The 72,089-nt window shown below is 40.5% G+C and overlaps 3 pseudogenes; all 3 read right to left on the reverse strand.

Moving 5' to 3' along the window:
- Positions 1-50,438: 50,438 nt before the first annotated feature.
- LOC147431236 (mitochondrial adenine nucleotide transporter ADNT1 pseudogene) lies at positions 50,439-50,699 on the reverse strand (annotated as a pseudogene).
- Positions 50,700-50,891: 192 nt separating this feature from the next.
- On the reverse strand, positions 50,892-51,768 carry LOC147431237 (mitochondrial adenine nucleotide transporter ADNT1 pseudogene; annotated as a pseudogene).
- A 299-nt stretch (positions 51,769-52,067) lies between these two features.
- Positions 52,068-52,822, reverse strand: LOC147431238 (uncharacterized; annotated as a pseudogene).
- Between the last annotated feature and the right edge of the window lie 19,267 nt (positions 52,823-72,089).

Raw genomic sequence — 72,089 nt, forward strand, 5'->3', positions numbered from 1 at the left:
TTCAGTAAGTGGTGGAGCCCTAAAGGCCTTGAGCACCCGGACATTGCATATTTTTACCCTAAGTACATAAGGTAGTGTGTAAATGAAATTAGGGTTCTCAGGCTCATTTGTTGAGAGCACTCTTTGGTGAGAGCTCTTGAAGTGTCTGGCTATGGAGTCCTTGAGCTTCTCCTTGCTCATGAGACTTGATTAACACTAATCAATGACTCATTCTCTTTCACTATGCCTCTCTTAATGTTCTTATGATTGCCTATGATGTTTAGATTAACTACATCTTAACTAATTAGTGGTTAATCCCTCTCTAATCTTGTGTAATTGCCCTCTCTTGCTTGTGTGTGCATGTAGGTTTGATTGGAGTGTGGTGCTCAATAGATCTATGTGTGTGTGCTTGAAATTAGTGTGTTGCATGATAAGATTAGTGTTGTGTGCGTCTTGCAATCGTAGTGTGTGTGATTGGGTTGATTGGAGGTGAAGAGACGTGGATGTGGAGATTGCCCTTCATTGTGGCTTAGCTCCTCCATAGGCCGAGAAGCTCACCTCGTAGAGTTAACCATTTGTGTTTCCATATTTAGCTCACTAATGGTGTGAGTGTTTCCATGCCCTAGTTGGGTAGCTCATCCCTCCGTATTGACAATTTTGTTGGTCATTGGAGATATTGCAACGATAGAACACCCAAAATTTGGCACCGTTGCTGGGAATGATGGCCTACGCTAGTGTAACTGTGGCATAATTGAATGCGTTCCCTAAGTAATTTCACTTCTGTGTTTATGTTTTTGTGGATTTTGGATGTGTGTGCATGAAGCAATGTGTTCATAATTCCCTAATGTGTCACCGTATCTTGCCAATTGTGTGTTTACACACTCTAATTTCACACTAATCCCTTGCTAATTTTACTAAGTTTTGCTGACTTACTAATTTTCTATGAAGGATTGGAGCATTCGACCATTCAATTGATCTTCAATGGAAAGGATAGATTGATGCAATACAATGTGATGCTATGTTGGATTGAAATTTTTTTGATTGTTCGTTTTCATGCCGTTGTAATGCCGAAATTTTTAAGATTTGGTGGCATATGAATTTGACAAGTTTCAATTGTTAATTGATGATTGTAGATTGCTAATTGGGTGCTTAATTGAGTTAATTGCATGCTTGGATGGTCAATTGCAAGTGTGTGCGCAATAAAATCAAGTGTGTGTGCACTATTTTTTTCATGTTTGTGCACTTAAAAATCAATGTGTGCCTAATGATTTTTCAATTATGTTGATAATGATTTGTGAATTCACATTGCAAATTCGACAAGTTTAACCCTTTTGTGTGCGCACCTAAAGATTGGTAAAAACTACCAATTTTTATTAGTGTGTCTGTGCCTAAAAAGTGTTTAATTTGCATAATTGATTCAATTTTTGATTGCATAATTAATGTGTGTAATGGTTAATTGCTATGTTTTTGTGCTCAAAACAGGGATTTACACAATCGAATTCTGTCAATTTTTGACCTAATTTTGTCGTCAATTTTATCCGTTTAATTGAATTGATGAGATTTTTGCAATTTTATTTGTATGCACTATTTCCCTATGTGTGGAGAATTTATAGAGATTTTTTTGGATAATTTTTACAATTGTTTGGTATCTTTTTGCTAATGTTTGTATTAATTTTTGGTTAATTCCATAAAAATTTGATATTTTGCAATCTTACAAGCTATTTTGTGTTGCATATTTACGGCATCATTTTGTTCACATTTATGCCCTCCATGGTCGAGTTTTGAGCGTTTCACTATTTCCGCGGGCCGGATTGACGATTGTGACGCAAATTAGATTTTCGATAAAATCTGCAATTTTTGATGTGCTTTTGCGTGTCAAAAATATTTGGTTGTGAATGTTGGGGAGTTTCTAAGATTCTTAGAGTTTCTCGGGAATTTTTGGACGTTTTTGACAATTTTTGAGATTTTCTGGCGATTTTTTGAAGTTTCGGCTAATTCCGACCTATTTTTGACATTTTTGGAAATTTGAAAATAAAAAAATAAAACAACAAAAAAACAAAAATAAAAAAGGCTGGTTTTGAGCTCGACAACGTGCCTTGTTGCGCATAAAAAAATCTTCATCGACACAAATCACATCAATTTGACAAAAAAATCTTCGTCGACACAAATCACATCAATCCACCCCACACTCACTTTCTCTCTCCTCCCCCTCACTCTCTGTCTAACCCTCACTCACACACTCACATTCTCTCTCCACCCCCTCCACAAGCGCGATTATTAACATCCCCCCCTTTTTCTCTCTCTAACCCCCCTCACTCTCTCACCTCCTTGCCCATGCTGTCAACAGGTGACTGCCCGACTGTCACGCACACGCCCCCCTTTTTACTCCTCTATTCTCTCGACCCTCTCACAGACAGTGCTCGAAAAAAAAACCTAGGTTTAGTGTAATCTCACCTACAAATTTTGTAACTTATCTCTAAATTTTATATTTGAAGGTGAGAAAACCTACAAAATTTTATTTTTTAATAAAGATAGTGTAATTGCGTGTAAAAACCTTGAAATTTTGTCAACATACCCATATGTAGGTTTTGCCAAGTTTTTGGGAAAAAAGTTTTTTTTCAAGTACTGCTCACAGGCAGTTTGGCGTGCCACTGCATGCGTCCCAATAGCGGTCAACGGCCCCGCAAACCCGTACAGTGCGCTGCCCGCCATGCACACACTCTCTCTCTCGAGTCTCATCTCTTTCCACGCTGCTGTAAGGTGCGTTGACAGGCCCCCTGTCCCACCGAGTCCCGCCCCTGGCCCCGCTGCTTGCTCGCGACGTCTCTCTCTCTCTCTCTCTCTCTCTCTTCCTGCTGTCCACGTGTCTGCCAAACCCCGCGCTCCGCGCTGTCCCGTGCTCCGCGCTGCAGTCAGAGGCCGACGTCAACAGCTGCCTGCAGGTAAGGTAATTCGGTAGATTTGTTTCATTCTTTTATTAATTTTTTTAAAAAAACTTTAAAAATCATTAAAAAAAATCAAAAATCACAAAAATACTTTAAACATCACAAAATAAATAAATAAAAGACGTAAAAAATAAAAAAAAGAGTTTAAAAAATCATAAAAAATAGAAAAAACCTCATAAAAATAAAAACTTCTTAGAAAATTCATTAAAAATATCAAAAATTCACAAAAAATAAAAATCACATAGAAAATCATTAAAAATTCAAAGTTTTCATAGAAAATCACAAAAGTAGTAAAAAACTCAAAAAGTTTATTAAAAAAACTGATTGGAAAAAATTCCAAAAAAACCATAAAAATCATAAAACCTTCAAAGAAATCACAAAAAAATTAGCAAATTACCAAAAAATTTATAAAAAATCAAAATCTTCCAAAAAAATCATAAAATTACTTTAAAAAATTTAAAAATTTAAAATCTCATAAAAAAGTAAGAAAAATAAAAAGAAAGTCGCAGAAAGTGTCGGAAGTACTAGAAAGTGCCAAAAAAAGTCAGAAAGATCCAGAAGAGCCAAAAAGCAAAGGCGGAAAGTGTACCGCACATCGAACAAATCGTGAAAGAGCCAAAAGAGTCGCAAATCAACCAAACTGTGCCAAAGCGAATCAGATCAGGCTAAAAAAGTGAGAAAACAATCTACTCAAAGCCGTGGGCGGCAGACAAATTTTTAAATTTGTCAAAATCAAGCTGAAACTCGACTAATCACGGGGATTTGTAAATTAAGCTGTTCAAGGCCCAAGTTTTCATCGTTTCAAAAGATTGTAATCAATTCTGACACTGTTGAGCTAGAGTTAGTCAACTCTTGCAAGTCTGAAGAGCATTCAACTGCAAAAGTGTTTTGGCTAAAGTAGTTTAATCAAAATCCAGCTGGAGAAATTCTGCTAATCAACACCAGAATCTGCTAGGAGAAAATTTTGGTAGATTGAGCCGACATGGACTCAAATCGAGCCGAGAATTCAAGTACAGTAGAGCAAGCCAATAGCAATGGTAACACATGCACAAATGCAACAAAGCAAATTTTGTAGCTATTTGGCTACAACGGGCATAAATTTTTGTATACATATTCATAAGGTCATAGGTATCTAATGAGCAACAAAGGAAGCACATGAGCCAAGATTCTATTGATAAGAAGGAAGCTAGATTCAAAAAACTCCCAGATGCGCACAAACTTCAGTGGATCCAGGTATTGCAAGCTTAAAGATGAAGTGCAGATAGATGTGCAAAAAATCAACCCAAGTGTTTATCTAGAAATCTGCACAAGTCCGCAAAGCATACATTTAGTGCATATGCAATCAGGGTCATTGTACATGAATTACAGTGGTGAATCTATAGTCAAGAGCCAAAAATGCAAGATCCAACATATCAACCAATTGAAGCCAGTCTAATTGGAGAACCAAGCCAAAGACGGTACAAAGGTCAAGATGGAGCATTTCTACAACTTGATGCTTAGTGTTTTAAAAGAAGATGTCGACAACTTGGCCAACACAAAAGTTGAAACTTCTCAGCTAGAGCTAAACATGACAGAGCCATCTGAAATACCACTAGTCGTGGCGTATTGCTCAGATTGTGGACGAAAAGGTGGACATTTTTCTGAAGATTGTCCAAAAAATCCAAACAACAGGGATATATCAACTGCCAAGCAAGGTACACAGAAAATTGGGAATGTGAATCTCGATGTAAGTGCATTTAACTCGTCACTTTTAATGCAATCAGATTATTCTACATTATCTTTGGAAGCACCAGTAAAAGCACTGCAAGTTCAAAATGAGCATAAAGATGCATAGACACCTGAAAAGCTTAAAATTGATTCTTTGAACAATAAATTCTTGCATGAATTTAGTCAAGGTGTCTAGTTATCACCGAAGATTGAAAAGATTGCTAGGTTTGCAAATGATTCTGTATCCACTACCACAAGTGTGAAATCATTCACGAGTCTAAGGGACACATCAAACAGAATGATGTTACCTTTGTTTGGTACACATAATTCATATGCACACTATGTAGACCAAAAAGGGAAACTGTACAAAAAAGATCAACCTGTGTCTGAACGGCCAACATACCAGCTCATAGAAGTGCGTTTAGTGATAGATAAAAAAGGATGGTTCATTTCAAAGAAAAGAATCTATTATAGCCCATCCTCTCTAGAGCTGAAGGATATTAACCGAGTGAGCCCAGAAATCTGTTCACAGCCAAACTCTCTTCCATAAAAAATCAAGCTTTGATGTTGTGACCAAACGAACATCTACTTTGATCAAAACAATCGTAGATATAGACGAGAGTCTAGCATCTATGATGCCTCGGGTCCTGAAACCACATAAGCTCATATCATAGGAGACCCATGGGATAGACAATATTAGGGTAAGGATAATGCTATCTACAACTTGACTTGGGGGGAATAATTTGTCATGTTTCAAGGAGATACATAGGAAACTATGCAGAAAGTTCACAGATGCCAAACATCAACAGTGCTACCCAAAGTGTGCCTTTACAGTCCCAAAAGGTGAGACTAAACCAGAGCCAAATAGTTTTGAACTCTTATAATGAAGCACGCTATAGTGATCACCCTAGGAAGGGGGGAGCTGCAAATCCATCAAGCTCAGCTTATGTACCAGGAAATTCTACACCAATTAGAAGCCCTAGAGCCTTTAACCAACAAACTCCTTCAAAGCAGAAACATTGAAAGATCATATGGTTGTTGGAAGTTTCCAATTGACCCAGATTCCATCAAAGTCTGCAGACAAATGTTTCTATGGAGACCATCAGGGACAAAAGTTTCAGCTGATCTCCAAAAGTCAGAGTCAAAAGCCCACAAATCCAATAGTGTTCAAACAGTTACATGTGATCAAGCTCACGTATGCATATCAAGATACACATGGTAACGAATATCGGCAAGATCATGACCTTGTACAAACACATACGGATGACCCGACTGAAGTCAAAGAATATCTGAAGATGATGCAAAGCCTTAAGCTTCCAGAACAGTTGACAGAAAAGTCAAAATCAATGAAAAGTTAAAGTTCAAAAGCTACACAAAGGTCACCACCAAAATCTCCTCCAAAGAGATAAATCCTGCTAGAAAGTACAATGGATCTTCTCAGATCAAAGGCTACTCAAATGCAGGAGGACAATGCTCAACAATTGCAAAAAAGTGTAGTGTCACATTCATACGAGTCAACATCAATTGAAGCAAGTGATCAACAAAAAGAAAATGCAGACAAAGCTAAACCAAAGGACACTGCCAAAGCAAAATCAATCACTACAGAAAGAAATCCTGAGAAGACCAAGTGCAATATCACCGGTGAAAATGAAGAAAAGCTGTCAAGAGAAGTAAAGCTAGATTTTCAACTAGACAAGAATATCATGTCTTTTTGAACTTGGAAAAGATGTGGTCAACCACAACTGGAAGATGCTCATAAATTTGTGAGCATATCAAGAGACAAACGAGCAGAATGCTGGGGAATAATCTCCACCACCATTGAAGTAAGTTCACATATCATGATAGCTCCATTCCATGTGATCACAACAAAGGATATGATAGATGACATCATAATGGGAATGCCAATGGCCCAAAAGATGTTAGAGATACAGAATTCAATGAAGCTGTAGTCTTCAGAGACAACCAAGAATGAAGACAAAGATTGGTCACCCGCGGACGATAGCACAAAGTCCCCAAGCACAGTTAAAATGGAGACTTATGTCAAAGCAGATGTTATTGAAGATGATTCATCTCCATCGAATAGAACTTTAGAAGAGCTTAAAGAAAACCAGGCAATATCAAGTGCAGATCAAACGGAGCAAAGAGAAATCACAAAATCTATTGACCAGAGCATGACACCAAAGCCAAAAGTTAAGAAGAACGGGGTTGCAGACAACCAGGAAGCAATAGGAAGTCCAAAGATGCAGAAATTTCCAGCTAAATCAACTGATGAAAGTCAGATTGGAAAACAGAGTCTCAAGCTACCCTCCGTAGAGACACAGTTAGATCAAGATGAAACCATGGAAAAAGATGGACAAAGATCTTCGATAGAACCTCCAATGAGAATAGCTATAGTTCTCAGTGGTACAAAAGGGGCAAGTGTCAAATACAATGCTCTAATGAATAACAAAGTAAAGTACAATATGGTTGCAGACAACATCCGAAGCATTCTAGAGATTACTCAGGGCAAGCTTGATAATAGATAAATCATGGGTAAGGCTACAAGTCAAGAAGAAATGGTTGCTACCCTTAGCATCCAAAATCATGAAGAGCAAGTAAAGTTTCAGCTGAAGCCTTCAAAAGACATGCATGCAGATGTCATTCTTGGATATCAGTGGTTAGAACAACACAAGGCCTACAAAGAAGATACAATGCTCATAGTCTCTTTTCCAAGAGGTATCCATCAACAATTATTGATATCGTTAATGCTAAATTCACAGATGCTAAAGTCACAAGAATCAAAGAAAAATCTTGCAGACAAAGGTAAAGCTAAAGTGGACCCTCCACTGATTAGCAAAGAAGGTGTGACAGCATATGCCTCTATATCAAAGAACCCTCATGGATTAGCTTCTTCTAGCAAGTCAGACTTTCAAAACTTCAAGTCAATTGCTGACCCAACTAAAACCTCTAAGGAGACACCTAGAAAAGAAAAGATATACTAGCCAAAGTAGTCAAGAAAGCAAAGTAATGTCAAGCAAGCATTTGTTCCGATCAGTTTAGTCAAAGTCAATGATCCGGTTTGGATTAAAGACAAAAAATCAACACAGAAAGACAAACACATGGGACGGATAGCATCACAATGGAGCTTAAAAGAACAAGAGTACTATGGAGGTAACAGACAGATATGGGTACCAAAACTACAGGTAGGGCATATGAAGTAACTTCAAGTCCCTACCAAGAAAGAAGACCCACAAAGTATCAACCTCGACAATATCCTAGGATACCTAAGAAGCAGGTATACAACAGAACAACATCAAAAGATGCTAAAGTCTACCACAACTCACAAGAGGATACAGAAAAAAGAAGGATCTCAAAGAATGTTCCTCTTGGACAAGGATTCTACACAGGGTATACAAAGATTTGGCTACCAGTCAACCACAAGCCCACTATAGCTACACCAGACCTGCATGAAGATCTCAAGAGCTCAACAAGACCTAGAGCTCAACAAAGTCAACAAAGGAGATACAAAGGTCATCAAGAGATTTTGATTCCTAAGTCTTTCAATGCTCCTACTCAAAAGCTAGATGCCGATAGCCAACTGAGGCCTACAACAACAACATCAAAGACTCCTATCAACATGCCTACTTGGAGAATCAAACGGATAATAAGGTCTTCACATTCAAAGAAGGACAACCCAACCAATGAGAATGAAAATTCAAAGATGATAAAATAGGTATGGCAAAAGAAACCTTCAATGCCAACTTGGTCCTTCACTAATCTTCTTTTTGAGGATTCAAGCTTACGTTTACCTGAAGAAATGTTTGTAGTAAGCACAAGAATGTGAAAAGTCAAGTCGCCAGGGTGCAAAAAACACTCTTTGGCATAGTCAGAGTCGGCTGTGAGCCATAAAATGAGCAAAGAAGTAGTCCCAAAGCTTCAAGTCATATTAAACTCTGTGCTAAGATACATAGTTATTAGGCTTACGCTCAAGCTGGAAGAGTTGAGCATATCCTAGTCATGTTGCTCATGTTGGATGAGATGAGCATAAGAGTCGAATCCTATTAACTTTACAATTGGTGGAGTGTCATAGAGTCCAACACTCACGCACAGTGCACAATAAGATGAGATCACATATTCTCGTCAACAAAAACCATTCTTAAAGGGGTGTCAGCTTTCAAAGCCATGTCATATGCTTTTATAGCTACACCGTCTTTATGAATAACCCCTCAAAATCTTTCTTGCATAGCATATTGTTTTCCATGCATTTTTGTGTATGCATAAATAGGATTTCCCATCATTGGACATATGCATTAGACACTCTTTTTTGTTTCCACCTATGCACCTTGAGTGGACTACAACAGGCAAACCAATGTTCCATCATGCTTCTCTCTCATCGTTGCTGCCTTTTTAATTCCATCTATCAGCAAATAATCCCTTGAGTACTTTATTAATATTTTCCATGCTTATAAAGTACTCCAATAATGCGCGTATCCCAAAGCCACTTTTTTCCCACTGGGTTTTTTCCCTTTAGTCATCCAAGTATTAGACCCTAGTTCAGAACCTCATCATTCTACTTCCCTTTTACATACTTTTCATAAATAAATAGAAGCCTCCTCATTATGCTATTACAACAGAAAAATGCAACATCATCTCTCACAACATACATATTTGGACCAATGAAGATGCTGCAACAAATTGAACCTCATCAACAAATGAAGACAATCAGCCCATCAACCAATCAAAACCTTCCACAGCCTCCACAAAAACTTCTCAACAGTTCCCGACGACGGGCACTAAAATTGGAAGGGGGGAATGTTAACTGAGTCAATTTCAGTTAACAAAAGCTGCTAAAGACCGAAGAAGTACAGATGCACATCGAAGATCAACATGAAGAAGCAGTAAAGATTGGAGTTACACATTTTCCACGCTTTCTCAAAATGGTCACGTATTGTAAATTCCCCATTTATTTCAAGACATTGTAATATTCTAATGTGTTACGGGCTCAATAGAAGTTCCAAGCTGTAAAGAATAGGTCAGTTAGTGTGCCTAGGTTGCAGATTTAGTAAGCGGTGGAGCCCTAAAGGCCTTGGGCGCTCGGACATTGCATATTTTTACCCTAGGTACATAAGGCAGTGTGTGAATGAAATTAGGGTTCTCAAGCTCATTTGTTGAGAGCACTCTTTGGTGAGAGCTCTTGAGGTGTGTGTCTACAAAGTCCTTGAGATTCTCCTTGCTCATGAGACTTGATTAACACTAATCAATGATTAATTCTCTTTCAATATGTCTCTCTTATGTTTTTTATGATTGCCTATGATGCTTAGATTAACTACATCTTAACTATATTAGTGGTTAATCCATCTCTAATCTTGTGTGATTGTCCTCTCTTGCTTGTGTGTGCATGTAGGTTTGATTGGAGTGTGGTGCTCAATAGATCTATGTGTGTGTGATTGGGTTGATTGGAGGTGAAGAGAAATGGATGTGGAGGTTGCCCTACATTGTGGCTTAGCTCCTCCATAGGCCAAGAAGCTCACCTCGTAGAGTTAACCATTTTTGTTTCCATAATTAGCTCATTAATTGTGTGAGTGCTTCCATGTCCTAGCCAGGTAGCTCATCCCTCTGTATTGAAAATTTTGTTGGTCATTGGAGCTATTGCAAAGATGGAACCCCCAACAGTTCAACTGCATGCTATCTAGTCATGTTTTTTTTGGAAAGTGACTCTTGCAACAACAACGTGCATAATATATCAAACTTGAAAAAAATTGGATTTCCTTGGGTCATGAGTCTCCAAGTACTAGTAAAAGTCTGGTAAGAATCTGGAAAAGCATCAAGAATAGTCTGCACAAGGGAGCTGTCTGTAATGACTTTAACTGCAAAAATAAGTTTCTCATTGATATCCTTGACACTAGCAAGGAAAGTTTCATCTTCCTCATGCATAATATTTGAATTGGAAACTCTTTGCACAACAATGCAAATATTGCCTCATTGTGAATTGCATAAAAACCAGCTAAGATATCCAAGCTTGTTTTGTAGATTTTGCTGAACGAATGTGGGGAGTAATAGTATGCTTTTTAGAAAACACAGTCAATGCATGAGCCTACGCATCTTTTATATCCCAATGAGCTTACTCAGCTGTGTACCTGTGTCGCACGTGTCAATGCAAGGAACTTGCCGATACACCGTGTGCGAGCCACAAATAGCTCCAAGCACACAACAAGTCTAAACTAGTAAGCTCAAAGAAGGCGATGGTGTGTCACTCACCACTCTACGCTTGCTTCGTGGAGGATTCCTTGCCGCAAGGAAGAAGGAGCCGCCGCTTCACCACGCTCAACCGCTTCGCCGCCGCCGTGCCATCATCGCAATGCTCAATCGCACTCTCGCTCTCTCTCTCTCTCTCTCTCTCTCTCACGCATACACACACACACAAGGAGATGATGAAGAAGAAGAAGATGGAGATGGAGCAAGAGCACTCTTCTATTGCACAAATGAGAGAATAAGTGAATTTTAGGTTTAGCTGACTTTTATATGAGCTCACCCCATTCACACTTGGGCGCCCATGCTTAGCCAACTAATCCCTTAAATGTTCTAGTCAGAGTGCGCCTCTCATCGGCGATCACTCTTACCCTTTTCCTATTGGACCGACAAGCCCGGTACCTGACTCTACCAAATAAATAATACAATGTCCGCCGTAGGTTACAACGTCCATCGTAGGTGATAGGGTGTCCATGAGCCGTGAGGGTTAACATGCCCCCCTTCCTGATGTAGATTTCGTCCTCGAAAGCTAATGAGTTGAAGCTCGTTCGTCGAGGTGGAAGAGCATTTGAGATGAATGTCCTTAGCCTTCTTTAGTCACTGCAAAATCAAATAACATTGGCACAGTAATTGCATTCTCATAAGCGATTAAAAAGCATATGCAGTTTTAGGCAGAAAAATTGATTGGTAACAGAATTTTAAACAATTTGTCAACAATAAACATTAAATTGCAATATAATCAAATGCATAAACAGATGTAAAGGTAAAAAATTAAACAAGTCTAGGGTCGCTAATTTTAACGGTTGAAAGGCACTAGAGATCGACTATTAATACCATGGGTAAGCTTCTTAATTTTCTCTGGTCAATTAAGTTGTTTAATCGCGAGAGCCAAGTATTTCATGTTCGAGGGCTGACTAGAGGCTATACCTAGAAGACCTTGTAGTTAAGCTACGATAAAAGAAATTTCTCATGAAATCATCGCCTGACTGATTACCTTTTCTTTGACCCCCCAAAGTCTTTTCACAGTGATTCAATTTTGATGTGTGTGCTTATTTTGTATGCCTTGGGTTTTTGCTTTTCAAGGAAAAGCGCCCACACTGGGAACTTCTAGGGCTCTAGTACCATAGGCGATACATGTGAGTGAAGTACCCAATCAATCTGAGATTTCTCTTCCAGCTTAAGATTTTACATTGTGGCACTTTGATTTTTTTGTTCATTTTCAGCATTTTAATTTTGTAACTTTGGGGGGTCATATAACACTGATACACCTCCCCAAGCTCATCACACAAGTAAACTCCCTTTATAATACTTAAGCTAAAGGTCAATAGGGTCAAGCCCACTAGAAAGCCCTAGTACATTTCACACAATGCTGCCTAAATTGGATTAAGAACCTAAGTAACCATTAATTATTAGGAAGGCATTCCCCATGGTATTAAGAGAAGATCTCTAACACCTAGCTTGGTCAAACTAGCTTAGTCGGACTGCTTGATTTTTAAATCTAGACAAGTGGTTATGACAAAAAATGACATTGAATTTAATGTTTGGTACTAAGCAAATGCACTGAATATTATGCTACCAATCACAATGAAAGCAGACAAACATGGATGCAAAAAAAGATAAGGGGCAATGCCAATGGACAAGAAACACATGTTTGTGTTGATGGACGCGCTTGATTTGAAGAGTGAGTCGAGATAAAGATTTCATGAAGGTCCAAATCCTAACAACAACAACACACTCCTGTACACACTAGGAAACACAAAGAATACCTCTAGGAGGCACATCAGTGAGAAAAGGTACCAACACTTATTGAACACAACAAAAAAACATAAGGGACCCTAACCTAATTATTTGCACTCCCCCTAGAGAGTCAAGGGAATAGGATATTGTAGAGATTGGGGGGAAACCCTAAGGCTAAACCCCTATCCTCGTCGTCAAGATAAATAAATTCATCATCCATGAGACCATATGTGCCATCCGCGTAGTCATGTAAATCTTCTTCTTCATCATAGGTACCCATGTTCACTAAGAAGGTCACTAGACGCCTATAGTCATCTTGGTCAAAAGGATAGGCTTGTGCAATGGGAGATACACTCTCTACTAAGTATGGATCCGTCGTGGTCAAGAGACATATCAGCCACTCTAACTCCTCAAAATTCCTCTCACATGCTAGTGTACCTACCAAATCCCATTCACATGCAAGCACCGGAAAGACCATGTGAAACATTTGTGAAAAGTAACAAGGGTACCTCTCACCCAAGGTAGGAGTGGATGACTCTAGCGTACTAGCCATATCCGTACACGTAAATAGATGATGGTTAGAGTGAAAATATTACAAGGGTCGTGTTCTTGTGCATAATGTGTTTTTATGATTTTGTGTTATGGCTCTTGGTCTTTTACTTTTTTATCTTGTTTTGGTGAGTATAAGGCTTTATATATACATTCCCTAAGATTGGAGATTTAGAGGTCAGGGAGAAAGGTTGAGAGGGAAGCAAGTGAATGATGGATGTCAACAAACACTCCCCCCTTCCTTGGGTAGATCATACCATTTGAAATGATGTCGTCACCCTTTGAAACCAGTTGTTCCAAGTTGTTATGGGTGAAGTTTTTAACCAATAGTTTTCAACCACTCTATGCGTTTCATCTAGTTTCAAGGGTGGTAAGGTACTCTCCCATGATTTTATTTGAAACATCGTTGTAGGTGGTGAACTTACAACGGGAGGTGTAAACTCTTTCTTGCTTGTATGGATATGTACAATGATAGGTGGAGGTTGTGTCAAAGCTTCTATTTCCGTACAGGAACTACATGAAGAGCAAGAAGCTTCATTTGCTTTCCCTGTTCCTGAGCTAGGTGGAACAAATCGTTCTTTCTTTGGTACCCAAACTAGCTCTAGAGCGGGTGTGTTGCATTCCGTAATTTTTTCCTTTCCATGATCTTCAATTTGTTTGGGAGCCACAGGATTGAGCTCACATGGGCCCGGTGACAAGTAAGAGCACAATTTACGTTTTGGTACCTAGATTTGATCATTTCCTTCATAGTAGCCTTGGGCTTCCAATAGTTTTTTAGGAATCCAACGCAACGTTTCTTGGGGCGAATGGGACGTCTCTTACCAGGCTCCTGTCTTTTAGCATTGGCTATGGTTGCTAAAGAAGCTTTAGGGACCCACTTGTATGTTTTCTTTGTTATATTGGGATGGGTCTTGTGTGTGTCAAGCTTTATTTCAGCTACATCAGTTGAAGCTCTAGAGACTTGGGCTATGGGGACATATGGTTCAACCTCTTGGACATGCAATGTTTTGGGTTTTATTTCCTTAAGAGGCAATATATCAGGGACTATGGCTTGTGTGGCAGGGCTAAGAGTTGGTTTCTGCGTTGTGACACCCCCTGTCTCCCAATCAATAGTGAATTTGGTGGCTATCATCCACGTGCGTCCTAGGTTTATATTACCCTCCATAGTTCCAACAGGCATGACCAAAAAGTCTTGAGCTACAACCCCATTGTCATAACTGACAGAAGTGTGCCAGATTCCAAAGACTGCAGTTTTTTTCTTGTTGACACTCTTGACTTGGATAATACTCTCAGATAGAGGTGGCTTCCCTAACTGACACCACACCCCATATGATAGCAGATTATATTTAGCACCCGTGTCCAATAAAGCGTTATATAGCACTTTTCCATAGGTGCTGTTTAGCTCAATAGGGTATCATAGGTGTGTCAGAGTCCAACCAATCCTCGTTGATTTCAACGTGGAATGCATGTGTGACTCCAAGGTTAGCCTCTCGTTTTCGTTTTATACGTTGTTGTTGCTCCTCAGCCTAAGCTTGAGATTGTATCTTCTTCAATTCTATTTGTACCTTGGCTGCCTTTTTTGTATGGATGGAACGCAAATCCTCTTGGCTTAAAGGATCATAGTATCTTTTAAACTTGCTCCCATTGAGGATTCCAATGGTTTCAACTCCATCAAGAGTCTCCACGTGAATGGTTCCTTGTGGGGTGATCTCACATACTCTATATGGTCCTTTTTCCGCATATTTCAACTTTTCCTTTTCGTTACGCACTCCATACATAAGGACTTTATCACCAACATTGATATCTTTGTTCTTTAGATGACGGTCAAACCATTTCTTCCTCCTATCTTTCTCCACAAGTGCATTTTGCACAACTAATTACCTCTCTTCATCTAGCCTTTCAAGGATATATAATCGCTCAACTAAGGGGTTACCATCCCAACCTTCTTGAGAAGCTACTCGAAGACTAGGAATGACAAACTCCCATGGCATAACCGCTTCTTGGACATACACCATCTTGAATGGTGTGCAGTTAATGGAAACTTTATACGCAGTACGATAAGCCCATAGAGCTGATGTAAGCTTTAAATCCCAATCTGTGCGATGAGCTTCCATCGTTTCGGTTAAGATAGAGATTAAGGTCTTATTGGTGCTCTGAGCTTGGCCATTTGCTTGTGGATGATAAGGTGTGAATTTATGGTGAGCTATCATAAAGTTGGTAGTGAGTTCTTTTATTACTCCATTTATAAAATGAGTACCATTGTCACTCACAATCTCAAAGGGATAAAAAATCTTGTAATAATGTTCTCAAAGAGAAACTTGGCAGTTGACCTCGCATCGGCCTTATGTGTCGCCCTGGCTTCCGCCCACTTTGTCACATAGTCACTGGCAACGATAATATATCGAGATTGAGTGCCACGAGCTGCTGGACTAATTGGGCCTACAAAGTCCAAACCCCATTTTTCAAATGGTTGAGTCACTTTAACAGGATATAAGGGCATCCTATCCTTTTGTTGTGTGATCTTGTAACGTTGGCATTCATCACATCCTTTTGCAAAGATTGATGCATCCTTAAATAAGGTTGGCCACCAATAGCCTGATTGCAACACCTTTCTAGCTGTTAGTTCCCTTGAGAAATGTTCTCCGGCTATACCCATGTAGGCTTCTTGCAGTATGTATAAATACTCATCCTCACGGGCACAACGTCTAAGAATATCATCCTTCCCTAGCATGTAGAGAGTTCCCGCAATGAGAGAGTAAGGTTCACATTCTTTTAAAAAATTTTGAGCTCTGTCTTTACGAAGCTCTTTGGGTGGAAAACCATTAACTAGAAAGTTCACAATCTTCTCACTCCATTCAGGTATGGTTTCGACTAGGAATAGAGAAGTATCAGGCAATTCATCATCGACTCCAGTAGGGGCTTCACCACTGGGTATGCGAGACAAATGATCAGCCATGACATGTCTATTACCAGGTCTCACCACAATGGTAAAATCAAACTCAAGGAGAATTCACAACCATCATGTAATTCTTCCCCTGGAACAAGGTTTATTTACTAGATACAATAAGGCTTGATGATCAACATAGAACACAAACTTGTTGGCCAGAAGGTAGTAGCAAAATTTCTTCACTGCATAAATCATACATAAACCTTCTCGCTCTATAGTGGTGTAGTTTCTTTCGGCATCATTCAACTGACGACTTGCAAAGATAATGGGGTAGTCCAGTTTATGTTCTCCTGGTTGAGCTAGAACACACCCAATAGCAAAGTTCGATGCATCAATATGCACATGAAAAATTACATTCCAATCGGGCACTCGTAGAATAGGATTTCTAGTCAAGGTCTTTTTCAATGACTCATAAGCATGGTCACACTCCGCAGTCCATTGGAACTCAATAAGAAGCTTGTACAAAGGACGAGCTATCTCGGCAAAGTTTAAAATAGACCGTCGGTAATAACCAACATGGCCCATAAACCTTTGAACTCCTTTATAATTTGTAGGTGGTGGCAATTCAGCAATGGCTTTAATTTTTCTCTCATATGTGGAAATCCCATTTTGGACACTATATGCCCTAAAGTGACTCCATATTTAACCCAAAATTGGCATTTGAAAGGGTTTAAGGAGATGCGATACAATCTACACTTCTCAAACACTTTTCGTAAGCATGATAGATGTTCTTTCCAAGAGGAATAAACACAAAGGTCATCTAAGAAAGCTTCACAAAACTCCCTCAAATATTCTCTAAAAGCAATGTTTATTAATCTTTGAAAGGTAGCAGGGGCATTGGTTAAAACCAAAAGCCATAACACGAAATGCGAACACTCCAAATTCGGTTATAAAGGCTGTTTTAGCTTGGTCCTCCAGCGCAATTGTGATTTGATTGTAACCAGAGTACCCATCTAAAAATCTATAAGCTTCCTTCCCTGCAACTCTTTCAAGCACGTGTTCTGAATATGGAAAGGGGTAATGGTCCCTCCTAGTGGCGGCATTGACCTTCTTGAGATCCATGCACACTTTGAGTTTCCCATTATTTTTTGGCACAATCACTATTGGTGACACCCATTCTGAGTGCTCAATAGGGTATATGAACCCGCATTCCACAAGCTTTTCAATATCTTCTTGAACGATTTTTGCAGATTTAGGATTCATTGGGTAGGGTCATTGCTGAACTGGTTTAGCCATGCTATTCATAGGGATTGTGTGTTGCACCACGGAAGCTGGAACCCCTTTCCAAAAAAATATATCCCTGAATTCCTTGAGAAGTTCTTTAAGTACACACTCCTCAGTCTTGGTCAGATCTTGGGCAATGCAAACAGGTTTAGACTCTTCTCCTGGGTCTGCTAACTCTATTTCCTTAACTATCACTGGACCATCATAGACTCCATTGCTCCCATCGATAGGTTTTCTTTGAGCCTTTGTATACACAACCTTACGTTCCTCTGTGGTATAGAATTTGAAATGTTCAGGTGCAGGGTGTAAGTCTGTGGGATCCTGTTGTTTTGTGGATTGTGATTTAACTTCTGATTCCTTTGGTTGTTGAGCTAAATCTTGATTTTGTCGTCTCCTTACGGTACAACTCAACTTTGGCTTCTCTGTAGCCTCTAGTTGTGTGATGTCAATGGGTTTTGGACTACACCACATAACGCTTTGAAGGTATTCACCCCAATTATCTACCAACTTTCGATGAGCATCACATGCCCCTATATAATTAAGCCATTCTGTGGTAGATTTCTTTTCATTTATTCTAGCACGCACATTTTCTCGATATCGTTTCCTCTTATATGGATTACTCTTCTTGTTTAATTCTCGATTACGGTCGCTTTCTAGTGAAGGCTTCACTAGATGAATCACTACTTGTGTCTTCTGCTCCCTTGGATAGATTATCATCTAGGTTACCACTGGGCCCTGAATGGTTTGTCCCCACATTTTCACTAAGATTTAACTCAGATTCTTCGTCCTCATAGTCAATTTCAACTGATGATTCTGACCCCAAATCGTGTGGGCTATAGTCTTGTGAGGCGCTACTGGTTTCAATGCCAGTCAAACTTTCATCTTGTAGATCATCAGAAGCTATATGCATTGATTCTAGCATGTTTAAGGGTACAAGTGGTGGTATTTCATCCCCCTCTGGTGTTACCCAGGTCTTCCCCCTATTTCCCCAAGTGTCTATGGTTGCTGCTAGGTGGACCCAATCCACATTGTCTGACTCAGTCATCCCAGGTAGTACATTCATATAAGGAGAATCTTTCCCAACATCAGTGTCCGCTTTACACGTGTAACAATACTGCAATGGGTTCGAGTGAACTGTGGTGTCAGATCTATGATCAATTTTCCTAGAGGATGTGCTCAACCCATCACAAGATCCACTCGAATGACGGAATCTTGGAACTGCAGGTAGACATGATTTTTGGACAATAGACCCATTGGCCATCTTCACTACTATGGTTGTGGTCGCAAGGTGAGGTCTTCCCATAGTTTCCCAGCAATTTTTAGTCACAATGCTAACCCCAGCGCCACCATCAAGGATTCCCTTCACAATTAATCCCTTAGTAGTGATTGGTATAGTCGCATTGGATTCATCACCCTCAAAGTATTGTCCCAACTTGTTGATAGGTATTTCTATAACAAGGTTCTCATCTAGGTTGGGTTGTGGATCTATGTATTCCTCCTCTATTGGCATCTCCCCAGCTCCATCCATCTGTGCAAATTGTGGTAGCCCAAACTTCAGTTCTCCATTGAGGAAGGCTCAAAGAGCTGAGACTAGCTCAGGGTCTTTATATAGTTTGGACATGATGGTGGTTCTAACTTCTGAAGACATGAAATCCATCAATTTGGCAATGTTTAACGGCACCTTTTGGACTTGAGTTCCTTGAGGTGGGGAAGATGGGATCTCCATTTCTTAGATAGGATCAGGTAGTCCCTCTGTAAACATTCTTTCCATCAAGAAGTGAGTACGCCCACTTTCCCATGACTTTAAGTCACTTTCTTCTTGGATGACACTAGGTATGTCTAAGGGTCTATGGTCTTGGTGAGATTGTTGTTGCTTAGGGAACACGGTGTCTGTAATTTGGATCTGTCTAGGTGCTGGTTCTAGATCCCTTTGGGTATCTTCTACCAAACTCCTTAATTGATTGACTTGCTCAATCTCCTCTGTAGGGTTTGGGTAAGTTCCTATCTTCTTTTTGGATCCTGGTCATTTTGGTCTCCATGGTTTCACCTGAATCAGAATCTATAAAGAATGAGGATGCAAGAGAGCTACACAAGACAAGCACAAAGCACACAGAGATGGAAAGCTTCTTCCTCTTCTTCACAGAAAAGAGAGTACAAAATGACTAAGTGCTAAAGATGAAAAGTAGCACATATGTACATGCGGTCACTAAGTGTGAACTCGCTAGAAGCGTACTAGGCAGTCACTATAAGTGTAGTCCAGTTGTAGAATCACTGGCAGAGATCCTCCGTGTCGGTCACCTAACGCACCAGTGAGTAAATGCCGTAAGCGGCCAAGACCCGTAGTGGATGCCAGATCAAGGTGTAGAGCTCGACATCTCAACAGAATCTTCTTCAGCGTCATTCATATATACGGGGTCATCACCAGTCCCTATGTTGGTCTTTGAACTGGGGTCTGACTTCGCTGCTTTTTGCGATCTCTTTCTTCGTGTTTTCTTCTTTTTCTGAGATTGGGCAATTGATGCCGTGTCTCTTTCCTCAAGAATATAATTTTGTTTTTGGAGCATCGATCATGTGAGTACGTTTACTGGTACCACGGGTGTACTTGGTGATGGCTCCTCAGTAACTTCAATAAAGTTTAATGGCGTGATCTTCGGTGCATCTGGATTATTTGGACATTGGGCAATCAAATGATCTATGCCACATCGATTACACATGAGTATCGGTATTGTAGACGTGCTCGCTTGATTGGTTTGCATTAGTGTGGCGTTCTTTTGTAGCCTAATAGGACACTCGGCTACACAACGTGGACCTCCACACTCATAGCGTTGAAGAGGTGGTCTCTTAGCACTGTAATTGATATTTTGGCCTCTTGTCGAAGGAGCAGCTACTTGATATACAAGTTTGACTTGTCCCCAATAGTCCTCCATGTAGTATTGTGGACATTCTTCAAGCACATCGAGCCCATAGGAAATATAAGGATCTATATCTTCCTCACAGCCTTCCAAACAAGCTATTGGGATTAGGCATTGGGAAACCCTCCATGACGTCGTAGTCAGAGGAAGAGTCACTAGCCGCTATGTTCGGGTCTTGGTTTGTACTACCTTGGGTCCCCGCTGAGGGTCCAGAACCTAAAGTAGTGGATATTGAGAACTCGCGTAAGTCAAAATTCTCTCTAGTTGCTCCGTCTCTAGCACACTACCAGAGCGCAGATGCATGTGCCTTTGGCACCCTATAAGCGTCGGCAAACAACCTCGAAGGTTAACCGCTTACCTTTTTTAAGCGTCTGTTTTCACTCTTGTTTTTTACGTTTTTAATGTTTGATTTTTTTGATTAAAGTGTTGTGATAGCTCAAAACGAGCGTATCACTTAGAGGGTTGTTGTGTGCTTTATAACACAATTTTTGGGCATCTGACGTTCCGTTGGTCCTCAAAAAATCGATTTTTAGCTACGTGTGAAGCTAAAATTTGTTTTTTAAAAGGCGACTGAGGCCTAGGCCTGAGCGTGAGCTTGGGCTTGGGTCTGGGAGATATTCTCAATCCCGGTCCTACCTATAATTTAAGAAAAAAAAAAGGATAAGGTCGTCGCGGCCTGCGCGAGAGCACACACACACTCTATCTACCTACTTCTAACTAATACACCTACTGTTACACACTAACACACTCTATTAACTCTCACAGATCTACTTCCTACCTACTGTACACAGAAAACTAACAACCTTAGTACACAGAGAATAAACACAGTACCTTTGAAAACTCCATTAACAAAGAAAACTAACAACGCTAATACACAGAGAATAAACATAGTACCTTTGAAAACTCCATTAACAAAAACAATACACAGTACAACACCAAATCCTTCTTCTCAACACACACACACTCCTTCCTTACCTTTCCTACAATAGAAATTGCACCACGGAGAAGCACAGAGTGCTACTTGAGCTTAATGCACGGCATTCCCCGGCAACGGAGCCAAAAATGTGCACGTATGTCGCACGTGTCAATGCAAGGAACTTGCCGATACACCGTGTGCGAGCCACAAATGGCTCCAAGCACACAACAAGTCTAAACTAGTAATCTCAAAGAAGGCGATGGTGTGTCACTCACCGCTCTAGGCTTGCTTCGTGGAGGATTCCTCGCCGCGAAGAAGAAGGAGCCGCCGCTTCGCCGCACTCAACCGCTTCGTCGTCACAATGCTCGATTGCACACACACTCTCTCTCTCTCTCTCACGCATACACACACACACACAAGGAGATGAAGAAGAAGAAGATTTTAGGTTTAGTTGACTTTCATATGAGCTCACCCCATTCACACTTTGGGCGCCCATGCTTAGCCAACTAATCCCTTGAATGTTCCAGTTAGAGTGCACCTCTCATCGGCGATCACTCTTACCCTTTTCCTATTGGACCGACAAGCCCGGTACTTGACTCTACCAAATAAATAATACAATGTCCGCTGTAGGTTACAACGTCCGTCATAGGTGATAGGGTGTCCGTGAGCCGTGAGGGTTAACATCATCCATAGACAAAACAACTTTGGTAGTGAGGCGGTCCGGGGCGGGCAACAAGAAGAGCGGCCTCTAAACACCCTTCGAGGCTCCCGTGCTGCTCAATTGGGTCTGGGGAAAGCACAATCAGAGACAACAACAACCCACAGCCAGAAACCAAACAAGAAAAGGGGCACCACCTAGTTGTAGATGCGAACTAGGATGCACGTGATATCTCCTTGTACTCAAACGCACAAAGAGAGGGGAATGCAAGATAGCCACACACACCAAACACAAACATTCACGACGCCAGAGAGAGGTAAAGAGCACAAATCAACTTGAGCAACTCAGTCTTAGCCTTAAAGACTAGATGCACACAAAGCTTGATGAGAAATAGAGGGACAACACAAAACTTGACCTTGTTGCCAATACACAAATTGTCTTAGGGTCACGGGAGCCCTCTCACCGAGCACCCTCTTACAATTTACCTTTTAGTAAAACAATTCAACAAGCCCTCAAACCATCAAGCATGAAATGGCACAACAAACTTCAAGGACAATATACCTTCAACCACCTGATGAGCCACTTATCAAGTAAATGTGGAGAGAAGAGTCGTAGTTGCAGCATACAATTGTACCCAAAACTATAAATCTTTTATGCACAAGAGTAGACTACAAGTGTGGTGAAGATTATAGTATCACTCCACTCCTCTAGATGGCATAACTAACTTCAAGCTTCTCCATGCACCTATGTGTAGTGATGGAATAGAGCACTCACAATGCACACACTCTACACAACTAGGCTCGAAGAGTGGTGTGCTATGTGTTGAGAATGGTGTGGTGTAGTGTGATCATGTGATCATTTACAAGGGAGAGAAGGGCTCTATTTATAGGTTTTAGAAGCCCTGATTTGGATTAGGCCTAATCAAGTTTATTTGAAAGAATAAAAGATTATGCATATTTTTATCTTTTTTAATGAGGGTGGGTCTCTCTTGTCCTTTGAGTCACATGGATGTGGGCTCAAGGGAAGAGAATTATTGAGGATGAAAGGAGAGAGGGATTGAGTGAATAATTTGGGAGGGCCTACTCTAGTAGAGGGTGCATTTTACAATAAGGTTAGTGGTTAGTAGTTAGTAATTATCACTAAAAAATATTTACAAAATCATTCACCAAATGGTGAGATATATGATAAGAAAAGTTAGAGAAGGGATAAGCTTGTAAAGCAAGGTTGAAGCTTGGATAAGTTGACATTCACCTCTTTACAACACCGGTAGAAGAAGCGGTCAGCATGGTGAAGTAGCGCGTGTCGATGAAGCTATGTTATCCTCAAACCTTGGAAAATTCATGATGAAAGCCTTCATTTGCAGAGGTTATCCTTGGATTTTTGCTGATTTTTGAAGTTCTTTACAAAGCTGAAGAGAGTATGGTAATATGGACATATATGTAGAGAGAAAGGGGGACACATAGGGTGTAGAAATGGAGGATGAAGGCTATGGAGGTGTGAGAGATGTGGCAATGGTGAAGAGGGTGGATTAGGACATGGGAGTTGCAGGTTTGGGAGTGGGAAGGAGAGGGAGGAGTGTGTGTGAAAGAGGAAAATGATAAAGTGGAAGAGGGAGTGTGGCTGCATAGCATGGGCAAACTGGGGTCCACAAATAAAATCATAGCTCACAGCTCGTAGCTCAATAAAATATGAAAAAATTTGAGGTCAAAGTTGAGCTCACAAGCTACAACTTTTGTTTGTATCACCTTTTCAAATTCGGGGAGCGTGTGATCTTTAAAAATTCAGCAAAACCGACTGTTTTTTCCACTACACAAAGTCCTTGTGAGGTCTTTCTTTGGATGATTCTTTTGAATACCTTCAAGAGTGAGCTCCCCATGGTGCATGCATGCATTCCACATACCCTTGACCTTATTTGGTAGGTCTATAATTGAAGATATTGTTGAGATCATGATATAAATGAATAGTACAACTAACAAAATCAAATATTGAGGGGTCTAAAAAATATGTACATGTCAAATATAAATAATATAGGTTGAAACAATATAAAGGGGTCAAAATAAATCTCTCTCATTATAAGTCTACCGTAAAAAGATGAATATTTTTTGTGGTCTAATTTATGAGAGTAATAAAGAATAGATGTAGGAAGTTAAAAATCACAATAGTGAAAAAATATACACATAAATAGAACTAGTTTTTTTGGATTTTTACTAGGATGGAGTTACACCAAAAATAAGAGAAGCTTGCATGAAATTATTTTTATATGGAATAAAGAATATGCAAAATGATAAGAAAAATTATGGTAATGGTGAGTCAATGTACATAGCATAAATAACACACCATAGGTAGAAATATTTAAATAATTATGAAAAATCCTTTTATTTAGGCCCTATATACAATGAAATATTTATACACAAATGGACCATAATATTTTTTATTTTTTTATTTAATTTATTTTTTTCGCTCAACTAGCCCAGTGACTAGCTAATTAAGGGTTTTTAAGAAGATATGGGAAAAGTCCCCTAACTCACACACACCTATATACAGTGAAATGGTAGGGATAGCCACAGTGTTTGGATGATTTTGGTAGGGTGGGTTAACTCACTATGGCAATTACAGAAAGCCAAAAAACGGCTATCAGTAGCCCTCCCCCAGGATGATGGTATATTCATGTACCATTATAGAGCATATTTTCCAAAGAGAGTGCTTCAGAGTCCTTGACGAGATCTTCATTGTTTGGCCCCTCAAAATTTTGGCTAGAGTTACACTCATGCTTCATGTAACAATAGTTACATGAGACAACTGCCCTTTGACAAATCTTTGGTAGATTCTTTGGTAGAAGGCGACTCAAATAGGGCTTCAAGCAATAACCATTTACCTTCTTAGAGTGCTCTTTCCCATTCAAGTCCATAAGTTGATAGTAACTTTAATTGAAAGCCTTCTTAACTATGTATGGCCCCTGCCATCTAGTTTCAAATTTGGCATCAAAACGATTATCGAGTCGATTGTCATACCTTAGCACAAGATCTCCTTCATTGATGCCTTTGTCCTTTAGTTTCTTGTCAAGCTTCTCCTTCGCATGCGTAGCTTTCCTCTTGTAGCACTCGTATGTTGCTTCTCTTTTCCACTCAAGCTCAGCTAAGGTAAGAAGTCGATCCATCCATGCTTCTTGATCATCTTGTGCTGCTTTGCCATGAAGTCGCATTGTTGGAATGTTGAGCTCAATTGGTTGTAAAGCCTCTCGACCATAGACCAAGTGAAATGGTGTGAACTCCATGGCTTCCCTATATGTGGTTCGATACGCCCACAAGGCACCATCCAAGAAATCATCCCACAACTTTGTTTTGTTTCTCACCATCTTTCTAATGATGCCTGCAATGACACCATTAGCTTTTTCTACCAGACCATTGGATTGGGGATAGTAGGGTGTACTATGACGATGTAGAATGTGAAGTTCATCACAGACTTCTGTAAGCAAGCCCTTTCTAAACCCTGGACCATTATCAGAAACAATCTCCAAAGGTGTGCAGAATCTACAACAAATGTGAGTGTAGACAAATTTGCTCACTGTCCTCTCATTTACCTTTGCCACACTTTGTGCTTCTACCCATCTCGTCATGTAGTCTATGGCCACCAAGATATACGATTTCCAATTTTTATTCCTAGGCAATGGACCCATAGCATCAATGCCCCATTTTTCAAATGGACCATTTGCAAGGACTAACTGACGTGGACCATGTAACAGACGCTCGTTTCCATTAATCTGACAATTGTGACAGCTTTTACACCAATGTTGAACATCAATGTGCAAGCTTGGCCAAACATATCCGGCAAGCAATATCTTTTTTGCAGTGAGTTCCTATGCAAAATGACCACCACACGCTTCCTCATACAAACCTTTTAGAATGGCTGGGATTTCCCAATAGTTGGTACTCTTTTGCACACTTGATCCTTCCCTCTTTGGTAGAGGGATCCTTCTAGGAAGAGATACGTGCTTGCCTTCTTCATGAGTCTCCTCTTCTGAGCCTTCGTGAAGTCTTGTGGAAACTCACCCTCCAAAATGTAGCTAATAATGGGAGTCAATGACTCCAATCCCTGGTATCTCGGTTGCTTGACATTTGCTGCCACCATGATGACTTGCACTTCTTTCTCAACACATGTAACTACTTGTTGTGCAAGTAAATCGGCATCTTCATTCTGTTTCCTAGGAATATGATATAGTTGCACTTCTTCAAATTGATTAAACAATCTACGAATGGCATGAACTTTTTTCCTTAGGCTTTCATTCTTGCATGCCCAAATGCCTAAAATTTGCTTCACGATGAGAAGTGCATCCCCTTTTACCATGAGACATTGTATACCTTGGCCAATGCATATCTTTAAACCATGAAGTAGTGTGTCGTATTCTTCTTCATTGTTGCTAGTTGAACCTGGTAGATTGACCTTCTCTTTCATGACCACCTCTCCACTTGGGTTGAGCAATACTAGCCCTCCCCCTGCTTTTCCTGTGACTCGTCGAAAAGCTCCATCAAAGAACAAGGTAAAAGCATTAGGAATACTTTTAGGTGGTGGCAATGGTAGGGTATTTACTTCAGGCACCTTAATTTCCTTCTCATGTACCCTATAAGTAAGGATCCCTGCCAATTGTGCACGCACACTATCTTCTACCTTGAAAGAGTATCGGAACTCTTGCAATTCTATAATCCACTTTGAGATCCTAGTGCTAAGATTCATTTGAGATGACACCCAAGGAAACAAATTTTTTGCAGTGAGAATTACAAAAGGTTTTGGCAGCAAGTAGGATCTAAACTTTCTCACCGCAAACATGAGAGAAAGCATCATGAGTTCTGCCTTCGTGTAGCCTCTCTCCATAGCATTCATGACCCTACTAGCAAAGTAGATGGGTCGCATCCTGGTACTGTGGGGATTTTGTTGTAATAAAGTGCACCAATTGTTTCCTTCCCAACACTAGAGCTAACAAAGAATGTGTACTCCCAACAAGGAGGCATGAGTATTGGTAGCTCTGACAAAATGACTTTAATGTTACAAAAGTACTCTTCAAGCTCATAAGACCATGCAAATTCTACTTGTTGTGTCAACTTTTGCAAAGGATGAAGCAACTCCGAGGCTAAGTGAATAAAGCGTGACATATACTTCACCTTTTGAATGAATGAGATGACCTCTTTGAGATTCTTGGGTGATGGGAGCTCAATAAGAGCCTTTGCCTTTGAAGGATCCACCTCAATGCCTTTATAGGAAACCTTGTGACCAAGCAAGATCACTTCATCCTCACCTATGTGACACTTTTCGGGGTTGAGTTGACTTCCCATTTAGCTTTCCACTCTCCCAATCCTGCAAAGCTCGCATTTTCATTAGCCATGGTCTCCCTAGGATAAATGGGTAACCATTTCCTTTGGTAGACATAACATAAAAATCCACTGCCTTCTTAATGCCAAAGGCCTCTACAAAAACATTTTTACAACTGCCTACACACCTAGCTTTGCTATTGTTTTCCATCTTGACTTTAATTTCAGGTGTCTCATGGATGTGCATGCCTAGTTTTTGCATGAGTCCCTCTGTCATGATGCAAATTTGTGCACCCCCATCCACTAGACCTTTCCTAGCCAATCTTCCTTTGATGTAACAATCTAGCACAGGTGTAATATCCTCATTCATTTCAGCATGTGCAATTTTTACAACAGGAACACTCTCTTTTATCTTTGTCCTAGTGCTAACTGCTTTCATTAAATCCTTTCTAACTTGTGGGCATAATGCAAGAAACTGAGGCCATGAGATATCAGGACCCTTACCTCTCATGTCTTCCAATAGGTTGTATGGAGCCATACCATGTCCAAGAGGGAAGTCTTGGAGACTGATACGACGTTGATTCCTCTTAGCTTCCTTGGTTTCCTTTGCCTTCTTGCCTCGTCCATGGTCACTCTGTGATGTGACACTTTCTTTCTCTTTATCTTTTCCTCGGCCCCGCTTAATGCCAGTTGCTTCCATGTCAACCTCATTTGAGTTTGTCACCTCTACCACATGCACATTTGGGTCTGGTAAAGGTGGAACTCCTTCCACTGCTTGTGGATGTGGTCTTGCTCCATTTGGCCTTTGTAGAAGCCGTTGACCAGTTCCTTCACCTGCATTCATCACTAGGTAATTCAAGTTAGGTCTCCCTGGCTCCCCATGGGGCCAAGGACAATTATACATCCCATGTCCAGACTCTCCGCAATTCCAACATTGTAAGACTCTCCTAGGTCATGTATCTCGCTCTTCAGACTTCTTTGCTTGTCCTTTTGGACCTACAGCTTGTGCAAGGTGAATTGACAGGCTGCTTAAAGATTCATTTAACTTCTCAATCACTTCTGCCGTTACCTCAGGAAGCTCCCTAGATGTCGATGCTTGTGACTTACCTTTGGGTCTAAGACCTTCTATTGGAACCTCCCCCCTTAGGCACTTGAGTTTTCTATATTTCTCAGCAGTCCTAGTTTTAGCTGCATCAAAGGTAGCAGGTGCACCCACCTCAACTTTTATCTTAAGGTCAGGAAAGAGTCCGGCTATGAACCTCTCCTTCTTTAGGAATTCTGCACCATCACTAGGGTTAGCAATATTTCATATCCATAGAGCCCAAAGACGTAGAAACTCTTGCTTGTACAAGTAGTAGTCATCTAAGTCTTTTTGCTTATGAGAAGCAATGTCTTGCCATAGCTTTTGAGTGTTTTGGGGATCAAAGAAGTATCTCTTGAAATGATTCACAACTTCCGTGTAATTCCCTTTAACTTCCTCAGGCAACGAGTCAAACCAAGTGCTAGCATCTTTCCTAAGGACCACTTCAAACATCTCTACACGTTCTTGATCAGTTAATATCCTCTTGATACGACAAGACATCTTGAAATTTTCTACAAATAATTCTGCATCCTCTCCAGGCTCTCCAAAGAAAAGAGGATATCCAGACATTTGGCGTTGGCTCTCCATTGAATTGACTTCAAAGTGACGGGTTTTTGTTTTTTCTTTCTTTAAAAGATTTACACAATAATATTTTCTAAATTGCAATCTATTCTACAACAAAATAAAAATATTCACATCAAATGACCTATGATAATCAATAAGAGGTAGGATGACAGGGTTTGGTGATGCGAGAATTTCTCCTACTCTTTGGGCACCAAACATGAACACCATACATTGTTGAAAATGGATTTTTCTACTAATTGCAATGTTTATTCTAATGTGTGGAGTGAAATGAAAGGGGAAAACCTCTATTCTTGGGCCATTATCCATTGTCTATGCATGACCTAATGCTTAAAACAAAACAAAAATATAGACGTCCAAACTAAGGTCGTACCTAATGAGAGGCAAAATAAAAGGATTTACTGAAGCGTTTATCTCGGTCAACCTAAGAGGACCTAAAATTCTACGAATTACTCGCTGAAATTGCAACTTAGTACTAACAATTATGTGTACCTTTTTCCTTGCAATGGGAATGAAGGGATCATACAAATTCTCGTGATTCATACAAGCTACTTGATTATGCTAAAGGTTGAATCTACACAAAACATACACAAGCCGTTCCTCAGTGGGGGCACCAATTTGAGGCGGTCCGGGGCGGGCAACAAGAAGAGCAGCCTCTAAACACCCTTTGAGGCTCCCGTGCTGCTCAATTGGGGCTGGGGCAAGCACAATCAGAGACAATAACAACCCACAGCCAGAAACCAAACAAGAAAAGGGGCACCACCTAGTTGTAGATGCGAACTAGGACGCACGTGATATCTCCTTGTACTCAAACGCACAAAGAGAGGGGAATGCAAGATAGCCACACACACCAAACACAAACATTCACGACGCTAGAGAGAGGTAAAGAGCACAAATTAACTTGAGCAACTCAGTCTTATCCTTAAAGACTAGATGCACACAAAGCTTGATGAGAAATAGAGGGACAACACAAAACTTGACCTTGTTGCCAATACACAAATTGTCTTAGGGTCACGGGAGCCCTCTCACCGAGCACCCTCTTACAATTTACCTTTTAGGCAAACAATTCAACAAGCCCTCAAACCATCAATCATGAAATGGCACAACAAACTTCAAGGACAATATACCTTCAACCACCTGATGAGCCACTTATCAAGTCAATTTGGAGAGAAGAGTCGTAGTTGCAGCATACAATTGCACCCAAAACTATAAATCTTACTTATGCACAAGAGTAGACTACAAGTGTGGTGAAGAGTATAGTATCACTCCACTCCTCTAGATGGCATAACTAACTTCAAGCTTCTCCATGCACCTATGTGTAGTGATGGAATAGAGCACTCACAATGCACACACTCTACACAACTAGGCTTGAAGAGTGGTGTGTTATGTGTTGAAAATGGTGTGGTGTAGTGTGATCATGTGATCATTTACAAGGGAGATAAGGGCTCTATTTATAGGTTTTAGAAGCCTTGATTTGGATTAGGCCTAATCAAGTTTATTTGAAGGAATAAAAGATTATGCATATTTTTATTTTTTTTAATGAGGGTGGGTCTCTCTTGTCCTTTGAGTCACATGGATGTGGGCTCAAGGGAAGAGAATTATTGAGGATGAAAGGAGAGAGGGATTGAGTGAATAATTTGGGAGGGCCTACTCTAGTAGAGGGTGCATTTTACAATAAGGTTAGTGGTTAGTAGTTAGTAATTATCACTAAAAAATATTTACAAAATCATTCACCAAATGGTGAGATATATGATGAAAAAAGTTAGAGAAGGGATAAGCTTGTAAAGCAAGGTTGAAGCTTGGATAAGTTGACATTCACCTCTTTACAACACCGGTAGAAGAAGCGGTCAGCATGGTGAAGTAGCGCGTGTCGATGAAGCTATGTTATCCTCAAACCTTGGAAAATTCATGATGAAAGCCTTCATTTGCAGAGGTTATCCTTGGATTTTTGCTGATTTTTGAAGTTCTTTACAAAGCTGAAGAGAGTATGGTAATATGGACATATATGTAGAGAGAAAGGGGGACACATAGGGTGTAGAAATGGAGGATGAAGGCTATGGAGGTGTGAGAGATGTGGCAATGGTGAAGAGGGTGGATTAGGACATGGGAGTTGCAGGTTTGGGAGTGGGAAGGAGAGGGAGGAGTGTGTGTGAAAGAGGAAAATGATAAAGTGGAAGAGGGAGTGTGGCTGCATAGCATGGGCAAACTGGGGTCCACCAATAAAATCATAGCCGACAGCTTGTAGCTCAAAAAAATATGAAAAAATTTGAGGTCAAAGTTCAGCTCACGAGCTACAACTTTTGTTTGTATCACCTTTTCAAATTCGGGGAGCATGTGATCTTTAAAAATTCAGCAAAACGGACTGTTTTTTCCACTACACAAAGTCCTTGTGAGGTCTTTCTTTGGATGATTCTTTTGAATACCTTCAAGAGTGAGCTCCCCATGGTGCATGCATGCATTCCACATACCCTTGACCTTATTTGGTAGGTCTATAATTGAAGATATTGTTGAGATCATGATATAAATGAATAGTACAACTAACAAAATCAAATATTGAGGGGTCTAAAAAATATGTACATGTTAAATATAAATAATATAGGTGGAAAAAATATAAAGGGGTCAAAATAAATCTCTCTCATTATAAGTCTACCATAAAAAGATGAATATTTTTTGTGGTCTAATTTATGAGAGTAATAAAGAATAGATGTAGGAAGTTAAAAATCACAATAGTGAAAAAATATACACATAAATAGAACTAGTTTTTTTGGATTTTTGCTAGGATGGAGTTACACCAAAAATAAGAGAAGTTTGCATGAAATTATTTTTATATGGAATAAAGAATATGCAAAATGGTAAGAAAAAATATGGTAATGGTGAGTCAATGTACATAGCATAAATAACACACCATAGGTAGAAATATTTAAATAATTATGAAAAATCCTTTTATTTAGGCCCTATATACAATGAAATATTTATACACAAATGGGCCATAATATTTTTTATTTTATTTAGTTTTTTGGCTCAACTAGCCCAGTGACTAGCTAATTAAGGGTTTTTAAGAAGATATGGGAAAAGTCCCCTAACTCACACACACCTATATACAGTGAAATGGTAGGGATAGCCACAGTGTTTGGATGATTTTGGTAGGGTGGGTTAACTCACTATGGCAATTACGGAAAGCCGAAAAACGGCTATCAGTAGCATCAATCCTCCCACCAAAACCTACAACATCCTCAACATCATCTACATCCTCAGAACCAAGACGTACATGAATGCCCTGCACAATGTTCCAAACTCCTGTTGACACAAGGAAATTTGCATCATGTAAGCCCACATAGGGTAATTGTCCCCATCAAATCTGTCCTTATCAACAAATATCTTAAACACATGTGTGTTGTTGTCAGCCATGGCAAATGCTGCACCTAACGTGAAAATTGTCCAAAAAGAGGAGAAATGAGGTAGGAGCAACACGTGCTATATAGCATAAACCATAGAAGATTGTACGGGACATCTGTTATGCAAAAAATGACACTAACAAAAATTTTGCACAAAATGACAAAATTGAATGTGCAACACTGCTTGTAGTGGAAACAGAGGTTGAAATGAGCTTGAATCAGAAATTTGAGCAGACAAAAATCTATGATCTTACCCAAAGTATTTTTTGACCTGATGACACTCTCCAAAGATCACAAAAATCAAAGAAAGTGAGCAGGTGTGTGCTGGATCTGCTGGTGACTAAGCACAGGAGGATGCAACCTGCTCTGATACCAATTGTTGGAATTAGAGTTGCAGAAAAACACACACAGCTTGGAGAAGATAAAGGAATCTCAAGGCACATAATAGAGAGTGTATTACTTAGTGTGCAATGGAAATATAAGATAGCCCTAGAGTGGTGGGCATATATACAATACACGGAGAAAAACACCTCCTAGTGAGGAAAAAAATGCCTCAACAGTCCTAAGTGTATTCACGCACATCACTACCACATGAATATGGTAGCACATGAATTTTATCCAACATATCCGCAGTGAGAGGTAAATGGTATTTCTTCAATTTGCAACCATTGATCCACTAAGGCATCTCCTCTCCCTCTAATGTCGCAAGTTGCACGGCACCACTAGGTGATATGTAGTTGATCACATATGGGCCATTACCTCTTCTTTTTAATTTCCGTGCGTGTTGCTTTAAGGTATTGAATAATACATAGTCTCCCTTTGAAACTCCCTATTTACCACGTGTTGGTGATGATATTCTTTCATCGATCATTTTTGTGCAAAGATGGTTGCAACAGCCTTTAGTCGTGTTTCATCTAACTTGGTGAGCTCTTCAAGTCTACCAACACAACTTGTGTCCAATCCATCCAAAGTATTGTTCAACTTGTAGTGCAGGAATCAAGAATTCTACAAGTAGTATGGCATTTATCCCAAAAACCAAATTAAAAGGTGTCGTATTTATGGTGTTTTGTATGCTATCCTACATGCCCATAGAGATGAATGTAATTTTTGATCCCAATCAGCTTGATTCATTTATACCTTTTATGAGCACCATGCATAGAATTTTGTTTGTGCTCTTGGCTTGCCCATTTTCTTGAGAGTGATATGGCACTAATTTCAAATGAAGCACCATAAATTCTTGTGGGACGAGTGTCTAACCTCACTCCTATCTTATTGCATATGTAGCGAGAACCACGATTAAATAGTCAATCCATGGGACGAAGCTGACTTGACTAGTGCATAGAGGCTACAAGAGGTTGCCAATCTCTTGGAAAACAACAAACAAATCGCATCAAACTCATGCTACACTCAAGTGACTGAAATCACCAAAAGCCAGTCACTCATCGGCAAACAAATCACATCCGTTACATCATCAAATGACATCCGAATGTAATGAAACTTTTGAGACATGTTTATAAGACATAAGCATACATGTTTATGGTTTCAAATCCCACTTTAGGTCACGTGAAAAAATCACGATTATTAACAGCAGTGGAATTTTGACCTAGTAGTTTTCGACTAGAATGCATCTAAATGCTTAGCAATGATGCCCCAATACCCCACCTATGCTTAGTTTTTGATTCTGAAGTGTAATTTCCTACTTATGATGAAAACAGGCCATGGGTCGGCAATGCCAAAAGCTACAAAATATTGTAAAATGCTTACGTCAATGCGTAGAGATCTTACCTGCGGTTGCAATGCAACAAACGCGATTGCAATGTGACAACCGGGGAGTGAGTAGGAAGCGTAAGAAGGAGAGAAGTGAACGCCGTTAGCTCACACTATGTATTTCAATAACTTAAAAATAACTTACAAAATTTGGCTTTTATACCTTAGCCAAGGTTTTTGGTGGTCAAAACTAATAATCTGCGAGCTCTAACTAAAGATAGGTAAAGACAGGTTGATACATCTGGAAGCTTGTAGCTCCTGCTCATCAATTACAAAGTTTATCCAAAAAAAAGGCGTTACAATATTCCCAATTCATCAAAATAATAGATGTTTTTACAATGAGAGCTCCAAAAAATGGTATCCGGGTTAGCTTGGTACTAACATTCCCGCCCTCCTTGCCTGTGTCATCCCTTGACACAGCTTTATGGGCTGAAATAATCTTCGGGTTGACGGTTGGCGAGGCGTTCCTTAAGTGCATGTAAAGGTTTTTCATATCTGATCTTTCTTTCTTTGTTTGGAACCTACAAAAATTGCATAATGACTCTATTATTTAGTTCGACGGCGAAGTAACCTACGAATCTGGAAGTCACTGGCCCAAAAATCTTCGTTCGCCAAGTGAAGAACCCTGTGTAGAACGATTCCTCAAACACCAATATATTATGAGATGGCAAGACATGCAACGGACGTAGAAGCCATAGAGGAATTCTTCGAAAGTTTGGCCGCTTAGGTCGTAGCATAGACCCTTATTGCCCTCAAGGAAGGACATCCACGGTGCTCCTGCTTGCTCTGGCTCATGAAAGACTTCAATGCATGTGAGCATCATTTGATAAATTTTGTAGAGCATAGCACATGAGAGATCGGGTAGACCTTTGAAGAATGACATGACGCCCGTTAGGGTTTTCACCATGTGTTCCTCTATCGGTGTTCCCTTCTTTGGAGCTAGCAATCTCGGATAATTCAGCCATGTAGGCCGCTTCTTTGTCATTTCCTCGTGTGCTTGCCACGTCCTTACTCTTGGTACATGACAAAAAGTTGGGTCTTTTTGAAGTGCCACAGGTGCTCTTGTGAATAGAATCAAGTATCTAGGATTCTTATTCAGCCACCTCTTTCTCCACTTGGGGTGGACTTCATCTGTGTTGTCTGCTTGCATTCCTTTATATAGTCATTCCTTGACCCGTAGCAGCGCTACCTTGATCAAGGGATATAGTAGTGATGGTTGATGCCATTGTGCATTGATTTGGTTGGGAGTGAGTTAAGTAACATTGACAGAATGAAGAACTCTCAACTCCTAATCCAGTGTTGCTTTCCATTGCTCATCCGTCTCCTGGGAAACCTTCTCTTTAAGTGCATCTTCTGCAACATTTGATAGCTAGACCATGGGCACTTCATCGCCTTCTATTATTGGTGCTTGAAATTCTTCTTCTCCCGTGAGCCCTTCTACTGGTTGTGTTTTCATCTCAACAAAAGAGATTGAGGGAATATCAATGTGGGGTTGTTCTGATGTACATGATTCTTCTTGCATCTCCTGCTATCCATTTTGTAGTAGCTGGTTAACTCTCTTCAGGTTTGCTATCTCCTTGAGTAGTCCTTCTTCTCTTTGTACCCGCATTAATGAAAGGTCTCTGCGTTGTGACTGCTCTAGCTTTAGCTCTAGCTCAAGATCTTTATTCTTTTTCTCCAGTGCTTTATAAACCTTGTATGTACCTTTGATCAAGGCAACTGTGGGATTTTATCTTATCTGTCGCAAGAAGGTTGCCTGACATTGATCCTCTGCTCTGAGTATTGTAATGAAGCATTTGCTATGCCTAACTGTACTTGGATATTTTGAACTGACAAAGTTGTAGTTAAGAGTTTGTTGGTAACTTCTGTCAGCTGTTCGTCTTTGGTCTTGCAGGCATCTGTTAACTTCATGAGAAGTTCACCTAGCTCTTCCATTTCCTTTTGCTGCTTTTCTCTGGCTAGCTGGTGTTGTTCAGATTCAGCTTTCAGTTCTTGGACTTGTTTTTGCAGATCAATGATGATATTTAATCTGTCCTCTAGCTCTCCTTGAAGAGTGTCTATCACCATTTCCAACTCTTTAGCCTTAGCACTACAGCTAAGTGCTGCTGATCGCATTTTCTCCGTCATCTCCTGTATCTGCTTTACATATTCATCTACTCGGAGAATATTACCTCATCATTTGTCTGCCAGTCTCAAGTTTTTGTGAGTTGCCTAGATGTTTCAGCAATGTCTTGTGATTCTTTTGGTGGGGCTGTGGCAGCTGTTTGTGGTAGCGGCCGGGTTTGTTCCTCCCCTTGAGGCTGTGCTTTTGTCACTATTGCTTTGTCTTCTTGAGGCTTCGTGGATGCCTCGGCTGTTTCTTGCTAGGTGGTGATAGACGGTGTGGTTTCTGATTCTTGTGATTTTCTTTGCTCAAACCTTGTTGACTCCTCTGGTTCAGGACTCACTTCTCTTTGCGGTTCTGGTTCTTTTGCTTTAGCTTGCTCAGTTGTTGCTTGTTGTTCAGATCCGGTTGCTTCTTGCGGTCCAAGCTCTTTTTCTTTAGTTTGCTCACCCTCAGTGGATCTAACTGCTCGTGATGGTGGAGGGCTTGGCATGGGGTGGTCGTGTTATTCCGTAGCAGGTGATGATGGTCTGGGAGACATATCACTTTGTTCGTGCTGGGTCTCTCTTGTGTTGTTGCCTCTTCTGCTTGGATGCATCTTCTCTAGTTTTTCCCTCAGCTTCTTGGGCTTATTTAGCTTTAATGCTTCCGCTTCCTGGTACATTCTTTCCAAAGAATTATTTGGGTCTTCTGCTTCTTTCTGTGCAGGGTTCTTTGTTCTCGGCCCCTTTAGCTCTTTTGGTACCCACTTACTAGGGTCCTCGCCTGCAGCTTGGTGGCTTCTTTCATAGGTTTTTTTCCCTTCCAACCTTGCCTTTTTCTGTTGAGGCACTTCTTGATGTGCGTCCACTGCCTTCTTCTTCATCCTCACCTCTGACTCTCTTCTCTTCATGTCTGAGCTTTCACTGCTATGTGCTTCGTGAGAGATTTCTTCAGACTCCTCATCCAATTTGTAAGCTCTTTTTGTGGACCTTGTGGTCCTTAGAGATAGTTGTGCTGAAACTATCCATGTATTTTGATATGGGGCAAGTGGAAAATTGTCTGCCATGCCAATAGCATGGTATGCTATCCTTGTAAGTACCTCAAGTGCTCCCAGATAGGTTATCCTACCCTCTTTCTTTGTACCCTTCAGTGTGGATAACACATACTGTGCGTGGTCGATGGGTTGCTTGGTTGTCAACTTTAACACTTGTGTAAATGTAGTCGCAACTGCATGATTAGGTGGTGTATACCTTGGCAGTCTCTTTGCTAAAAAGTGGAAGTGTTGATGATATAATATTGCTGGTTCTTCCAATTGCTTCTGGATAAGATCAGCAAAGGTTGCCACAGTGGTTTAATTGGTGAAGGTACCTACTGTCTTTCTGTCTCTAGCTCTCATGGTCATCCCTTCTGTCAGCAATTTGAGAGCTTCGGCCACTATTTCTTTTGTAATTACCACTTCTACCTTGTGCATTTGTTGGTCAGTAATCTGGGTTGTTCCATCTTCCTTGATGTGGACAGGAGCTCATAGGCTTTCTAAAAATCTACACCACATGGCTCTTGGTCGTAGAACTCTCTGAGTCCTAGCCTTCTATTAGCTTCTTTTGTTTTGGTCTTTGCTGTGACATCGTAGACCTCTTTTGGCAAAAGCTATAGTTCACCCTGATGTCCTTCTTCACTTTTGAATCTACCTGTGAAAACCTTTGTGTTGTTCTCCTCAAGTTGTTCTTTCAACAGATACGTTGCTTTGGTTGTCTTTAATGAACTGGGGTCCAGTTGGTATGGTGGCAACTCTTGTAGCTTCTCCTTTCGAGAGACCCTCTTCTTGGCCTTTTTTGCAGCTTGCATGGCTCTTCTTAAGTGAATAGAGTACCAAAGTTAGAAAATTTTTGCAGATTCACTCTGAAATGCCCTTCTGTCTGTATTGCTGACAATTTGAGTCCAGTTTGCTTCAAAACAATTTTTGAACATGCATAGATGCATACAAACATGTAAAGATCAAAATCTTGAAGTTCAAGCAAAATTTTGCAACAAATGCAAATAATCGCGATTATTTACAATTGATGAATTTTTTTCAACTTTTTGCAATTTTGGCATCATGGGCTTGAAATGTATATCAAATAGATACTCTGAGTGAAGTGTGGGCTCATTTGAGTGCACAGAGTGATAACGGTGCCAAATTTAGGGTTTCTGTCTTTGAAACAGTAGATATAAAGAAATTTTGATATTTTGAGCTCCAAATTTGCTTAAACTTGGTTAGTGAGCTTAGGACATCATTTGCTTTGGTCCCATGAAGTCAAAGTTGTAATTTCCCCCCATCTTGGCCAAAAAGTAAATAATCGCGATTATTATCTTTTTCATCAAAATAAACATTTTTGAAGTTACTTGGTTCTAGGCATGATGTAGACTGTGTGTATGAGATTTGAGGTGATTTGGATCAAAAAATGTGAAAGATAACTCATAAATTTGTTTGAAAGGACTTCTCTACGTTTTTTGACAATTTTCCAAGTTATCATTGATCAATTTGGCTCATACTTGAAATGTGGCATGTATAGGTGTACACAAGTGATAGGTGACATCATGATACCATTTTCAAGCAAAAATATTGCAAAAGTAAATAATTCTAATTACTTATAGCAGCCAATATTATTTTGCAAAACTTGAAAATTTTGACCTAAACATATTCTATACACCTAAAACAAGTCCTAAATTGAATTTGGTAAAGTTTTGTGTTGTCGGCATCACTTCATGCTTTGTTGACTCTGAAATACCGATTTTTGTGACTACATGGCCTGTAGAGTTGCTTAGTCGCTTTTGAGGCTATGGAGTTGTCCGCTACATAGTTCTGAAGCAGCTCATCCAATTTTGGCTCATTTGGAGTCAATTTGACATTGTATGTCAAATTTGACACTTTATAGGCTTCAAGCTGTTTTTTGCTTTCTGAGGGCTTGTCTTGATTGATTTTATGAAAGCAACCATATACATTGTATATATACCCCATATATAAGGTTTCTGTGGAGTGAGAATCCAATTCTGGCATCTGCCAAAAACCTAGCTTTTCTACTTGGGACCCCCTTCGACCCTTGCCGAATGGTCAATTGTGTATATAGAAGTGTTCTATCATCTAGGGACATGCTACAGTTCAAGTAGCACAGGCTCACAGGCTGCTATGGTTAGTTTTTGGTCGTAGGTCTTTGTGCATTGCTCGAATCCTAGGGTTTTTTTCAAGGGTTTAGACTAGCTACCGGCCGTACAGAATGGATCATTGATAAGTATAGAACTTATCCCTCATGTCTCGTGTGAGACAGCATTGTAAACAGGCGACTGTGGACTCCAAAAAATACGCACGAAGCAGGTCGAGGAGCTCTTTCTCCAAAGGCAACAAGTGGAAATGTGGTGATTTTAGCTTACCTTGGGTATCTATACTCGGACTTCCCAAACCATTTTTCCCAAAATTCCCGTGTTCGTCCTACTAGGCCGTGAAATTTATGCTAGACTCAAAAATTTTCCCAATCGAATTCCTATAGCTCATTATGCAATAATTTTGCAAAAGTAGGTATGGTAGCCTAATTTAAACTTCCAATTTTTGTCTACCGATTTGATTGAAATTTTTTGTGTCTGTCCGCCTTGTCTTTTTTATCATCAACGTGTCTTCAGGTTTTCCATCTGAGCTCATTTGCTATTTATTATTGATTTTTGACATGTTTATTGAAAAATCAAAGAAAATAACAAAATACACTAAAAAAGCAAAGTGAAAATCCATTTCATTGAAAACATAGATTTATTGTTTTTTCTTGGATTTCTTCATTTTTAAGTCCCAATATCAAGAAAAATGATTAAAAAAATAACCAAAGAGGACTATTTTTTGATAGTGTATACACTATTTACACTCATCGGGGAGATGTTATCAGTTAAATTTCCCTATGGATGATTTATAAGGGCATTATTAGGTAATTTTGTAAAAAATCACACATTAACATCAAAAAAATTTCCTCCCTCTTCAAACATTGGCCTTAATTACTTAGTGCCCTTCCACCCCTCCTAAATGGCGTACTCTAGGACAACTGTGTGCATGGGTTGAACAATCATGTCTATGCATAGCCTTGGTTGGCTCTACCATGCTTTGAAGATCAATGCAGTTCAAACCATTATGTTGTGCAAGAGTTTGGTCTTGAGTGATTAACTCAAGGGTTTCTGATGTCGAGGTTTTCTGATGCTTTCTTCCAAAAAGCAAATCTTGTAGCTTGTGTGATCTTTTCTTGATTGTACCATCAGGATGCTTTAGCACGCTCATTTATTGAGCTATTTGTATCATTAGTGACTGTTGTCAAGCTTTTAGCAGCCATTGATATCTTAGTTTGTCTTGGTTAGAATGGCGTGGTTGAGTTTTTTGAGGATTATTTGGTAAGCATACAAACTGATGAGGACATGAACATCCATGTACTAGCACATTTAAGTTGACTAGTCCCAATGTTGGTGTTAGGTTCTTGTTGCATCCTTTGATAGTTGTTATTCCTGCTGTCAAAGACTAATTTGTTGCTTGCTTGTACGTAGAATAACTGGCTGTGTTTACTCAAGCTCCTGTGTCGACCAATGCATTCATGCTATGATTGTTCAGCTGTACTTTGATGCGAAGGTCCATTCCGTCTAACCATTCATCATCTGTTGACACAACATCTTTCTGCAATTCCCATTGTCGATCATCTATTTCCAGAGTGTTGATAGGAATAGGCATTTGTTGATTCTTGAGAGCAGCTTTCCTTTTGAGTACTCGAAACCGAGCTTCTTCTTGGGCTTCAACAATAACCTGCTGTCATTTTATCTTTCTTTGCTTAGTTGTATGCACTCTTTCTAGCAATTCATTGGTTAGTGGCAAATTGTACTTCTTTAATCGACATCCGCTAATCCAATTAGCCATTTGTTCACCATCTAGGGTGGACAACTTAATCGCTCCACTTGGAGATACATCTTCAATGATAAACGATCCGTTTCCTTTTTCTTAAACTTGGGAATGTGTTGCTTAAGGGAATAGACTAAAACTAAGTCCCCTTTGTTGAATATTTTTGTGATTAGATGGGAATCAAAAAAACTGTTTTTGTTTCCGCTTTTGTGCATAGATGTGAGCTACAGCAGTTAGCCTTTGCTCATCATCTAGCTTTTCTAAATATTCAAGTCTCTCTGACAATTCATGTCTAGTCCACTCAAGATTCTTTGCTACCCTTAGTGTCGGCAATAGAAATTCTATTGGCAATATGGAATCAAGACCATAAACAAGGTTAAAGGGTGTAGCATTTAAAGCTGTTTTGAATGAAACTTGATAAGCCCATAGAGCTGCATGGAGATTCATTTCCCAATATCTCCTTCCTGAACTAACCACTTTAGTCAAAACCGAGCTAAGAATTTTATTCGTATGCTTAGCTTGTCCATTTGCTTGTGGGTGATAAGGAAATGACTTGTTATGGATGACCATAAACTCATTAAGTAGATACTTGATTACCTCACTGAGGAAATGAGTTCCCCTATCACTGACTACTTCTGTTGGCAGTCCATATCTTGTGAACACATACTCCTATAAGAATGCGGCAATGGTTCTGGCATCATTCTTTTGAGTTGCTTTAGCCTCGGCCCACTTCGTCAAATAGTTCTTAGCTACAATGATATATTGAGCTTGGGTTCTATAAGCAGGTGGTTGTATTGGCCCAACAAAATCTATCCCCCATTTTGCGAAAGCTCTAGCCCCCATCATTGGTCTTAAGGGCATGCTATCTACATGGGTTGGCATTTTTGCTCGTTGACAAGCATCACACCTTCGAACATATTCTTTGGCATCTGCAAAAAGTGTTGGCCACCATATTCCTACCATTAATATTTCTCTTGAGATGGTCTCGCTAGAAAAGTGACCTTCAGCTAATCCAGCATGTGCTTGTTCTATAATGGGAATATATTCGTCTTCATTTGCACAAAGACACAAATGTTGATCCTTACCTCTCCCATACAATTGGTTTCCAATACGAGCATAGTCTCTTGCTTCAATTTCAATTGCTCTTTGACGGCGTTTACTCATATCCTCAGAAAATGTTCGGCTCGATAAGTAAGTAGGTAGATAGCTACTCCACTTAGGAACAGGCGACATTTGGAAAAATGTTACATGAGGTATGGGTGTTTGTTTTTTAACATTGAGGACAATCTTTCACAAAAGAATGAACATCACTCCTCATAGTTGGCCAAAATACTCCAAGTCACAAGATCCTTTGCATAGTTTGGTCTTCCACAAAGTGAAGTTCTAATATGGTCATATGTGCTTGACTTAGGTATTGGGTTTTCTCCTCAAGATTAATTCACAACAACAATATTCCATCTTGATTTCTTTTGTATAACCTTCCAGCTAGTAGCTAATACATAGCCGATTGCTCAATTAATTTGATTGTACAGGAAGTGGTATTTGCAAATCCACTTGAGCTATAATCATCAATGATACCATATTTTCTGACCATCAAGGTATCATTTCAACGGAGAACAGATATGCATCTGGTAGATCATTGTCTACACCCTTAGGTGGTTCTTCGGAAACAATCCTTGACAAATGATATGCTCTTTGAGAGTGGTACCCTTTTTCACAACTACAATGAAATCAAATTCTAGAAGAATGATGAACCATCTCACTATTCTTCTTGTGTTGCATGGCTTGTTGACCAAGTACAATAAGGCTTGGTGGTCTACAAAGAATACAAATTTGTTTGCTAATAGGTATTGTATATACTTTTTACTGCATAGAAGTGTGTATTCAAGCTATAAATGGGTTTTGTAATTAAAGGGTTATAGAAGTTCTTTTTAGGTGAAAATTGAAAGGTCAAAGCCCTTAGCCAATATTGTACACATTTCAAAATTTGAATATCAAGAAAAACAGAGAAAATGGGGGAGTCATGTGAAGGATGGTTGAGGAAGTTGGAACCTCTCTTCCTTTATCAACCTCTCTCATCATGTGAAGGGTGGTTGAGGAAGTTGGAACCTCTCTCTTCTTTTATCAACCTCTCTCATGGATCTTTAAAACACTCTTGCATTGGCACAACTCTTGCTCTCTCTTCTCTGCGTGCTTTCTTGCCATATCCATGGAAGGTGAGGGAGAGAGTGAGAATGATGATTCCCTATGTGCCATAGCCATAGCTTGACTTCTTGAAAGTGTGTGGAGATTTTCTTGGTCATGGAAGTCTCTTCTAGCAGCTATCATGGTGAGAGGCCAAGCCTCAAGCATATATTTTGCTGGCTTGTAACTAGGGTTTTGGGCGCATTGAGAGCATGGGTGAGAGAAGTGTTCATTTTGGACACTATGGATTCATCTTCATTATCTCCCAAGTAAGAGGGTAATGTTTTCAAGGTCAATGGTTTAGACATTCCTGAAGCTTCAGAGCCGCAATTCCCATACAAGGATTGTACATCCATATCCATATCAGGAGGTAGGTTGCCTAACCAAACTTCCTCTATAGAAGCAGACTTCAGAGTTAGGCTCCCATCATTAATCTCTCTAACTTTTTCCCATGAGTGTCCTGGCCAGTCTTCTTCTACAAATGGAATTTTGTCTAAGGAATCTTCACTGTCCAACACTATAAGTTCTGGCTCTTTTGTTTCAAGGTGGGATTCTATCACCATTTCGGGGATTTTTCTTTGTTGGTTCCTACCACGAGCTCCTCAGGTTTCGCCATACTTTCGAGCTTGGGTTTTTGTTTTTCCAGCATCTCTTGTATGATTCTTACCAAATTTTGATAAGCTTCAAGCTTAGCTGCTTCCATGTCTAGAGAAGGATAGTTTTTCCATTTGTTTTCCATGTTTTGGCCTGCTTTAAGTTCTGCTTAGTAATCTTCCAAGGCTGCATTAATAGGCTCAAAAATTTTATCAACCAAAATTGATCCTCCAGATTTCATGGTGGTTTCTTTGATTTCACTTCCAGTTTCTTTCTCCTTTTCTTGGAATAGCTTTTTTGCTTTCTCCTCGATTTTAGCCCTTTGTTTCTATTTTCTCATCTCATACCTTTTATTTCTGCTTCTCTTGGTCTTTTGAGATGAAACTTTTGTATTCTCCTAATCATAAGAGGAGTTATGATTCTTTTTCTTAGCGTGAGCTCTGGTGATTACCTTAATTGGAACAATTGGTTCACTCTTAGATGAGCTACTAGGTATCACTTGGACTACGTTCACTATTGTTTTACCCTTGTTTAAAGGGTTTTTAGGACAATCCTCTGGGAACTGTCCTCCTTTTTTGCAACATTGTATGCAGTAAGCTTCAATTGGCTTGAGGTTTTTGTCAGGCTCAGGGAATTCATTTTTTTAATGATCATCTGCACCACAGTTATGATAGTTTCCAGTTCTGGGCTTAATCATGGGTCTTACCATAGGAGGTCTAATCCATTGATTAGCCACATAATACATTGGTGCAAGCTCTGGTGGAGTATAAGTCATAGGTTCTTCCATTGGTGGTGGATGTGAATTATACCAATCTCCTTCTACCATTACTGTAGATGGATTAGGTTCAGCATAGGGTGTAACAAGTACTAGTGCTTGTTCATCTATGACTCCCTCTGGATGCATGTACTTTAAAGGAACTACATTATGTCCCAGATATGGAGGTTGTTGACCCAACACGGGTTGAGGTCTTTCCATACCCATCGGTGGTCATTGGGTTGGGACCATATTAGGCTCATATTTGTCCATGGGTTGTCCTTGTGGACTCATAGGAACGTATTGAACATTCCCGTCATATTTTGGTCTATAATAGCACTCATTGGTCTCATGGTTGATCCATTTACCCTCAATTGCACACCATTTTTGCAGTATAATTGGTTATCTCTACTGAGGTATCCCTTGTCGTGGTCCCCTCATAGGTGCTTTTTGCCTATTATTCATCATGTCATTCATCGTTTTGAGCATGTCTTCTATGGCTAAAAGTGGTGCTACAGCAGCCGTTCCCTTGTTTTCTTGCTTTGGTTATCCTTAGGGACATCTTCTTCATTGAAAATATCACAATTGTCTCCCAAGTCAATAGCATCTGACACACAGTCTTCTAAGGTTGTATGCTTCTTGCTATATAGCATAACATGAAGTCTTCATTTAGCAATCTCTCTGGTAGTCATTCTTGTGCGGGTATCTGTAGCTTTGAGCATCTTGTAATGTATTGTTTCATTTGAGTTGTACAATCCCTAACAGACTCACCTTGTTTCTATTTAAAGCTATATATTTGCACTATAGTATTGTGTTTGATCCCTATTTTGGAGAAGTAGGTACAAATCCTTGAGCTAATGTATTTAAGTCCATGATTGACCTTGGTGGAATGTTTTGGAACCATGCCAATGCTTTTCCTTCTAATGTCATTCCAAACCCCTTGAATTGAGTATGGAAATCAAATATGTATTCTGCTCTTAGCACTTGCTTAAAGCTTGCTATGTGGTCATATGAATCCCCAGATCCACCGTATTTTCTTACCCATTTCTGAAAATTATCTGGTTTGGCACGTCTATTTGGTTCAAGTCCCTATCTCCTGACAGTTGGTCCTGTCCTAAGTCCTTCAAACCAATCTGTTAGAAATAGTGACTCATGTAGCCCTGGACTGTCTTTAGTGTCACCCGGTTTTCTTCATGATGAGGTGGTTTCTCGTTTCTTAACATTACTCTCAGAAGATCTCTCATGGTGTTCATCTCTTGTAATAGTTTTTGGTCCTTGGCCCAATATCCAATCCCTTATGGAATACCCTTGGTATTTGTTTTGTTCTACCTTCTCAGGAGTCATCATAACAAAGTTGTTATAAAAATCCCTAAAAAAGGTAGGTTGGTAGATCTGTTGAACCCTTATCTTTGATCTTGAAGATATAGATGATCTTCACAGGTGTTAGTTGTCTTCATTTGGCATACAAAGTCCATAGAAGATCTTTGACATTTCTATCCTCCCAACAATAGACTCCGATCCTAGGATTATCCTTACTAAGCCGTTTCAAAGGATTCAAATCATATCCCTCAAATTATGTTCCTTCATATGTGGTCCTTCTTTTGCTGCCATATCTGGAATTATGGTATTTACTTCTAACCCCCATTTGTTTATCACGTCAGGGTTTTTGACTTGTAAATACTAAGTTCCGTTTCTATCCATGTACATTTTTCCTTGTTTGTTTGCCTTGATTTCCTCTTCAAACTCAATACCATGGTCATCAATGCAAATAGCATACTCTTAGTTAGGATCCAGGTAAACCTGAGCTCCATGGAAATTAGTCTTATAAAAAGATAGTATATGCTTATAGTACACTGTCGTTCTGGTTTTTGATTGAGTCAAATAAGAAGACATTTCAGATGTTGAATCTAAAAAAGTGTCTGAGACTTCTTCAAGGATAGTTGCAAGGAACTGCCTTGATTCACACTTTCTTCGGTGTATACTCTACTGGAGGTTTCTCCAAATATGCCTTGGTTTCCTAGTACACAACCAGATCTAAGGTTCATATAGACTTGTGAAGCGCTGGATAGAGCACTTACCGTTGGATTGACTTATTGTCAATTTCTTCCACTTGATTTGTTTGCGACTTCTGTCAAGCTGCCAATTCCTTGTCTGCAACCTGATTCTTGTATCAATTTTGATCAAGTTAGCTATTCTTTCACAAAGAATAGATTGTATAGTTTTTGCTAACTGTTGAGACTGGTCTATGTGTATCACTTCAATTTCAAGTTAATTGAGTTAGCAGTTGAGACTTTCAAATATCACTTTTGCAAAAACTCAAAGGACTAATCTGCAATCTGGAAACTGAGTGAACATGTACCAATGTGGATCCGATTGAACTTAAAATTTTTAGGTGGCCTTGTGTTATGTTGGTCTAACACTGTACAAGTTCAAAAGTCAAAATTGGTGTCTCTATATAGCAGTAGTAAATAATCACAATTATTTACTTTTGTCAAATTTTTTGCACTTTTTGGCTTGTTCTGCCAAGCATACGACCTGTTAAGGTATCTGGACAAGTTTCACTAAGTTTGGAAAAAATCTGTGCAAGTTTAGCAACTGTTTAGTGTCCACAGACTCTGATTTCAAAAATCTGGCTTCAGTCCCAATTTTGTGATCCAAATTCCACCAAAATTGATTTGTGTGGTCTACTGGATGTGCTTGACCTTGTGGTATACTCAAATGTACAAGATTATCAATTTTTGTAGCATATGTAAATAATCGCGATTATTAACTCCTACTATGTTTTTGCAAGTTTTTGTCCCAATCTTGACACAGATCTATTAAGTATCTTAACTTAAGGTCCCTAGCCAAGTTTCATCAAGTTTGGACAATTTTTATTCAATTGGTCATCCGTTTTGTATTCGCAGATTGACTTTGTAAATTTGGCCACAGTTTTCAATCCAATAATCTAAATCTTATCAAATTTGGTTTGTGGGCTTATTACAACATGGTAAAGCTAGTGGTATACTGACTTGGTCAAAAAAGTTGAAAAATGGGACAGACGTAAATAATCATGATTATTTACTTCTGATAAATTTTAATATCTTTTTGGTCAACTGAGTATGTACACATGTCTATCACATCAATATAAGCCTATGAATCAAGTTTGATTGAGTTTGAACAAATTGTTTTTCAATTTACACTCAAGTTCCCGAAAGTCAGTACAAACTTTAGTTGTTACCCATTTTTTTGTCAGTTTGGTAATCCAAATTCTATGTACCTTTACAAAAGTTGTTTGTACACATGCATAGAGTCACTGGTATCAACCTTGGTCAGTTTTGAGCTGAAAGTAAATAATCACTATTATTTACTTTATGCCCAAAATGAACACTTTTTTGCACTTTTTCAATGGACGGTCTTTTCATGAGCTGTTTTAAGCCTTTGAGTCAAGTCAAAACTTAATTTGGCCAAGAAAAAGTAAATAATTTAAGTTTTTGCAAACTCTTGAAATTTTTACCTCAATGTGTCCTTGAGCTTACCCATTGGTTCATACAGCTTTTAAGCATACTCTCCAGTCGAATTGAGTGATTAGCAGTCTTTTCGTGCTATTTTTGGTCGTAGACCTGAAATTCTTCCACTTCAAATAACAACTCACAATTGATTTTTTTGGAGAGAGCAATGTTTTGAAATCCACCTCGGATTCTACTTAACCTACTCCTACGTTCTACTGCAATGGGGTTGTGGAAAGTGTCCACAAACACTCGTTTTCTTGATTTTTATGGTTTTTGATCTTTGATCTTAAGACTTGCTCATCTACCAATCATTCTAAATCCAAATCTAGTTTTATAATCCTACAATCCTAAAGGCACTTAGCAAGTACGATTACTTCCAAGCTACCTCTACACAGAAAAAGACGACAATCTTAAGCTATGCGGTTTTCAAAAGAAATTTTTTACTCTAAGAGATCCTAGAGGAAGTTAAAGGATAACTTCACAAGACGCTCCTATTTTTCTCTAGTTTAGGTCTCTTTGATCCCCGACAGCGGTGCCAAATGTGGAACGGGTTTCTAACCTCACTCCTATCTTATTGCAAACGTAGCGAGAACCACGATTAAATAGTCAATCCATGGGATGAAGCTGACTCGACTAGTGCATAGAGGCTACAAGAGGTTGTCAATCTCTTGAAAAACAACAAACAACTCACATCGAACTCAAGCTACACTCAAGTGATTGAAATCACCAAAATCCAATCGCTCATCCGCAAACAAATCACATCTGTGACAGCATCAAATGACATCGAAATGTAACGAAACTTCTAGGACATGTTTATAAGCCATAAGAATATATGCTTATGGTCTCAAATCCCACTTAGCATCAGTGGATTTTTTAGAGGAATCTCAAATCTCGAGCGAGATTTTTCGAACAATCCCTAAAACGAGCAAGACTGGCCACGTCACACTATACAAAACAGAAACCAAACAGGATTTTTTAGGTAACTTCAAGCACAACAAAAAAAACTAAAACAAGATTACACCTAAGTTTAATGGTAAAAAAACCACATATTTTTGACAGAAAACCCCCCTTGAACAAGGGTTTGGTAGAATGTTTCCTTTGATGGGCTAGAACAATTAAACCCATACAATGGCATGTTGATATTCCTCTTCTTGGAACTAGTTGCCGTCACATATTGGAAGCTCTTTTCTATCACCATTGATACTTGTTTGGAATAGTGGCATCATGATTCCAATGGATATACATCTCCTATTCCTACCTCCCTACATGTAGGACCACGATACCTACACTAAAAGAGTAAGGCAAGGAAACAAGCAACATTGTGCCACGTTTAGACAACTGTGTTGGCTAGGAAAGGTAAATCTCAGGGTCCCTAATCATTGACAAATTTGGTTTTGAAGGAGTTGGGCAAGGAAACTCACAAAAGATGCGGCAAGAAGGTCCTCAAGTTCAATTGTCATCAAGAAGGTCCTCAAGAAGGTCCTCAAGTTCAACTGTCATCATTTTCAACAATTATATAGTAAAAACAAAACCCTTCAAAAAATCTCTTTGAAAGAGATGTGGACTCTCACGTACGGGCAGGGACCAGAGATCGAAAAAAACTTTGTTCTGAAAACTTGGCAAACCTATCTATGAGAATTTTAGTGGTACACTGACTAAATTTGGAGGTTTTTACACCAAATGACGCTAAATTTTTGTAAATTTTGTAGGTTTTCTCACTTTCAAATTTAAAATTTAGAGGTAAATCTCAAAATTTGCAGGTGGGATTACACCAAATCTAGGTTTTTTTTTCAACCCCTCCCCCTCTCTTTCTATCTCCTCGCTCTCTCTCAATCTCTTTTTAAAAATTTTTTATGAAAGAGCCCGCAACGGTGTGGACTTTTTTTTAGAGAGATTGAGAGAAATGGAGGAGAGAGACAGAGGAGGAGGAGGGGATCGTATATGGGTGAGGGAAGGCTAGAAGGGAAGTGGCTGAGGAGGCAGAGATCGTGCATGTTGTAGGATCAACGATCTGTACTAATGTGCATCACACGACCTTGTACTTTATCACAAGGAGAGCTTCTGCATGTTGATGCAACCCCGACCTAATCTCTTGTCGCACCATCATTTTTGGTGTTGCGTCTTGAGTAGGTTTTTTCCAACCCAATTAACTATCCAGTGTGAAGAATCGTGTTGGTTGTTGGACTAAGAGAGGCAGGGGAGGGAGAGCACGTGCTCCTGCAAGGCAAGAGTTCAAAACTTATGTTGGGGACGATTAGAGGCAGCAAAAGGAGATCTCCGGAGAGGCGCAACTGCTGAATCGCACTTTTCTCTCTCTCCCTCTATCTCTTTTTTTTTATATGAAATCACCAGACTAGCGCTCACCTAGACTTATCATTTAAATTTCCCTTATTTAAAAAATTAGAGACTCTTACAAATCAGTAATACGGTCGATGTGCTTTCAAATCGTTGGTCCATTTACAATCTCTTCTACCTTATTGCTATTGTAGATTGTAGATTCACTTAATCTGATATTTGGAATTTGACTCCAAGAAGATCCTTCATCACCTCATATGTCACAAATGCCAAAGCAATAGAAGGAACAACCTTGATACAATTGGGAGTCAGGCCTTTGTACAAGGCTCCAAAGCCTTCATTTCGAATAGTCTTCAAAAAAGAATCAATCATCCTTGTGTATTGAACCGGTGCCTTCATCTGACCATCCGCAGTGATGATAGAGGAGGCATCCTTCCATCCCACCATCTGCATCCTCCTTCGTACCACATCAAGTGGATATGCTACGATCTGTCCCACTGTACCTGTTGCTGCTCCACATCCAAGTTTTGTAAGGGCGCTCAAGCCAGCATTCTCTTCTGGCTTGCTTGTTATGTTCCTCTTCACCAGCCAGTCTTTGAGTGATTCATATACCCCAAAATTCAAACCCACGTACAGGATCACACCAATAACAAATGGAAACTAGCCTTTGTAGACCCCTAACGGTCCTTCCTCTTTCATTATCGTTGACGCTGCATGGAACATTCCTTGATAACGCATTGGTGAATCCTCTGTCTGCACTAAAAGCCTACCCTGAACCATGTCCATAGGATACGTGGCAGATATTACAATAATTCCGGCACATGCAACAGCTCCAAGTCTTAGTAATGGTGTAAGCTCAACATCCTCTCGTCTAGTCTCCCTCCTGTACAACCACAAAATTTCACTTGAAGCTTGTTCATAACTGTAAAACTTCACAACAGAGTTAGGGATTATTCAAGCACAGTTTGTTCCATTCCCTTTGAAAAATCCATCTAATCCTTCATTGACCAAATATACTTCAAGCCTTGCACCATGACATTATATTTAGGCTTCAATGGATTTTGAACTTGAAGAAGAATCTTTAATCGTTCAAGTGGAGCCACAGCACTACATGAAACTCCACCAGACACACCTCCAGCAATGAGAGACTTGCAAACGGTCAGTGCTTTATCTCCTAGAGCCTTGAGTTCAGCAGTTGCAAGTTTTGCTTCTTCAGCAAGAGTTGCAAGTGCGGATGCAGCCGCTTATTCCCTAGAAGCATAAAGAGGAGATCTCTAGAAAAAGGCAACGTTCCCATGAGACGCAATCTCCTCTTCCATGCTGCTATGACACCGTGCATGCTCCTTCTGTATCCTGGAAGTTGTGGCCTCAGTCTGAGAAACCATGGAGGATTAGGGCAAAGCAACAGTCCAAGTCGAGTCACAAAAGGGAAGGAGAGGAAGAGCCACTTGGGTGGGGCGAGCGAGCTGAGAAAAAGGACAAAGGCGCCTTCAGCTCTGGAAGCCACTGCCACACCTACTGCTGCAATGAGAGGCATGTAGAAAGCAGGATGGATGGTGGTTTCTCTCTCTCTTTTTTACCCTTAAAATAAGATTCTCATTAATCAATTTCTCTCAAGGCAAGTCCACACAATACAAGTACAGTCATAAGTGTTTACATGACACATGGATCTTACAAAATTTGAAAATAGTAAAATCCACACTTCCACTCACAAGAATGTATCAAATTTATTCTAGTAAACCAGCTGAATTTGCATGTGACCTAAGACTAAAGTATGTATCCTATCACACTACATAGTTTGTGTTGCTTGCTTTAGCCAGCTTAATTACCCATCACTCATAAAGATGATTTCCCCTCCAATGCGTTGAATATGTCCGTCTTGGTGACAATACCAACAACTTGTCTTGAATGATTGACAATAGGAATTTGATGTATTGTGCTTCAACATCAAGATTGCGGCATCTGACATCGTCTTGTCTGCAAGGTTATGGGAGGGCTACTCATGACCTCTTGAACTTTTGAATTCAACCCATCGGTCGCTTTGGATTTGTCTTTCTAATTAGATAAGACTTCAATACACTCCAGATTCTCATTTATCACCAATAATCCTGAGATATGAATAAAATGGTAAGCAATCATCAATCTCCTCCAGGCGTTGACTTGGTCGAGATGTGTAAATAGTGGTAGGCGTTGACCTAGTTACACTGTGTAAATAGTGGTTGACATAACATCTACAAGAAATGTCGATGGTTGTGCCTCTTTTTTGAAAACAGACTCATAGGACTTAGATAGATCTTTGAAAGTAACAATGGAAGCGTTCTCAGGCCACTCGCCAGATGGGAGGACGGTGGGGGATCCGGTGCTTTCATTGCCATCTCCAATTGCTCTCGTCAGAGAAGAAAGTTCCACGGGAAGCCCCAAAGCATGCACAAATGGGCCACTGACAAGAAATCCAGAAAACCCTACAAGGGTGTGCTGGGAGTGGAGAAAGAGGTCAGAGCTCCATTGCCTGCGGCAATGTTGATGGAAATTGCTTGCATGAATCTGATGGATACTTCTTGCAAGACCATCGCCATGCTGGGTTCTAACATGCAATAGCTCTCTCTCTCTCTCTCTCTCTCTCTCTCTCTCTCTCTCTCTCTCTCTCTCTCTCTCTCTCTCTCTTATGCTTGCATGGATAGAGATCAACCATTTTCTGATTTGGAAGAGAACATTGCTTATTTCAAAGGTGAAGGTGATGTTATTGTATTTGGGGATATGAATGCTCGTACAAAAACATTGCAACATGATACTCAACAATTTGATATGCCATACATTTCAAGGGAGTTGGAGGAAGTTCACTTGTATGATCGTACTTCAATGGATGAGAAAGAGCCGGATCACTATGGAAAGTTACTTTTACACATGTGTAATAGCACCGGTATGCTCATTGCCAATGGTGTATCTTTGTGGAGTGGAACCAATGGATTTACATGTAGAAGACATAATGGGGATAGTGTGATTGACTATATGCTACTCTCTGAAGCCATCATGTATCGCATAAAGAGTTTTATGTTTGGTCAATGGACCCCGGAGTCCGACCATCGCACCTTATGTATTGACCTTTCATGTGGAGAAGCAACTAAGCATGATAATCTCAGCCAAAGGAAAGAGAAGTTATCACTATGTATGGATTTCAAACGGGCACCAATGTACATTGAAATGGTTGAGCAAAAATTATGGATGACAAAGCTTCAATGTGATGCACCATTGGAAACTAAATGGGAAGCTTTCAAGAAAGCTATTTGTTCTTGTGCGGAAGAATGCTTTGCCATAAAGCATCTCCATGGTATCAACAAAGATAGATCACGCAAAAGGTGGTTTGATAAAGAATGTCAAGATGCTCGAAAGTCCTTGATAAAGCTTGATGCAACTATGGACAAAGACAACTATCAAAGTCATTTGCATACATACAAGGCATTGATTCAAAAGAAGAGAAGAAGATGGGAAGTAAAGCAACAAGAATTTCAAGTCCAAGAAAAGGCACATGCATGTGGAAGATTTTGGAGAAACTTGAGAGGCAAGCGGGTTGAGAATTTTGGTAACTTGAGTCTAGTGGATATGTACACACATTGTAGGCAATTATATGAGCAAGAAAATACTGAAAAAATGCCATTTTATGGTTCACTCCCATGTATGCCGTCTTTTTTTACTATTGAGGATGTATGCAGTGGGCTTGAAAAGTTGGCCACTCGCAAAGCGGGAGATCTTCAAGGTATCAAGCCGGAGATGATCAAATGGACGGGAGATTTTACCCATGAGTGGATGTGTGATATGTTCAACCTTGCACTTCAACATGGTATGCCTTATGATTGGAGTACTAATTGGGTTAAGCCTTTGCATAAAGGAGGGGATGTAAAGAATGTAAGCAACTACCGGACTATAATGATTGGGTCTCTTATGGAAAAGTTGTTTGGATGCATAATGGAGATGAAATTGAGTGATTGGGCTGAAGAGAATGACAAGTGTGCAAAGGGACAAGCGGGTTTTCGTCGATGCCATAGCACCATTGATCATCTTGTCACTCTTCGTGTTCTCATGGAGGAAAGTCGTTTGAAAGGCAAGCGATTGTATTGTTGTTTTGTGGACTTTAAGAAAGCCTTTGATATGATTCCACGTAACAATTTGTGGAGAAGGATGGAAGAACTCCAAGTGCCAAGTGAGTTTATGCTTGCGGTTTCTCGAATCTATGAGAAGGTGATTTGTCAATTGCGCATGGGAAGAGAAATTTCAGAAATTTTTGTAAGCACTATTGGGGTTAAACAAGGATGTCCATTGTCACCAACTCTCTTTGGTCTATGCATCGATCAATTGGAACAAATGGTACTTGACTTTATGCAAGAAGAAGGCATTGAAGAGGTCACTATTTGCAATGCGGTAATCATGCTTTTGTTGTATGCGGATGATGTAGTGCTTCTAGCACACACTTTAGAAGATGCACAAAATCTTATGGTTGTCCTTGAGAACTTTTGCTTGCATAGTGGGCTGATTGTAAATGAATCCAAAACAAAGGTTATGCTTGTGAAAACCAACCATAAGGAGAAGCCATGCATTGTGTACAACAACGAGACACTTGAAGTTGTTGAGAGCTTTAAGTACCTTGGCCTTGAGGTTCCATCCAATCACAAGTGGCATGAATGTGCTATGCGTCGTTTGGAAGCGGGAAAGAGAGCATATTATGCATTTGAGAACATGTGTAATGCGGGAAACATCAAGTGTTGGGTTCTCAAGAAGTATCTTTTTGATGCATTGGTGACACCGGTTCTTCTTTATGGAGTTGAAGTGTGGGGCGGGAGCATCTCAAAGTCTACTTGGAAAGAGTTTGAGAATGTCCAAAAGCGTTTTCTTACAAACTTTCTCCAAGTTAAGACACAAACACCATATATGCTCCTACTTCTTGAGTCGGGATCTCTTCCAATTGAGGTTATGGGCATGGAAAGGGTTGTGGAGTACATGATAAAGATGCGTCAAAACCCCTCACATCGACTTCCTACAATTGCATGGGAAGCAAGCAAAAAAGTTCAAAAGACGCATAAAAGCAAGATCTTGAGCACGGGATGGATGCAAGACATAAAGAAGTGGTTTGGGAGATGGGATGCATTACACTTGCTACATGATGCTTCAATTGACTCTCAAGTGAATGAAGCTTTTCTACAACGCCAATGTATTACGGCTTGGGAGAAATCCGGTGGGTCACGCTTCATACATTACACCACCTATATTGCCCCCAACTACAAAACCATGTTCTTCGCCGAGAGAGGAAACCGTACTCACACTTACATGCTTGAGCCTATTCCCTTGTCTGCGATACGCACTATCGCAGCAATTCGGCTTAGCTCCCATTTCCTTCGATGCGAGATAGGGCGTTGGGGCAATGGAGAAGAGTCAAATCGATTGTGCACATTATGCTCACTGCAAGTTCGAGAGTCTGAGTACCACACACTACTAGAGTGCTCAGCTTTTGATCACATCCGAACTTGCTTCTCTCACATTTTCAGCCATAACTTAGACCTACACACTTTCCTCTCCCAGCCAAAGTGTGGGCTCTCCATTGCGACTCTCATCACTACAATTTTGGAGCATCGAGAGTCACTCGTCAGCCATACACATACTACATCATATGTAACTTTGGTCCCATAGGTCATATTTGACCTCCGAGGACGATAATAAAATCTATCTATCTACCTATCTATCTATCTCTCTCTCTCTCTATCTATCTATCTCTCTCTTTCCGAGAGTTTCTTTTTAACTATGAGAGAGAGAGAGAGAAAGGAGATTACTACTTTGGCATCAGCCTTAGCATCGGCTCCTCCTGAAAAACAGAGATTGATGTTGGGCGAGCAACTGTATCCACTTGTAAATCAATTGGAACATGGTCACGCAGGAAAAATTACCGACATGTTACTAGAGATGGATGAGCCAAAATTTTTACATTTAATTTAATCTCCTGAGGTGCTGAAAGCCAAACTGACAGAGGTGATGTAGGTATTACAAATGGCCCAAGCTGGTACTGGGCCAAGTAATGCAATCAACCTATCAAGCTTATCTTTGAATGAACCTCTTGTGAGCTAATAGAGCTTCAATATAGCGACTTTGGAGAAGTGGGTCTGGTTAAGAGGGTCACTTTTTTGTGTAGTCTGCTCATTTTGAGCGGTTTTAGTTGGTCTTTTTGTGAGACTTATTTTAGTACTTGATCTAGTAGTTTTCTGAATGGTATGTGAGGAGAATGATACTTGAAGAGGAGAAATTTTGTGCTTTATTTTTAAAAGAGAGAGAGAGAGAGAGAGAGAGAGAGAGAGAGGAGAACTGAGGGTTTTTTTGTGTGTTGTTACAGCCATCCCATCTTGTCAGCATTTCCTCTCCCGCCGGCAAGCTGTGTAAAGTTGCCTCGCCATCACCTCTACCTCTCTCTTATGGTCCATGCAGGTGCTTTTTGATACAGGCCGTCCAATGCTTGGCTGTATCATGCAGCCTTGTTGCTATAGTATGGGGTATTGCATGTGCAAGTTCCAGCTTTGATCGCTCAACCCCATCCAATATCCCAATCCATCTTCTTGCCATCGATTACGATCCTTCATCTTGCCATCGACCGGGATCTTGCCCCTGGTCTAGTGTGTGACTACTATACGTTTTGGATGAGTTGATGAATAGATGAGCAAGAAAGTTCCCAAGGCCGAACTCAAAACCACTCTTGAGCCTGACCCCAAGCCCGAGCCCAGAGGTGGCGCTGAGATCCTCTCTATTGTCTCCTCCAGTCTGGCTCCCATGTTGCAAATCTTAGAGACCACGAGGCTTGATGCCCTCAAGAGAGTATGGGACTACATCAAGGGTCACAAGATCCAGAGTAGTACTGAGAAATTGCAGATCTTATGTGATCCTCCCCTTAAGAAGGAATTTGGACGAGACAATGTTAAGGTGTCAGAAGTGCTCAATTACTTAAGCACATTTTTCTGTTGATGCTATCAAGCTATTGGCGATGCAGACGGCAGAGGGAAAATAAATAGAACGAGTAAACGTCAAAGTGGACATGAGGGTAGAAAATATTATGATGGTTATAATCCTCAAATAATTAAGCTAGTGGCTTCAATGCAGCTAGCTGGTTGTGCTTCTAGCAGACCGTGTGAGGGGATTAGTGGCAGACAACTCAATGTCGAGGGAAAGGCATTGGGGAATAGTGCAAGTCATGGTCTGATGAGCCTTTGGCTTCAGTCACACTCCTCGTCCAACTCTATTGATAACCTATATGAGAATTTGATGAGACAAAAATTTTGAAATGATCTGTAGACATGCAGAAACATCTCTCATGATTGATTCAACGCAGAATATGGTGTTCGCAAGAATTGGTTAATGTGACATAGATCCAAGGAGATGCAGCACCATTGCACCGGAAATCAAGTAGTAAATCATGCAAGTGCAATTACGAAGCGAGAGCTAATTGGCCATCCAATATTGGGAAGAAGTAGGAGGCATGAGATTCAGCTTACACTACTATGATATGACTCCTGCAGCAACCAATATTTCAGTTGACTACAAGTAGCAGTACTAGCACTAGCGTACATCATTCAAAGAGCATAATAATTCATTGCTTATTAGATATGATGCTGATCACTGCATTGAAAATTGAAAAAAACTCTCTTCTAAAAGATCTCCTCACAAACAATCGATCAAAGAGCGTATGATAAGGCCTATGATAGAATTGAATGGGAGTTCATACTTCAAAGATATGGGTTTGGACAGATTCTTTTTGACATCTTTTTAGGAATGCATCAACTAGATTTTTAGTTAATGGTACTCTTACAGATGTTATTCCATTGCATAAATCCATAAGACAAGGGTATCCACTTTCTCCTTTCTCTATGGTATCTCATCTGATGCCTTGGATTGGATTGTGAAAGATGTTTTGCAGTAGGGCAAACTCATTGTCATTGAGTACCCTGATCTATGAAGCAAATATGCCTCCAAAAGTTTGTTGATCATACCAATGCAATTGTGAGGAATGATGCACATGCAATGAAGATTTATAGGGCTTCTCTAACTATCTTGCAAGTGTCTTGATTATTAACCATGCTAAAAGTCTGGTTTGTTGGGGGAAAAAACATGCCCATATTGCGTGCTGGCTGGTGTTTTAGGTCAAGCCACTATCTGATAGTTTATAGTTTAGCTTCTTTTTTATGTGCCATATTAGTACAACAGGCTAGTGATCAACATTGATGGAGTCATGCTATAAATATCCACTTTCTAGCAAGAAAATTTGAATGATTGGAAGATCCATACCAATTAAAATTGTGAGTGGAGGTTTGAGTACTAAAATAGTTAATAGGAGTTTTGGTTATGACTTGAAAAGTAATTGTGCTCCAAGGATCCTTTATCCTCTTGACTAAAAAAGAGAGACAGTGAGAGGATCCTGCGAGGAAGCGTTCACCAAAACCTTTTGTAGGAACCAATGGAAAAAAGAACATTGAATATCTTAACAAAAAAGAATTGGATTTTTATTGAGTTTTACACTAAAATCCTCCAAATTTAGTCAGTTTCCTTCAATGCCATCCTCAAAACTAGCCTAGAAGTTTTGATTTTGGCCCTTAAAAGTACACTTAAGGCCCGGTTTTAATGAATTTTTTGCCAATGATAGGGATATTCTTTCTCATTTGTGTGTGTGTGTGTGTGTGTGTGAGAGAGAGAGAGAGAGAGAGAGAGAGAGAGAGAGAGAGAGAGAAGCATCTTCTCTCACTTAGCATTGTTCTTTCTAATGGATACCACCTTATCTCGAGCAGACACAAGCTCAAAACAAACTGAATTTGTTGCAAACAAATTAGTATGCAAAGTCATCTCTCTTGTTGAAACTATCATTCCACATTTGAAGAAGGCTCTAGTACCACGTTTTAGGGTATTACATGGCTTTGATCTTTATAGATTGGAGCCAAATTTGCCTCTTATAATTGGTGGAGGCATGAATATTCCACACGACCAAAGATGTAAAGCATATTCCAACGATGATGTTCCCATTGTGTGGTGGATGTTATGGCCTTCCTTACATCTGCCATATGTTTTCAAACAATGATTCAAAATGGAAAGGAGCAGCATCTTCATACTGTGAAAGAAGTTGTTCAATTGAATCTTTGAAGTTGTCACATTGTATGGTAAAAGGATCCTCAATATGTTATTTGTTTCCAACTAACTTTTTTCAATTATGATGATGTCTTTCTAGAAAATTTTAGGCATAGAACTCTATTAATTTTGATTGTTGTTTTTGTAAATTGATTAAAAAAGGCATATATTGGTCAATTAAAGAAAAACATGATTTTATTGCAACAAAAGAAGTCTTTCATAATTAATGGTGTTTGTTGGACATGTGTCGTGTAAAAAGGGTGCCCTTGTATGAAGATCACAACCTTGTAGTATATATAGGCATGGCAAAACGACATGGAAGGGACAATTGGTGTATAGATGAACTAATGTGGTGCAATAAATTGCTAGCAAATTGATGTGGCTAAGAGTAGGAAGGATGCACATGCTCTCAAGTATAAATGACAATCAAGAATCAAAGCACTAGAGAAGGGAACACTTACCTGACAAAAAGAAACAAAGGATGAATTGAGCATTAAGTAAAGGTCTAGAGCTCTCATAAGTCTATCAATCTTACTTCATGCTCAAACATGTGAAGCCCAAGCGAGGAAAATCCAAACAAAAGAAGAGTAGAAGCAGATTGCAATGTGATAACCGGGGAGGGAGTAGGAGCACGAGAAGGAGACAAGTGAGCGCCGTTACCTCACGCTGTGTATTTCATTATCCAAAACTTAAAAATAACTTACAAAATTTGGCTTTTATACCTTAGCCAAGGTTTTTGGTGGTCAGAACTAATAATCTGGGAGCTCTAACTAAAGATAGGTGAAGATAGGTTTCTACAATCTGGAAGCTTGTAGCCCCGGCTCATCAATTACAAAGTTTATATGGAAAATAGGTGTTACAATATTTTCGATTCATCAAAATAATAGATGTTTTTACAATGAGAGCTCCAAAAAATGGTATCCGATGTCGTGGAGCTCCGCTCCCATGCTAACAAATACATATCAAGCTTATTTAAAGCTTACTTGATTAATGGTCAGTGATCATGGCTTGTTAACAGGCCAAGTTTAATGATTAATGTATGCCAAATGCGGCTTTAAAAGGAAAACTGATACCTTAATGATGCCAAAAATGACTATGCTTGAAGTGAGAACAGATGGGAGTTTATGATCTAGAACTGTAGTGCTTGAAGTGCTCTACTGGCCTGTCTTTACGACTTGTCGATTGGAGCTACGGTGAAGAAGTTATGGCATATTGAAGTTTGAGTCGATTGCAGATCCATACCGGATTGTGCAACTGCAGCTGAGGTGAGAGAAATAAAATGACTACATGGGCTTGAAGTGCTCACTTTGTGAAGCGCGTCGGTCTTTTCAGTTGTGATCGGAGTTCCGGTCGCCAAGATATTAGCCATTAAAGATTCACCGGGGCCGCCTCCGTACGAGTTCGGTCCGCTCGGTCGGAGTGCCATCTAGAGTTTACAGCCTCGGCAAGGTTTGTATGCATTTTATGCAGTTTGAGAAGTCTAAAGGGATTTACGGCTTGTCAGGCAGAAGCCGGGGTCAGGTGTTGACACTACTGGGCTGGGTAATTTTGGCATTATTCGAGATGCTGGTATGGACAATAAAATTCACGAAGATATTGGTAGTCAAGGACTGCTCGAGAGAGATGTCATGCTTGGCATTGCCTTGGCCGGCATGTGTACCAAATATGATGCCTTTTTTTTTTTACGGAGCAAATCCTTGATCGATTCCGCATGCCAAATAAAGTGCCTAATGCATGCCAAATGTAATGTGCTTGGAAAAGCACAAGAAGTGCTTGACAAGCTTCGTGTTCGGGATGTACTCACTTGGAATGTGCTTATTGAAGGGTATGCTCGAGATGGCCAAGGTGAAGCCGCATTGAAATGCTTTGATAGGCTACAATTTGAGAACTCTCCTTGAATACAATTACCTTTGCTTGTGTTTTAAAAGCCTATGGAAGCCTAAGGAGGCCAATACAATTAAAAAAGAAAAGGGCACCCGCCCAATAAGGGCCTAAAAGGGGTTTAATAAGGAGACAATGGGAAAAGAAAAGTAAGGAGCAAGAATGGCGCAGGCAGCAAAGGAGGAGGCAGCGAAGGAGGAAATCCGCTCGTAGCGTGCGCTCAAAAGCTCGGACGTGCTTCCTCATGAAACGAAAATTGCCCATCAGGCCTGCGCGCTCCCTTTCGGTGCCACTCGCGGTGATTTTGGAGGAGGTCAAAATTTCGGGTGCCACATCACCAGGGGCAGTATTTTATGCTCCTTAGCAACGATGACGCCGTCGTTGCTAAGGGAGGGGGCATGCTAATAATAGAAAACGACTTTTGCATGAAGGATATTGCAAGCAAACCAAAGCTTGGAAGGAAGGGAGTCGAGGAAGGAAGAGGGCTCCGGAAGCAAAGCTTGGAACGAAGGAAGATCGGAAGGGCACTCAAGGAAAAGAGAGGAGAAGAAAGGTAAGAAAAGAGAAGAAAAGCTCTCTCAAGCTTTCTCTCGCTCTCTCTCGTCCTTGGTTAGGAGCAAAAGAAAAGCTCTCTCTCTCTCCCGCTCTCTCTCTTTCTCGTATTGCGAAAGACACGACACGGAAGTCGGCTCTCTCTCTCTCTCTCCCGGCCTTTGAGAAGCTCAAAGGACAACACTCTTGTTCTCAAACCAAGGAGAGGGTGAAGTGGGAGAGCAAGGAGTTTACAAGCAGGAAGACGTAAGCAAGAAAGGAGAACGAAGGTGGCTCTCTCTCTCATACATAAGCAAGCAAGAGGGTCTCTCTCATCCATGAGTAAACAGGTTTCTCTCTCGACGAGCATAAGTCAAGCGTAAGGAAGTAGGAGAGAGGGTAACCTCCCTCTACCATAATTGAGAATTACAAGGGAATCAAACAGGGAATTTCATCATATATGTACGTCCTGATCAACTTCAAATGACTCTAATGGCAGGCATAAGTGAGAAATTTACAGTCATGATCTAATTTGAGAGCGTTAAACTCTCCTATCACCATCAGTGCCGTTAACGGCAAACATTTGTAATTGAATTTCACTTCGGCTAATCACTAGCAGCTTGGAACATTCTTCTTGTCAATTTTTAAGCATTCAAGGTGTTTTCAGAGTCTTTTGCATTGTCTCTTGTTCTCTCTCTTTCACACCTCCCACAACCAAAGGCCCGGTGCGTGCCTGGCTCACGTAGCGAACACATATCCCCCGACACCGTGCTAGCTTGTTGCTAACAATTCTCACAATAGATTATCAACCATATCGTTTATGAAGTGATTCCCTACATCACTCACTATCTCAATTGGAAGCCCATATCTAGTGAAAGTGTTCTCATATAAGAAGTGCGTTGTTATTTGGGCATCGTTATTTTGTGTCACCTTATCCTCTATCCATTTGTTCAAATAATATGTTGCTACTATGATGTATTTCCATAGGTTAGTGGTGAGATAGGTCCAACAAAGTCTATTCCCCATTTGGCAAAATCCCTTGCACCCATGATTGGTCTTAATGACATTTCATCATGTCACATCAATACTTTTGTTTGTTGGTGACATATTGCTCTGCATCCATGTACAGAGTAGGCGACCAGATTTCTGCAAGAAGTATTGCTTTTGCAATTTTGTCGATCGAAAAGTGGACCCCCTATTCGTTCATTGTGTGCTTGCTCAAGAATCAATAGGTACTCATTCATAAGTTTTCATTTTTGCGTATGAAACCCCGTTGGTTGTACATGAGCTTGTGTCAAGTACAATTCTTTGTCTAATGGCTCTATACATAGCCTAAGTATTCTGTCCTTTCCATGCTTATATAGCAGACTTGCTATAAGCACAAGCGAGCGTGTTTTCTCAATGGCTGATGGATACCTTTCAATATGCAAAGAACCAATGATGAGCAATGGTATTACATGTTCACTCTACCTAGCATTTGTATGTTGAAGAGATACAAATATAGTAGGTCATTGTCAACTCTGAGAGGTGCTTCCCTATGGATCGGCCAAGATAAATGGTCCACCCTTTGATGATGAGGAGTCCCTTTCTTAACTACCACTTTGAAATCAAACTCTAGCAATATAATGAACCATCAACTATACAGCCAAGTCTAATGGTCAAACCAAAGTCACTGATCGCAGCATCATTGACTTGTTAAAAGCTTATGTTTCTTCTCAACCCAAGAAATGGGATGATTACGTGCATATTCTACAGTTTCCATACACTGCCACATGTAAGTCTCCATTTGAAATTGTTTATGGTCATTCTCTACCTAATCATGCTTCTCGTCTTTCTAATATTGTGTTCTGGTCATTAATTGAGGCATTGGTTTCCCAAATTAATTTTATTGTTTTCTTGCTTGTCTCATTTGATATCCCTTTTGTTTCCTCAATTTCTAGTTGGGAAACTCATAGAAGATTGACTCATCTTGTTTTGGTGTGTTATCATTTCTTGAGCCACGCAAGAGCTCATCTTTGACATAGTTTCCTAAGTCATCACTTCGCGAATCATGGAACTCTTCCTCATCATTATCTTCACTAAGATCTCGAGCAAAATCTTTGTCCACTATTTGTTTGCAATTGATCATTTCATTAGTTTCTATTAACCCTCGTGGCTCACGGACACCCTATCGCCTACGACGGACACCGTAACCGTATTATTTATTTAAGTAGAGTCAGGCACCGGGCTTGTCGGTCCAATAGGGAAAGGTAGAGTGATCGCCGATGAGAGGCGCACTCTAACACGAACATGCTAGGGTTAGTTGGCTAAGCATGGGCGCCCAAGTGTGAATGGGGTGAGCTCACATAAAAGCCAATTAAACCTAAAATTGAGACATTCTCTCATTGTGCAATAGAAACTGCTCTTGCTCCATCTCCACCTTCTCCTTCACCATCTCCTTGTGTGTGTGCGTGTGTGAGAGAGAGAGAGAGAGAGAGAGAGAGAGAGAGAGAGAGAGAGAGAGAGAGAGTGAGAGTGTGTGTGCGATCGAGCGTTGCGGCGGCACGACGGCGGCGAGGCGGTTGAGCGCGGCGTAGCGGCGTCTCCCTCTTCTTTGCGGCGCGGGAATCCTTCATTCGCAACTACGCAGGAAGGTGAGTGACACACCGTTCTTCCTTGTGAGCTTGTCTGTTGTATGACTGTGTGCTAGGAGCCTTTGTGGCTCGCACACGGCGTGTAGCAAGTCCCTAGACTTGACATTTTTGGAGCCGCTGCCGGGGATCTGCTGCGCGTGAAGCTCCAATGGCGACCTGTAAATTGTATTGAAGCTATTTTTTATGTAGGAAAGGCGCGGCTTAAGTTTGATTATTGTTGTTATGCAAAAACAGTAGAGAAAGACATAATGTTGTTGACTGCATTCAAGTTTTCTGTGTTCTGTTAAGCTCAGATTTTAGCTTACACAGTTAGCATTTCTTGCGTTTTCTGCATTTTCTGGTTTACACTGCACAGTTCTGTCAAGTTTCAATTTCTGCATTTTCTGTGTTTTCTGTGTTTTCTGGTTTGTGCACAGTTAGGCGCACAGTTAGTTAATTAAGCAGGTTAGTAATTAGGTGAACCACTGATTAGCAAGTCAGTAGGTAGGTGGGACAGTAAATAGTTAGGTGAGGTCAACGTGTACCCCAAGGATCGGGATCATTTCCCCAAGCCCAAGCCCAAGCCCAAGCCCAGGCCCAGGCCTCAGTCCTTAGTCTTATGATATATACTACACTCACTCTTATATATATACCCTACCCCTCAAGAGGGAATGAGAGCATGTGGGACAAGTCCTCCACTCTCCTCCCTTCTCTTCCCACTTGCACCCTTAGACTTGCTATTTGGAGCCTAGTTCCCCAGCTAGGAAAAGATTGTTTCAGGATTTTCTGGAGCAAAATAGAACCAAACGGTGGGCTGTAAAGCACAACACGTCCCTCCTAGCAATACGCTCGTTTCGAGCTATCACACGGCCCATTCCACGACACGCTCTAAAAAATCTAGCAAAAAAACAAACAAAAAACACGCAAAAAACTAGTCACAAGGCCTCCTAGAGCAGCTTTTTGACACCTTAGGGTATCAAAAGCACATGCACTTACGCTCTGGGCGGGTGCTAGAACACGAGCATATTGAGGGTGCCTCTGTTCATACGGACACCCATTACCCATCCACGATAGGCTCTAGACCCTCAACGGGGACACAAGGTAGCACCACCCAAGACCCTAAAATAGCCGCTAGTGATTCCTCCTTCGACTCAGAAATCATGGAAGCATACCCTACCCAAAACACTGAGAGAGAAGGCCATGCACCTCCCGAAGCTCCACAGCCTAGTACTAGTATGTTTAGCCGTTTCATGGAAACATTAGGTAGAGCTACTCGCTCGGAACCTGATGCAAATGAAGCACACGAAGGGGGTGGGGAAGTGGACTCTCCTTTCACATCGCACGTGGACCCCACACCCCCAAAGAGTGTCCATGTGGATATCCTGCCAACTTCTTACCAAGAAGGCCCTGTTGAGCTGCCTCCTTCAGAAGTTCCCTCTAGAGTACCGTTGGTGACAAGTAAAACCACGGGGAGCAACATTGCTTCTACCTCACAAGAAACCGTTAACACGTCGACTCTAGAAGGATTGTTCATTAACGATCATTGGACATACGACCTCCACACTGAGGTGTTGACGGATCTACACTCTGGCCACGCCTACCATGTAGGATGGATAGAGATTGTACAATCCACCTCTAGTGCCACGAGCATCGAAGATCAACAGAAAATGATCTGTAATGTTATCCATGGAATTATTCAATCGGAAAGGCAAAACCAAGGGGTAAATATAGTCTCAACTGGCCCCATGAGATTTCTGAATACGAGCAAGGCTCAACAGCCTACTCTATCACAAATGGAGACTCCTCTAATGAGTCCCATGGACCTATCTTACGTCATTTCACCTGGGGTCTCTATGCAATCTGAGCCTCCGAGCGACAACTTTAGCTTCCCTAACTTGGCTCAACCCTCTATTAAGGAAAACACAGTGCTCACTCCAGGGATAAGCCTGACAGAGAATGTACCGATGACATCTACGGTTAGCGCAGTGCCACTACCTAGTGTCGTAGTACCTAATATGGGGCCTCGACCGTATGTGCCTCTAGCCCCTTATGCACACATGGCCCCCACACCTCCAATTGTACCACTTGTTTATGCTCCTCGAGTGCCGCTCCCTAGCCCTTATCCGAGTGGACCTATGCCCGGTTATGTTCCATATCCTGCATCATCCACACATATGCCAAGACCGGTACCCGTCCCTCTCCCACATATGATTCCAAGAGTACCTCCACCGGCCCTGCCTCCTCACATAGGTGACTTGGCAGCGTTTGCTCAAACCATAGGTCGATCTATCGCGGAAAATATGCGTCATGCATCTGATAGAGAGCCTAGAAGTAAGGCAGTACAAATTGCCAAACTCACGCAAAAATTCAATGGGGACGAAGATGCTAGAAAACACATTGAAGTGTTTCAACAAGTATGTGATTCCTTAGGGGAATGCAACGAACTACATAAGTGCAATGCCTTAAGCTTGACATTAAGTGGGAAGGCTGGAGATTGGTATAGAACCCTAAGGGTGGACGATAAAACAATCTACCCTACCCTTCGAAGGTTGTTTCTAAAGGAGTACATACAAGAAGGTGTGCTTTGGGGTGTAGCATCTCAGCTACAGAAGGCCTAACGTAAGGAAGGAGAGTCAGTAAGGGACCTCATTAGTAGTCTAAAGCACTTAAACTCTCGCTGCCTTGTAAATGAGTGCTTCAACAATAACCAACTGCTTGATCGATTCATCCGAGGGTTGAGGAATGAAGGAATCTATAATGGACTAGTGATTAGAGGTATCACAACCTGGGAAGATGTCACTGCCAATGCAATCCAATTAGAGGACAACTTGATGATAGCAGGCATGAGGGTGTCTACTGACACGAGATCCACTAGCTCACAAGCCATTGAGTATGAACCCATGACTGCAAAGCCCATTGCCAATGAGCCAAAGGTATTTGAGACATTCGTGACAGACCTCACCAAGGCAATCCAAGAGTCTCTTAAGGATAATCGACCCCCTCAAAATAGTCACATGTATCCAAGAAGGGAGAAACAATGGTGTTCCATTTGCTTAGGTCCACATAGCACTAGTGAGTGCCCTACGTTTAGAGTAAAATTTAATGGAACTTGCAACGCATGTGGTAGGTATGGTCACCAAGCTAAGGATTGTTTAATGATCAAACGTATGATGGCAAATAGACCACCTATAGCCTGGATGGATGCACCTCGAGCTCCTGTATTGATGCCTGCTCCACCTGTTGAGCAACTATCACAACACATGGTCCCTAGATCTCAAAATTTTGTACAAGCTACACCGCTACCACCTCCTGTGCTAGGACCGCAGCCCCCACATCCAAGAGTCGCCCCTATGAACCAAGTGGGTTGCGAGCCATCAAATGCTTATGCAGATGGCTGTGAGGAGGAAATAGACACTAGTATTGCCTACGGACTTGATACATTGGAAGAGTGGCCTATATACTACATGGAATATTTTTGTGGGCAAGTCAAGCCGGTTTATCAAGCTGCTGCTCTCGCATCTAGAGGTCAAAATATCAACACCCAGGCTAGGAGGCCACCTCTTCAATGCTACGAGTGTGGTGGACCACATCGGGCAGCGGAGTGCCCTATTAGGCTGCAAAAGAATGTTGCACAGATGTAAATGAATCAAGGGAGCACGTCTGCAATGCCAATACTCACATGTAATCGTTGTGGCATAGATCACTTGATTGCCCAATGCCCCTATAACCCAAATGCGCCTAAAATCACACCCCTAAATTTGGTCGAAATTGCTAGTGTGACATCGCCAATACCACCCGTCGCACCCGCTTATGCGATTACACGGTCCATGCTTCAAGGGCCAGGCCATATCCTCGAAGAGAGAGATACCGCATCAGTTATCCAAGCAAAGAAAAAGAAGACACGAAGGAAGAGGTCGCAGAATACGGGAAATTCAAAGCCAAGCTCCCAAACAAACATAGGAACAGGAGATGACCCCGTGTATATGAATGACCTTGAGGATGATTCAGATTCAATCGAGACAATGGAGACTAGAACGAATACCACAAAGGGAAAGACCGACAAAGAAAACCGTAACATGGAACCAAATGAAAACCGAATAAGAGAAAACCATAAAGATCCTCTGAAAACACCACAAGTGTTTCCAAATCCAATCCAAGACCCCCAAGATAAACCGCAGGGGCAAAAAGGGAAGAATCGTAAAAAGAAGATTGGGACGTACCCAAACCCAATAGACGAGATTGAGCAGGTGAAACAACTAAGAGGTTTAGTGGAGGAGACTCAAAGGAAACTAGAACCAGAACCCATGCATGTCAAAATTCATGACACAGTGTTTCCCACGCAAGTTCATCCACCCCACATGAACCATAGACCGTTAGCCATATCTAGTATCATCCAAGAAGGGAGTGAGGACGGGACATCAGAAAGTGAGCATACACCCTTCTTGTTGGAAAGGATGTTTAACGAAGGAATACCTGATCCCATTGAGGAATATGAGATTCCATCCTCACCAGTTCCTAGTCAAGGACCTACACCCTGCAAAATGCCAATGAATGTTGCCAAACTAGTGGACTTCATGTCTTCTGAGGTCCGAACCATGATCATAGCAAAGCTGTATGGAGATCCTGAGTTATTCCTTGCACTTGGAGCATTCCTTAACGAAGAGCTACGAACGGGATTACCGCAGTTTGCGCAACCAAATAGGCCTGACTCGATTATGATTGATGAGGAAAATCATGTGCAATCACTTGACTTAGATGGACACGAGTCTGTGATCGAGGTACCCATTAACGAATTAGGGCAGTATTTTGAAGGCGACGAGTCTAATGCGACCCTACCCATCACTACCACGAGATTAACTATAAAGGTAATTCTTGATGGTGGTGCAGGAGTTAGCATCGTTACAAAAGATTGTTGGGAATCCATGGGAAAACCCCGCCTCAGTGTTACTAACATTGTGGTAAAGATGGCAAATGGTACCATAGCCAAACCTATGGGGATGCTCAAGGATCTTAAGATCAAAGTTCTAGGACACAAGGTACGACATACGTTCATTGTAATGGATTTCTCTAAACACCTTATGTCATATGAAATGATTTTAGGATGACCATTCATGAGGGAAGCACAAATGGTTCATGATTGGTCTAAAAATCATGTCTATTTGCAATTCCAAGACTCTGTCCTTAGAGTGGATTTGGTGACTGGTAAGGTACACCCCTTAGGGAGTAAAACCATTATTGATCATCGCTCTGACACCACACTTCACTCGGCCCCACTACAATATTGTTACACTTGTAAGAAGGATACAGACATTGGCCAAGATTCTCCTTACATGGATGTGTTACCGGGTATGACGGAATCAGACAACGTAGACTGGGTACACCTAGCTGCAACCATAGATACCTGGGGAAATAGAGGAACCACTTGGGTCACACCAGAGGGGGAAGAGGTACCACAAATTGCACCTCTGAACACGATAAGTGCCATACATGCATCTTCTAAGGGCAAGGCAATTGCGGACCAATCTGACAGTGACACCGATAGCTCAATAGAAGACTTTAACCAACACGACTCAGACACTGACTTCCAGAGTGAAACGGATTCTGAATCTCATGAATTGAAGAGTGGAGCAAGTTCAGAGTCAAAACATTCGGAAGGACCGAGCACATCAACCCATGATAGCTCCTCCGAGAGTGAAGAGGACACCAACGAGGACTCCTTTAGTGAGCCAGATCTAAATGCAAATCAAAAGCAGGTCTCAAATAAGAAAAAGAAAAACTTTAAGAGGCGTCGATATCGAGCCAATGTACATGCTAGGATAAAAAAGAAGAGATCCTCAGCAGAATGGCTCAGTTATATAGGAGCATGTGATGCTCATCAAAAATTGGTAGACGATTGTGGTGAATATCTCCAAAATGTTATGTGGTGTAGACCACGACCCCATGACATAGCCCAATTAGAGATCATAGACAAGCCAAAGTTGAGCCGCACTGCAAGGAGGCGTCAAAACCAAGAGTTAGCTCGACAACACAAGAAAGCATAAATAGAAGCATAGACCAAAGCACAACCAAAATCCACAGACTTGCATCCTGCACCAGAAAATTTCAAATATTACACCACAGGGGAAGCAAAGGTTGTGTACACAAAAGCCCAAAGAATACCTATCGATGGGAATAATGGAATCTATGATGGTCCGGAAGTAGTTAAAGAAATAGAATTAGCCGACCCCGGTGAAGAATCAAAACCTGTTTTTATTGCCCAAGACCTCACAGAAGTTGAAGAGGCGGTCCTCAAAGAGCTTCTCAAGGAATTCAAGGACATATTCGCTTGGACATACCATGATATGAAAGGTGTTCCACCTTCTGTGGTCCAACATACAATCCCTATGATTAGCACTGCGAAGCCCGTACAACAAAGACCCTACCCGATGAATCCTAAGTACGCAAAGATCATTCAAGAAGAACTAGAAAAGCTTATCAAATGTGGGTTCATATATCCTATTGAACACTCTGAATGGGTGTCTCCAATAGTTATCGTGCCAAAAAAGAATGGGAAACTCATGGTGTGCGTGGACCTCAAAAAAGTTAATGCAGCTACTAGAAGAGACCATTACCCCCTACCATATTCCAAACATGTACTCGAAAGAGTTGTAGGCAAGGACGCTTATAGCTTTCTAGATGGGTACTCAGGCTACAACCAAATCACGATAGCGCTAGAGGACCAAGCTAAAACTGCCTTCATCACAGAATTTGGCGTGTTTGCATTTCGTGTGATGGCTTTTGGCTTAACAAATGCCCCTGCTACATTCCAACGATTAATAAACACTGCTTTTAAAGAATATTTGAGAGAGTTTTGTGAAGATTTCTTAGACGAACTTTGTGTTTATTCTTCTTGGAAAGAACATCTATCATGTTTACAGAAGGTGTTTGAAAAGTGTAGGTTATATCGTATCTCATTGAACCCGTTCAAATGCCAATTTTGGGTCAAGCATGGAGTTATTTTAGGGCATATAGTATCTAAGAATGGTATCTCAACCGATGAGAGCAAAATTAAAGTGATTCTGGAGTTACCACCACCAACCAATTACAAGGGAGTTCAAAGGTTCATGGGACACGTGGGTTATTATTGACGGTTTATTTTATTTTTCGCTGAGATAGCACATCCTTTGTACAAGCTTCTCATTGAATTTAAATGGACTGAAGAGTGTGACCAGGCATATGAACAATTGAAGAAAACACTAGCAAGTGCTCCGATTTTAAGGACACCTAACTGGGATGTCATTTTCCATGTGCATATTGATGCATCAAACTTTGCTATTGGGTGTGTTCTCACTCAACCAGGAGAACATAAATTGGACTATCCCATTAGCTTTGCAAGCTGTCAATTGAACGATGCTGAAAGGAACTACACCACTACAGAGCGAGAATGTTTGGCAATGGTTTATGCAGTAAAGAAATTTCGCTACTACCTTCTGGCAAACAAGTTTGTATTTTATGTGGATCATCAAGCGTTGTTGTATCTGGTAAACAAGCCATGCTCCACAGGAAGAATCACACGATGGTTGTTAATTCTTCTGGAGTTTGATTTCACGATTGTAGTGAGACCCGGTAAAAGGCACATCATGGCTGATCATTTGTCTCACATACCCAATGGTGAAGCCCCTACAGGAGTTGATGATGAATTACCCGATAC

Source organism: Adiantum capillus-veneris, chromosome 21 (genome assembly GCF_014529385.1).
Source record: "Adiantum capillus-veneris isolate H3 chromosome 21, ASM1452938v2, whole genome shotgun sequence".
In the NCBI taxonomy this organism is placed as follows: Eukaryota; Viridiplantae; Streptophyta; class Polypodiopsida; order Polypodiales; family Pteridaceae; genus Adiantum; species Adiantum capillus-veneris.